Here is a 72,089-nt window from a genome sequence, read left to right on the forward strand (position 1 = left end):
ACTGTGCCCTAACCCTTGTCTAGACTTAGGGGATGTCTTCACTACCAAGCGTGGCAACGCTTTAACGTGGCTGTGTAGTCGCAGCACCAGCGCTGAGAAAAAGATCTCCCAGTGCTGTAAAAAAACCCACCCTGACAAGGGGAGTAGCTGCCAGTGCTGGGAGCATTTCCCCACCCTCGTGTCCCACCCAGCTACCAAGTGGCGGGAACTTTTACCAGCAGTGGAGCGTGGGGAACCCTGCTGGGCCAGCTTATATTCCATCTTAGTTCTGTGGCCTGCCGGGGATATCAGCTGGCGACTCCTCCATGGAGCCGTGAGCACGGGCACGTACTTGGTGCACTTCACCTTTGTCCCTGAAGCCTGCCCCTTCTGTGGCGTGAGGGAGAACCTGGCGCATGTGTTTCTTCAGTGCACCAGTCTGCAGCCCCTCTTCCAGCTCTTATTGAGGTTCTGGATGCACTTTTCCCCGCACTTGTTTATTTACCTCGTCAACCTCCTCCTAGCCATGACTGAGGTGTCCATTCGTAACACCAGGGAGAGGAGGTTGGCAGAGTGGGGGCCCTGTGACTATGGGGCTGTCTTTCATTCTTTTATCTGCTCACGTATCCAGACAGAGTTCCTCTGGGCAGTGTCCTCCGGCTCTCTTGACACCTTCGAGGAGCAGTGGGTGCTGTGCGGGGTTCTCTGCTCGGTGTCCCCTTCTGGTTCCCTAGTTTTGGCCCTTTGACCCCCCCCAACATGTTCCTGTTATTGCCTTTGTTGTCCCCTGAACTTGGTTGGGTTCTGGTTCAGTAGCTCCTCCCTAGGCTGGGGGAGGAGCTTTTAACAGTGGGCAAGCTAGTGCTCGGCCACGTCCCGGCGCTCAAAAGGACCACTCTCCCACTGCTCCCTGGCCCTCCTGTATCACATTACCCAGTCCCAAATATTGAAGTAAAATAACCCCTCTTCTCCTACTTGAGATTCCTGCTGTTTATGCATCCCAGGATCTCCTTAGCCTTTTTGACCACAGAGTGACCTGGGAGCACATGTTCAGCTGATTATCCACCAGGGTCCCAAATCTTTTTCAGAGTCACTGGTTCCTAGGATAGAGTCCCCCCCATCCTGGAAGTATGGCCTACATTCTTTGTCTCTACATGAATACATTTACATATAACCAAATTCTAACATGAGTTGTTTGTTTTCACCCCATTTCCCAAGCAATCCAGGTCACTCAGTTTCAGTGACCTGTCCTTTTCATTACGTTCTATTCCCCTGAATTTTTGCGTCATCTGCAAACTCTATCAGTGACGGTTATATGTTTCTTACCGTTCATTAATACATATATTAAGTAGCATAGAGCCAAAAACTGATCCTTTTCTGGGACACCACTAGAATCACATGCATTCAATGATAATTCTCCATTTACAATTACATGTAGTGACCTGTCAGCCAGCTTTTAATCCATTTAATTTGTACCATCTGAATTCTATGTATGCAGTGTTGTTGTAACTATGTTGGTCCCAGGATAATAGAGAGATAAGGTAGTCCAATATTTATTGGTCCAATAAAAGGTATTACCTCACCCACATCATGGGATCTATTTTCCCTAAATCCGTGTTGATTGGCATTTACTATATTACCTTCCTTGTATTCATTATTAGTTGAGTCCTGTCTCACCCATTCCATGATCTTGCCCAGGATAAATGTCGGACCGAAAGTCCTATAATTACCTGGGTCATCCTGTTTTCCTTTTTAAAATATTCATGCAACATTAGCTTTCTTCCAGCTGCTGTATATAAACAGATCTCCTGGGCATTGAGCCAGGGCTAGTGTGGGGACATAGTCACACTTATTATCAAAGACACATATGTTTCAAACCAGAACTGGTAGTCTGTAGTTCATTTTTTGAAATTACAATTTGCAAACTGCAAAGCAGTGTTGTCTCCTAAGGGCTGTAGACTTAATACCTTGGAAAAAAATCTTGAATTCAAACTTAACACTGTTTCCATATTGCTAACCCCAAGTGTTGACAGATCATGAGTCGGACCCTGCCCCCCAACAAAAATCATGAGGTTGTCTAAAAAATTATGAGATTTAAACTGTTAGGCATTTTGGTTTCTATTTATTTACTTTCTCGTTTTGAGCTTTTAGGCATCCTGTTTTGGAACTTTACTCTGAGACCACGAAGGTTAGAAATTTCCTTTTTTTAAAAAATGAAAACTGAATAACATCACTCCGAAACTTTGCGAGAGTTTGAAACACTGCTGCTTGCAGCGTTGGTACTAAAGGAACATAGAGGGGAAGACGGAAGACTAGTGTTGCCATGAGGCAGAGAGACGGTTGTTTGGGTGACTTAAATTGTGGATTTCCATCATGTGGGGGCGGGAGATGTGGGGGCGGGTTCTGGGGCCATGGTTTCTCCTGGAGGTGGTGTTTTGTGTGTTGTGGAGTAGTAGTTTGTTCAACTTTGTGTGTGTGTGTGCCGTGTTAATCTTATATTGGTCTAGTGTGCGCCTTGACCTACTGTCAGTCAGGGTCCCCCCACCTTATGGGGGCACGCCAGACTAAGAGCTCTCCTCTGCCACTCAGAGCAAAGAGGGAACATTGGACATGCACAATTAGGCTACAATCAGGGCTACATAGAGAGCTCAAGAAGGGAGCATTTTGATAACACAAAATGGGCTAAATTGCACTCTCACTGAAATGAACAGTAGACAGTGCAATGGGCAGGTGTCTACAACAGGGGAGTCTGGTCCAACATCTGAACACATGGAGAATGTCCAACGCCAGCACACTGATCGTCCGCTTTTCAGCCGCCCAGGACCCCTCACCCTTTCCCCCTAGTCAGTAGAGCAGCGGGTATTTAATATCAAACTGAACTGGAACATGCTGACTCGTCAGACCCCTAAGATTTTTCATCCTCTGCTTTAGGCCGTGCAGACAGCGGTTTCTATGAGCCCTGCAGCGTCTCACTGAGCGTTTTGTTCTGATTTATCACACGGCGCCAGCACCAGGTGGTATCGCAGCGTCGCCGAGGCCTGTGACTGAGGAACCTTTGGGAGATGCCGACAGAGCGACTCCGCTGACAGAAGCAACCAGAGGTAACGTCTCTGACAACAGGGCCTTGGGGGAAAGTGTCTCCTTAGCTGGCACCGCAGGGTCATTGCTGGGCTGTTGTACCCATTGTTATATACATGTAAATGGAGGACTCACCCCAGGGGTGCTTCCTTGTGGCTGGCCGTAGTGTAGCTGCTCTTACCTCTCTACCACCCTCTGACACACTCCACGTGCACGTTAGCCAAAGTTCACAGAGGTTTTAAATTTTCCCCAGGCCAGGAGTTCTAGATTTTCCCCAGGTAACATGTCAATTTCCCAGAGCATGCCCACTCTGACCAGAGAAACCTGGGTGCCTGTGTCTCACCATCCCAGGCATTCTTTGCCATTCACTTTGGCAACTTGAATAAACTCTAGTTGGTCTGACTTTACAAAATTCATCAGGAGTCCCTCAGGCACATCTGGGGGTCCTGTGTTTATGACAGCTGCATTAACCTGGGCTGGATGGGGTGTGGACCTAGATTCCCTTTTAGGACAATTGTCCCTCAGGTTTTCAGTGAAACACCTCCTTCAACCGTCCTCCTGTGAAGGGGGTTTGTGAGTGTGATTTTCAGGAGTCAGTTCTGAGGTGGTGCGTGCCTGGGCTCCCAACCGCCTTCTCTTTTCCCAGCAATAAAATGGGGTCTCTCTTTTCTTTGTGCCTTGTGCTCACTGGGTGCTCAGGATTGTACATAAGGCTCAGCCAGATCTGCTGCTTCCTGTACAGAACCCAAAGATTTATCGCAAATGGTTTCTCTGATCTCTTCAGGTCATATACTCAGGAAATGTTCCTGTGCAAAGAGGTCAAATAATTGGTCATAATTCTCAGCCCTTCTGCCCATTTTTTTCATAAAATCACATCTGATAAACCTTTTTGGCCTCCCTCTCTTTGGCTGTCTGGTCAGCTTCCCATTTTTGGTGTTTCTTAGTCTCCCATTCTTTATCTTTCTGATCAGCCTTCAGTCTGCCCAGTTCAAACTTTGTCATTCCATCCATGGCTCATTTTATACTTTTTGGGGGTCTGTTTCCTCACCTGAAATAATCAAATAGAACACAACACACTGTAATCTTTTCTGTCTGTTCCCAGTCCTCTAACTCTGAATCACTCAGAAATCTAATTTACCAGCGCTTGAAGCTCGAACTTCAGTCAACCAGCAAGCTGTGTGTAAATTCTGCCACCAACTAGGCCACTGTGACACTCTCCTGAAGTCCCTCAGAACCAGTCATTGTTTCAGAGGGGGAGCCGTGTTAGTCTGTTTCAGCAAAAACAACAAGGAGGCCTGTGGCACCTTAAAGTCATTGTCATAAGTCATTGTCTTACCTCTCTGCATCAGCAAAGGAGAGTTTTGCTGAAGCTTAAACTGTGTGTCAGCTCCCTGCCACACCAGTCTGTCTGCCCTCACCAGCAAACTCCTTGAGACTCTGCTAGCCTAAACTTTTCCTTGCAGGTAACCTACAGTGTACTCTAGTTCTCAAATTCCCCAGAGACGTCTCTCTGCAGCGTCCAGTTCCTCTGATTGGACACTCATGGAAATTTAGTTTGCTGCCTCCAAAGAGACAGAAAACACACTAGCCAGTTAATTTAGATGAGGACTCACTCTTCATTTTGATATACAGGACTGAGATGGTTTCATAAGAAAACCAGAATAGGTTTATTAGTGAAGAACTTAGATTTAAGTAATACTAAGAGGAAAAAAGAGAGATCTAGTTACAAACAAAACAAAACACAACACATTTTCTAGTGACTAAAATTTAATCTTAGCAAGTTACAATATTTGCCTAAGCAAATTTCTTGTTTACAACATATTACCAGTATCTTCCTCACTTCAGATAAGAGGATTGAAGGGCTAAAATCCGTATGCTGTTCTGTTTGTCGGGTTTTGACATGTTTATACTCCAAATATTCTCGAGGGCTGATTATCACCTTTCCTTTTGATGCCATGGGCTTTACTCACCCTGGCTGCTGACCTTGTTGGGAATGTATGTCTTTCCCCTTATATTTGTGGTTTTAATCTCCACAAATGTTAGCCTTAATGGGGATTTACGTTTCCCCCCCTTTTGAATACTGTGGTCTAAATTTTTACACTGACAGCTTTGATGGGGATGTACGTCTCCCCCTCTTTGAATACTGTGGTCTAAATCTCCACACAATTGCCAGCCTTATTGGAGACTTGTGCTATTTGAAGGCATGTACGTCACATGCCTGGGGGGGCGCTCCCCTAGGGCTTGCAATGTTACATGCAATGAGGAAATGGGACCACCAGTTTGCACTGCTTACCGCTCGCATACCCAACCAGTTCTGGGCTTAACTCACGGCCAATCGCTTGCTGGTGGTTTATCCAAGTCCTCCATAACACACCCCTTAGTTTAAGCAGTACATAACCCTCTTGCACATGTCTCCCCTCCCAACTGGTACCCTTATTAACCCCTCTGCTTATACTACACATGTCTAGGTTCCTTTGCACTTAAATTTAAAAAAAAAAAAGTGGGAACAAGATGTGTCTGAAAAGGGATGAGAGACTTCTATCCCTGGCCTAATGAGGTGGTAAATTAAACATACTCACCTCCTTTTGGATTTCAGTCTCAGTTCCTCAATCAGTTCACAAGCTTGTATCCCGGACGAGCCCCCAGCTGAAGGAACAAATATGGACACCGTGTAGAATCAAACACGTGGGTTTATTACATACAGCACTGAGTGTTACCTCGCTTATTAGGCTTATTAGGCTCAGAGACACTGCCAAACAATTGATTACGATGGATTATATGAATTTTCCATGGGCGGAGGGAAATGACGGGGTAGGTAGTCCCAAACCCCTGGATAGGTTTAGCAGCAAGACAAGATAAGCACAGTAGCCAATGGTCAAAGGTTACATAATGTCTCCGCCCATGGATTCAGGTTAACACATGACACTTAATTAGTACACAGGTGTTTTCCATTAAACAATATATAAAGTGTGTTAGTATAAAATATATATATATATATTGAATTCTGATTTGGGATCCATAGATAATGAAAAAAGAAAAGGAGGACTTGTGGCACCTTAGAAACTAACCAATTTAGTTGAGCATAAGCTTTCGTGAGCTACAGCTCACTTCATCGGATGCATACTGTGGAAAATACAGAAGATGTTTGTTTTTATACACACAAATCATGAAAAAATGGGTGTTTATCACTACAAAAGGTTTTCTCTCCCCCCAGCCCACTCTCCTGCTGGTAATAGCTTAGGTAAAGTGATCACTCTCCTTACAATGTGTATGATAATCAAGGTGGGCCATTTCCAGCACAAATCCAGGTTTTCTCCCCCCATTTGTGCTGGAAATGGCCCACCTTGATTATCATACACATTGTATGTCAGGCAGCCCAGCCAACAAATGGTTCGTGATAGGTTTCAGCTCATTTCAGTGAGCACAATATTTTTACTCTTGTGAGCGAATCCAGGAGTATGTGGAAATCTCTGCTGAGCTCAGCTTCCCTTTTCCTGTAACTGCCCTTTCAACTCCCCCCTAGAAAGTTACTTTGAAAGGAAAAAAATGTTACATTTCTGAAATTCATGCACAGCCCCTTAAAGGGAACCTTGCCTGAGCTGCTGTGACCTGAAATGGTCACAATTTAACTCATTCTGGTGAGTGGAGCACATCAATCTAGCTAGGAGAGAAAACAGCTGCAACTGGCCATTGTCTCTCTACAACTGTTTGACTTCTTGATTATATCTTACTGAAAGAATCAGTTCCCCAGACATTAAATGTAGTCTAGCTTTAGCGGCTTCAAATGTTTATTTCTTGATCCTTAGGGAAAAAATAATATATATATTTAATAGTGAATTATTGTTCCAGACCATGGGACTCGGTAACAGCGGCCACTGATGAAAAGGCCTTGGAGATGATATGCAGGGAACAAAATAACCTGGTCAAATTACTTCAAAACAATGCTGGTAAGGTGGCCAGTTGGTGATCACACAGCAGGACTACCATCGAATCAACGAAGGAAAGGATGCAGAGGACAAAAGAAGAATATTGTTGGATGTGATCCAGCGGAAGGGGGAACTGACCTGTAAGCAATTTCTGGAGAGTTTACAAAGCCTGTTTCCTGATTTCCAACAGCACATACAATACTCAGGACAGGGTAAGTGGTGTCAGTGTGTCCGATTTTAAAAAATCATTTTTCCACGTTAAGAATGTAATTGCTGCAACACTGAACAGGGGGATTTGTTCCCAACTCGATTCCTACTTAGTAGATTCAAATGCTGCCTCCACCTCTTGGACATAAGGGAGGTGGTGCTCTTCCGCTATGGAAGGAGAATGGGGTGAGGATTCCAGGGCCTGCGCAGATGTATGCATCCCTAGTGCTGTATATAGAGTTCATCTGAGTAAGGGCATTTTGCCTGGCATTTTGCAGCAATATGTGGGATCCAGGGCAGGGTGGCCGAGACATAACTATTTCCTAGAGCTTTTGCAGATAGACGGTTGTAGCGAGGGCTGGGTTGGGTATGGGCCTTGTAATATCTTTGGGAGTTTTATTGGTGGTTGAGTTTTGCTGGCATCTGCGGAGGGAGATACCACTGATTGATTTTGTTTCATGAATTTAATGTTGAGTTTCCAATTGTCACATTTTTAACTTGACATAAATAAATCAGTACCTTCAGGCAGCTAATCAAAGGGGCTTATAGTGGCATGGTAGCTCCACTGTACTTAAGGTTGAAACTAGTTTACTGTTTAACAGCTGACATTTCTTACGTGCTCTATAATCCATGTGCGTACTTAGATTGCCTTGAAATTTGCTGTGTCTCATCAGGTCTTGCGGTAGGGTTAGTCCAAAATTAGGGTCTTTTCAACAATGGGATCCTGAGGCACAACCATCATATATCAGCATTTTCCCGTTCTTCTAATATGTTTTGGCACACACCTGGGGCTCTGTTGCAAGCCAAAGTGTCTGTCACCTGAGCTCACATGTGGATCAAGGTGATCTGCTGTGCCATTGCTCTGGAGCCACACCTGTAAACTGAGACTCTTGAGTACTTTCCGCAGAAGCTTTCTGAGAACATGTGTTGGGCTCATTAAGTTCTCTGCCTGCTTCACCTGGAAGCTCTGCTTTTGGATTTTTTGCCAGAAAACAAAGCTTCTGGTGTAAAAGCTGATCTTTCAAAGTGCTCTTAAATCCACAGGCACACACTGATTGGCTTGAAGATTCTCATTTGTGCCAGGGACAGAGTTAGAGGTTCAAGAATGGGAGTATTTGGTGAAGGAGTTCCTCAGATACATGCACTTCAGTAAGAAGCTGATTTTAATATTTCCATTGCTCAGAAACGCATGTCTGAGATAGAGGTAATGGTGCAAATTTGCGGTTCTTAGAATAAAATCATCTGAGAATATAACTTGTCCAAGTATCATTTTTACCCGAGAGTATGTAACATCATCTCCCATTTCACCTGGCCAGCTCCCCCGCAGTTTACTGAGAACTATTCTTATTTGCCCTGTCTCTGCTTTTCATGGGTGTTCCATCTATATGCCTGTGGTGTGTGACCCTGGGTGTGAAGGCACCATCCTCCTCCTGAAGAAAAGCCAGGATGAAATCTGTCTGGGAAAACAGGAAAATCAGGACAGTCCCAAGGATCTTGTTTTCTTTTCATAGTCTTTTTATGTAAGGAATACACCCAGGAATTCAGATGGCCCTGAGTCTTCAGAGATGGTGATTTCTCAAGGTTTTATAGCAGAGTGACAGCCCTGCTATAGTTAAGGTTAGGACAATGTTTCCATTGAAAGCTCACTTTTCTAAGTGCCCTAAAATTTACAGGGTTACTCAGATTGCCTTGCTTCATAGGGATGTGGGGTTCTGTTAGTAATCCAGATTTGGAGACATTTGACCAAGGGCTTCCTGAGGTATAGTCGCTCCTCCGAAAAGAATTTCTTAAACGTGAGAGCTTTTGGCAACCTTTTTCTGCTCACAGATAGAGCTCAAACCAGGGCTCAGGTCGTTGCATCAAGAAATTCAACACTCGACAGTTACCCCAAGAGAGGGGATGGCAACCACCAGCCCTTGGGGGAAAATCAAATTAAAAAATTATTTGAAAAAGATTTTGCCACTCTAGCCTAGCTCGTCAGAAGCCTCTTGCGCTAAATGACAAGCTAGGTTAACTATCTAGAAAACTACCTCTGCCTTACAGCACCTCAGTACCTGTTAGGGAATATCACAGTCATTAATTCTAAGCTTCAACCTGCCCCAGTCTCTGTGAGTTCAAATCCAACCCAATGAAGAAATCTGAAATAAAAGGGGATTTTTACTGTAGGGAAATGTAATCCGAGTACAGCAGAATCAACAAAACAAGCTGAAACTATTTTTGAACAGAAAATAAACTACACAAACTAATGCTCCCAGGGAGGTGAGGGGTGATTAGGGGTGCAAGAGTAGGTGGGAATAGGGGGACAGGGTTTGGGCCTGCAGTGAGGGATGGGGATATGGTTAGGAGGGGGACACATGGAAATGGAAGAGAAGGAAGATGGGTCAGGGGTTAGGTATGGGGGAATGGGATAAGGATTGGGGGAAAGGGAGGTGAGAAGGGCGGGGTCAGAGAATGTGAGAGGTATCAGAGGAAGTTGGGGATTTAAGGTGGGAGGGGCCTGTTAGCCCTGACTTGTCCCCTTCCACACGTGTTCTTGTATCCAGGGACGCCCTACCCCTCTGCAGGGATCTGAGCCCTTCTTCCTGCCTGCTATGTGTTCTGGAATCTGGGGCATCCTGCTCCTCTTGCTGTGTCAGAGCCCCTCTCCCTGGCCATCCATGTGATCTGGGATCTGGTTGAATGAATATAACAGAAATTTAAACATCTGAAATCCAGAAACTGAATAAAGATACACTTCATCCCTGTGCTGGAGGAAGCGTGGTTGGGGTGGGCTGGCCAGAGTGTTTGGAGGAGGATCCTCATTTGGACGGGACACAGACTGGTTGGACCTGGAGCATAGCTGGGGAAGCCTGGATGAAGCAGGGGCAGGAATCCCAGCTGAGGGTGGGACTCAGCTACCGAACGAATCCTAAAGTATAACTACATTGGTTGTAATAAGTAAGAGCTAAACCAACTGACCAACAGTTAAAGATCTACCTGGTGAAAGGGAGGCCACAAAGTAGGCACTCAGGGAACTAGTTGTTCCAAGACTTGCTACCTGGCAATCATGAAAGAAGTGAGCTGGGATTGGAGCTGCTGCTCCTTATCGATCCTCAGGACCAAATGTTTGGTTCCATGAGGGAGAATGTGGACACTGGTGTGCTAGAGGGCACCAAAGATGCATGAATATCCCAGAAATGGGAAACCATCTGGGCTGTTCACAGAGGAGCATGGATAGATCAGATATTGCTGGCTGCCTGATACAACCTCAGGCCACATAGTGAGCCCACAGGGGCAGCCAGGAACCCACTGAACTGCAGTAGAGATCTACTCCTGCTGTGCGACTGGAATCTGCTTCAGCAGCCGTCACTCCAAAGCAGGAAGGCGCTACAGCTTCTCAATGGGCTAAATGAAAATGGATAGCTTGTCTCCTGGGAGGAGGTAATAGGCCAATCTCCCAGTTCTGGCTGTGGTAGAAGGAGGTCTTAGGGGTGAGAAAGGAAGGAGAATCAGTCCTACGGACACATGTACACACTGATGACACATGCGCACACATACATATTTTCGAGTAAAGAGAAGGGGAGGGTAATGCAATGAGAAAATGGTCCTTCCTCATGTTTACTTGTGGGTGTTAGCGGAGGCAGAACAGGAGATCTGAGCACGTTATCCAGCACCTGAGGGGATGACACAGAGCATCCCGACTCTGAATAAGAAGGGAGCATTTATCAAAAAGAGCCAGATACTCCATTTCCCAGAAATGGCCAGAAAACAAAGGAACTGAAAGTGGAAGGCCAGTAAGAGTGCAGTGCGGGGAGGCAGAGTGAAAGGTGGGGATCTGGGTGAGCCTGATAATTGCTAGGATATGAGATTGCTTCATTGTTTATCTGCGTATAGTAACTTGTGTGTAGAGTGCAGCTCTCATCTGATAATGATGGAGTCTGTCCAGAAATCCAGCAACTCTGTAACTGTAAAGACAACCCAGTCCCCTCGGGCAAAGAGAGCAGGGCTAGTTGGAATGTAAGTGACTGAGTGTCCTGCCAGCCACCTCAGAGGACCTGGTCTCAATGTGTGCAGAGAAAGGTGGGCTCTGTGTTTATGCCATTCTCCTCTACACCATTAATGCAAGTATTAAATAAGATTGGATGAGACATCAATCCCTGTGGGACTCATTGGCCCCCTTCCTACCTGCTGATCTCATGCCCCCTCACAGACAGAAACCTATGTGGGGCTGTGTACGTCATGGTTGCATTGTGACCACTGTCCACTTGCTCTGCCGGCACAATGTGGCTGCACTGCACACGTAAGAGGGCATTGCTGGCAAGTGCGGCCCCACTGAAACTAGGTCCACGTTCTATCTCTGTTCCGTGCCCTGAGCAGGAGGGTGATGGAAGGAAGTGAGCGTGGTCAGGGAGTTCCTCATGTTGGCTGTTCCTGACAGCTGGAGTGGTCATAGTAGCTTGTGTGCAGCCCTCAGACCTCCGCTTTGACCAGCATTGGAGACTGAACTGATCCCCAGCAGCCCAAGAACAGGGTGCCAGCCCTGGGCACAGCACCGTTAAATTCCACCGATACTCCACCAGTTACAGCCGACGGTGCACCACAAAGACCTTCCCCTACTTTGAGGGCAACCACCATATTGAGACGAACAGTCCCCCACTCCTTGTCTTCAAACTTCTAAAATCTCCTCCCTGAGGAAGTGGCCTGAAGTGCTAATCTCTGGGAGGAGCTGTCATTGAAAGGGAAAATAACCCTTCCCAGGAGCAGCTCCCTTCACTCCTTCTCCTCTGGGCCTCTGGATTCCCCCTCCCTCTGCCCCCAACATTCACCTAGATCCCCACAGTCTGCCATCTTCTCCACTGAGTTGTGGGATTGATGTAGAGCAGGACTCCTTGGAACAGGGCCCTCTGCTTCTCTCTCCCTGTGTTACTATACTGCACTCATTACCATGGTGTCCGAGTGTTGACACAAATCTGTAAAGCAGCCTCCACACCCACTGCTCTCAGTAAATACCAATGAGAGAGAGTGAAGTAGTCAGGACAGGGACAGGCCCTTTCCTCGTTTATAACAGTTATAACAGCTTCTCTTCAAGCCTGTCTACACTAGGAAATTTGCACTAGCATAGCTACGCCAATGTAACTAGATAATTTGAAGTAGTGGAGTTTATGCTGATGTGGCTAGGTAATTTATCAAAGTAAATTGCACCAGTTCAGAATATTTATATTGTGGAGGGGAAGGGGAATTTCCAGTAGTGTAGCAAAACCTTTGCAAATTTCCTTAATGTAAACAGTCCTGTGATTTTAATGTATTTCTTAAAGCCCCAACTGCTGGAATCATGTTATTGCATGACAATCTCCCAAAAGGCTTCACACTTAATGGGTGCCAGGATCTTTCACTGATCTCAGCCAGCAACTCTGATTCCCAGAAATAGTCTTGGGGAGAATGAAATAAAAGTGACATAATAGTTCAGGTGGTGCCCACAGTCAAACAAGTCAGTGGCAGAGCCAGGAATAGGACCCACGAATCTGGATTCCTAGTTACCCATTTGCTAACCATTAGACCCCAGTCCCCTCCCAGAGTCAGAAATAGAACCCAGGAGTCCCGACTCCCATTCTCCACCACTGTTCTAAATCACTAGGTTCCACTTCCCTTTCAAAGCTTGGAGTAGGACCCAGCAGGCCTAACTCCCAGCCATGGTGTTTTAACCACTAGACTTACTCCTTTCCCAGTCAGGGACAGAACCAGGAGCCTTGACTCCTAGTCCTGCTCTAATTACTAGGTTTTCCCTCCCAGAGCTAAAAATAGAACCCAGGACTGCTCTAACCACTAGACTCTATTCCTTAAGAGTCCTATCTGCTGCCCCTGCTCTACTCCATTAGACAAAGTTAGGAGTGAAAGCAAGCTAACTAGAGGAAGGCTGTGTGCATTCTGTGCAGTACAGCATAGCGTTCATATCACTAAAAGTTTGCAGAAGAAAAGCCATCACGTCCCCTAATGAGAATCATCACTATTTGAATATTGAGTGAGCAATGTAAGGCACATTTAAAAGTGAATCTCTGAGCAAGCTGGGACTTTAAATAGCATAAGTGACCTGGGGATGGGCTGTGTGGAATGGGAGTGACCTGACTGGATCGAGGTCTGGGTGAATACATATGAAACAGACTGCTGTGTTCCAGGTCAACACAGTAAAAATAAAAATCATGATTTTCCAGGTAAAGCCTGAAAACAAACAAAACAGAGAGGTGGGTGAGGTTCTGTGCCTTGCAAAGTGCTGGAGGTCAGACTAGATGATCATGATGGTCCCTTCTGGCCTTCAAGTCTATTAGTTTAGAAATCATATTAGAGAGACATGGAGATTGAACATACCCTGTATTATATGTACAGGGCCTGATAATAAACACATCAGGAAGTTTTAGATCATCTATCAAAACACTGCAAGGAAGAGTGCTGCAGGGTATCTACGCCATACATAAATAATTAAATAGATACCGCTCCCCAGTGAAACTGCTGCTAAAACTGTCTGAGAGCAACATCCAACCCATTCTGCTACATGGGAGTGAGATCTGGGCCCCAAAGCTAAGAACGGATTATATTGACTACTGTAAAACCCTCATAGAAACCCTCCGGCTGCAGGTCAGTGCATGGGGACTTCAGCACCAGCAGCTGCGGAGCAGAGCTGAGCCAATTCTATTAAATCCACAGCCAGAAACGAGTGATCCAAACCAAGATGTGCTCAGAATGCTAGACCAGCAACTAAAACTCCAACACATCAGTCACTGGGAAAAGAAATAAAAAAATAGCAACGAGCGGGACTGCTGCAGAACCCTGCAGAGACCGGTCACCCTAGCAGCTTCACTACAGTGACCTGGGCAGGACGAGGGCAGATTGTCTCCGGTTACAGAATCAGTGACCACAAACTAGAGGAGAGAATTAGGAGGCATAAAGCAATCCAAGTCCAGAGAGGAATGACTGCGCTTCCAGCACGACAGAGGAGAGAGACTGAGACAGGAGACTCTTTCTACTCCAGTGTCCTAAATATGAGGGAGTGCAGGAAAATATCCCCTCAAATGATCAGAAATCCTAAAAGACATCTGATCAGAAATGCAACAGAGAAAAAACTGTGACTGGCCTTGTGGGACAGAAGGCAAAACGCTCTGTTATATGAGACCTTTATATGAGACCTTTTCCTCCCTGAAAGGGAGGGAGGCTGTCCCCCGATAGCAGCCCTGTCCCCATACATAAGCACGCTGTGCCCCTGATTTTGGACTCATCCACCTGAATATGGGCCCTATCACATGAGTGGGGGCCCTCCCCCACCCGTGAATGAGGCTGACAGCAGGAGGACAGTCACAGGGGAAGCAGCTGCAGCGGCACAGGAGCCAGCAAACAGAGCTGTAAACAGGGGCGTTTCAGTGGGAGTTTGAAAGGGGAGTTCGTATTGTGATACTTGTGTGGGGTTTGGTTTTGCTGTGGGGGGTGGTGTTTTGGGGTGGTTTGTGTTTCCCAGATTAACAGGATTTAGGTGGGAAGGCTATGACAGATACAGAGGCAGCAGAGGGAGTGACCCATGTAGTGGAAGACACAATGAAGATGACTGGATGTGGAAGCAGCAGTATGTATATGATCCTCGAGGGGCTACCTGGTAAGAGTTTTGTCTGCATCAAATGCCATCTGATAGAGCTGATGGAGGAAAAGATCCGAGGATTGGAGATGCAGGTGGAAAGTCTGGTAGAGTTTAGGAAGAGGTTTGAGCAGATTATGGAGCAAAGACATGAGGCAGCTGAAGGGAAAAGCTCAGACTTGCAGATAGAAGGAGGACTGAAGAATTCTGAGGGGAGACTGTTGGGTGAGGAAAGTGGTCAGTGGAAGCATGTGACTAAAAGAACTAGGCAGAGGAAAAGACGGGCTAGTGAAGGAGAAAGAGAGCTTAGGAATAGGTTTTCAGAGTTGGAAAATGAAGAAGGGGCTCAGCAGGTAGTGACTGAAGGTGGAAGGGCAAGGAAGAAGAGAAGAGCGGCTAGTCCTATAGGAAAAGGGGGAAGAGTTAATGGAGATTACACCAAATATGAGCCCCAGGAGGATACAGGATGGGTTAAAAAGGATTACAAGGGAGAATGGGAATGGAAAGAACTTGCAGCCAGAGGGAACAGGGGATAGACTGGAGAATAGCACCGTCACTAGGAAAAGGCAGGTCTATGTGATTGGGGACTCTTTACTGAGAAGAATAGATAGGCCTGTAACCAGAGCTGATCCAGAAAATAGGAGGGTGTGCTGTCTTCCAGGTGCTAAGATACGGGATGTAGACCTGAGGTTGAAAAGGATTCTAAAGGGTGCGGGAAAGAATCCCCTAATTATCCTTCATGTGGGAACAAATGATACGGCTAGATTCTCGCTGGAAAGTATTAAGGGAGACTATGCTAGGCTGGGGAGGACGCTTAAGGAAATTGAGGCTCAGGTGATCTTTAGTGGGATTCTGCCTGTTCCTAGAGAAGGGCAACAAAGGTGTGACAAGATTATGACTATCAACAGATGGCTCAGGCAGTGGTGCTATAAGGAGGGCTTTGGGATGTATGGCCATTGGGAGGCATTCATGGACAGAGGACAGTTTTCTCGGGATGGACTTCATCTGAGTAGGGAAGGAAATAGACTTCTAGGATGGAGGCTGGCACAACTGATTAAGAGAGCTTTAAACTAGGAATTTGGGGGAGATGGTTGGGAGATGTCCAGGTAATCTCCACGCCAGAATTTAGCATTGAGTGGAAAGAAAATGAAGAAAGAGTGGATACAGCCGTAGGTAGGAGGAAGGGCAGTGTAGATACAAGTCTAATAGGTTATACTGGTAGTAAAATAACCGTGCCTAATAGGGTACAGAATGTGAGTGAGGCCAAACAGCAAAAATTAAGATGTTTGTACACTAATGCGAGGAGCCTAGGTAACAAAATGGAGGAACTAGAGTTACTGGTGCAGGAAGTGAAACCAGATATTGTAGGTATAACAGAAACCTGGTGGAATAGTAGTCATGACTGGGCTACAGGTATTGAAGGGTATGTGCTGTTTAGGAAAGACCGAAATAAAGGTAAAGGTGGTGGAGTAGCACTGTATATCGATGATGAGATAGAATGTAAAGAAATAAGAAGCGATGAAATGGATATGACTGAGTCCGTCTGGGCAAAAATTAAATTGGGGAAGAAAACTATTAGAGCCTCCCCTGGGATAGTGCTTGGGGTGTGCTGTAGACCGCCGGGATCTAATTTGGATATGGATAGAGCCCTTTTTAATGTTTTTAATCAAGTAAATACTAATGGAAACTGTGTGATCATGGGAGACTTTAACTTCCCAGATATAGACTGGAGGACGAGTGTTAGTAATAATTTTCAGATTTCAGATTTTCAGATTGCTCAGATTTTCCTAGATGCGATAGCTGGTGGATTCCTTCAGCAAGTAGTTGCTGAACCGACTAGAGGGGATGCCGTTTTAGATTTGGTCTTGGTGAGTAATGAGGACCTCATAGAAGAAATGGTTGTAGGGGATAATCTTGGCTCAAGTGATCATGAGCTAATTCAGTTCAAACTGAACGGAAGGATTAATAAAAATAAATCTGCAGCTAGGGTTTTTGATTTTAAAAGGGCTGACTTTCAAAAATTAAGAAAATTAGTTAGGGAAGTGGATTGGACTGAAGACTTTATGGATCTAAAGGTAGAGGAGGCCTGGGATTATTTTAAATCAAAGCTGCAGAAGCTATCGGAAGCCTGCATCCCAAGAAAGGGGAAAAAATTCATAGGCAGGAGTTGTAGACCAAGCTGAATGAGCAAGCATCTTAGAGAGGTAATTAAGAAAAAGCAGAAAGCATATAGGGAGTGGAAGAAGGGAGGGATCAGCAAGGAAAGCTACCTTATTGAGGTCAGAACATGGAGGGATAAAGTGAGACAGGCTAAAAGTCAAGTAGAGTTGGACCTTGCAAAGGGAATTAAAACCAATAGTAAAAGGTTCTATAGTCATATAAATAGGAAGAAAACAAAGAAAGAAGAAGTGGGACCGCTAAAAACTGAGGATGGAGTGGAGGTCAAGGATAATCTAGGCATGGCCCAATATCTAAACAAATACTTTGCCTCAGTCTTTAATAAGACTAAAGAGGATCTTAGGGATAATGGTAGCATGACAAATGGGAATGAGGATATGGAGGTAGGCATTACCATATTTGAGGTAGAAGCGAAACTCAAACAGCTTAATGGGACTAAATCGGGGGGCCCAGATAATCTTCATCCAAGAATATTAAAAGAATTGGCACAAGCAATTGCAAGCCCATTAGCAAGAATTTTTAATGAATCTGTAAACTCAGGGGTTGTACCGTATGATTGGAGAATTGCTAACATAGTTCCTATTTTTAAGAAAGGGAAAAAAAGTGATCCGAGTAATTATAGGCCTGTTAGTTTGACATCTGTAGTATGCAAGGTCTTGGAAAAAATTTTGAAGGAGAAGGTAGTTAAGGACATTGAAGTCAGTGGTAAATGGGACAAAATACAACATGGTTTTACAAAAGGTAGATCATGCCAAACCAACCTGATCTCCTTCTTTGAGAAAGTAACAGATTTTTTAGACAAAGGAAAGGCAGTGGATCTAATTTACTTAGATTTTAGTAAGGCGTTTGATACCGTGCGACATGGGGAATTTTTAGTTAAATTGGATAAGATGGGCATCAATAGGAAAATTGAAAGGTGGATAAGGAATTGGTTGAAGGGGAGACTACAACGGGTCCTACTGAAAGGTGAACTGTCAGGCTGGAGGGAGGTTACCAGTGGAGTTCCTCAAGGATCAGTTTGGGGACCAATCTTATTTAATCTTTTTATTACTGACCTGGGCACAAAAAGTGGGAGTGTGCTAATAAAGTTTGCGGATGATACAAAGCTGGGAGGTATTGCTAATTTAGAGAAGGACAGGGATACCCTACAGGAGGATCTGGATGACCCTGTAAACTGGAGTAATAGGAATAGGATGAAATTTAATAGTGAGAAGTGTAAGGTCATGCATTTAGGGATTAATAACAAGAATTTTAGTTATAAGCTAGGGACACATCAATTAGAAGTAACGGAGGAGGAAAAGGACCTTGGAGTATTGGTTGATCATAGGATGACTATGAGCCGCCAATGTGATGTGGCCGTGAAAAAAGCTAATGCGGTCTTGGGATGCATCAGGAGAGGTATTTCCAGTAGGGATAAGGAGGTTTTAGTACCGTTATACAAGGCACTGGTGAGACCTCACCTGGAATACTGTGTGCAGTTCTGGTCTCCCATGTTTAAGAAGGATGAATTCAAACTGGAACAGGTACAGAGAAGGGCTACTAGGATGATCCGAGGAATGGAAAACTTGTCTTATGAAAGGAGACTCAAGGAGCTTGGCTTGTTTAGCCTAAGTAAAAGAAGGTTGAGGGGAGATATGATTGCTCTCTATAAATATATCAGAGGGATAAATACCGGAGAGGGAGAGGAATTATTTAAGCTCAGTACCAATGTGGACACAAGAACAAATGGATATAAACTGGCCACCAGGAAGTTTAGACTTGAAATTAGACGAAGGTTTCTAACCATCAGAGGAGTGAAGTTTTGGAATAGCCTTCCAAGGGAAGCAGTGGGGGCAAAAGATCTATCTGGCTTTAAGATTAAACTCTATAAGTTTATGGAGGAGATGGTATGATGGGATAACATGGTTTTGGTAATTAAATATTCATGGTAAATAGGCCCAATAGCCTGTGATGGGCTATTAGATGGGGTGGGATTTGAGTTACCCAGGAAAGAATTTTCTGTAGTATCTGGCTGGTGAATCTTGCCCATATGCTCAGGATTTAGCTGATCGCCATATTTGGGGTCGGGAAGGAATTTTCCTCCAGGGCAGATTGGAAGAGGCCCTGGAGGTTTTTCGCCTTCCTCTGTAGCATGGGGCATGGGTCACTTGCTGGAGGATTCTCTGCTCCTTGAAGTCTTTAAACCACGATTTGAGCACTTCAATAGCTCAGACATAGGTGAGAGGTTTTTCGCAGGAGTGGGTGGGTGAGATTCTGTGGCCTGCGTTGTGCAGGAGGTCAGACTAGATGATCATAATGGTCCCTTCTGACCTTAGTATCTATGAATCTATGAAATTACATCACTGATAGCCGAAATTTGCACAGAGACAGCAAAGCGGTGGATTGCTCATGGAAGAGACCCTCTGCATTCAACCCCATTCCCGTGTAGAAAAGGTACAGGTGCCAAAGCAGCCTTGTCCCTGCTCCCATCCAGGGCCCTACAGAGGATCCACACAGGAGATGGAGTTGGGAAGCCCGGGGCAAGGCTGCAGAATGCTTATTTCCCCCCCTCAGTCCCCTATGTAAATCTGAGGAAACAGCCTCAGCCTTTACCCCTCACAGCAGGGACTTCCCTTGAAAGTGAGATTCCAGGGGCAGTTGTCTTTGTGAGACTGTCTGACAGCACTGCTCCACTGTTTCATATTGTCTGGGACCTGTAAGGGCAGGAGATCCTGTACCCAGTGTACAGGCACAAAGACTATATGCAGATATCTCTGGGTCTCTGTTGGATCCCCCAGGATATCCATAAATCTCAGGTGGTCAATGCAGTTTAGGAGACAGACTCTCTGCTTTGTCCAGGATGGAGCAAACCTCATCTTCTGGTGAAAGAATTCAGAGTAAATTCTGTGAAGGGGCCTCAGGGAGTTTTTATCTCTCCAGGAGTACCACCCATAGATTTTTCCCCTTGGGAAAGCGCAAGATTTTCCCTTGGCTAAGGACCCATAGCGCCTTTTTTGCACTGTCTCTCTGGCAGTCAATATGCAATGTTGTAATTATTTTATTTCTGAATCTTACGTCTTACTTTCCCACTCATTCCATTTTGAAGAAACAATACATGTCTGAATTCTTGGTAACAGAATACATAATGTTTGGAACATTGATTTAAATAGGAACAATGAGTCATCCACAGGAGTCAGGTGAAGAACTCTACTCTAAGGAGCCCTCTGGGATACCTGGAACCCAAACACACTGAATTGCTACTGGATTTCTCTCAGATTTCAATTCCCCAGTCAGTGCAAACTCTGGTTCAAATCAAGTTCTTATTGTCCAACTGCATAGCTGTGGCTGCCAAGTTGTGTGCAGCTTTACGTGTGACATTTTAGATAGCTAAGAGAACCATTGGCTTCCTGAGTGGTAGCAGAGGTTGGAGAGGGAGGCACCAATTCATCCAAAGCACTGGAAGCAAGTGTAAGTGGGAAGGCCCTATCCCGTCACATTTCTGGAAGCAGGTAGCAAGAAGGCCCCAGGACCCCATGACACATGCCCAAGGATTCTTCTCCAAGGTGGATGGCAAAAACAACTTCAGGGAAAGGTCCCTGGGGCAGCTGGAAATGTTATTGTTGGTTGCCTTGGGCAACTCGGTGGATGGCAGACTTGGGGTGGTGCTGGGTGCATGGAGAGGGTCCTGGAACAACAATGTGAGTGGGGACCTGGATTTGGGTGCGATGGGGTGGATGTTGAGACAACAAGGTGGATGCATAGTGGGTGTGTCGGAGGGTGGCTACTAAGGCAGCTGGAGTGTGTACTTGGTTGTTGGGTGCTGGGTGTGGCTGAGAGAGCTGAGGGACAGCTGCCCATCCCTGGTTACTAGGAGCCAGAAGGGAGGCAGGGAGGCTGCTAGCGGGTGGAGCTGTAGGGGAATCCTTGAAACCTGCCTACAGCCCAGCGGGGTGTGTAACAATACAGCAGAGCTGTGGGTACATATGAGGGGATAGGGCTAAAACCAGGAGGGTCAGATGAGATGTGGCCACACTGCTGCAATTTAATATACTCTTTGTCCAGCGATAAGTTCCCAGTCCCCCTGGTGTTGCATTAGACACCCTCCATTTCCTATGCTATAACCCAGTTATTTTTTTGTCTATTCCACTATCTGGCTCCCTCCTAAACTCCTGTGAAGCATGAAAAGTGTGTTCTTAGTTATACTGATCTGCATCTGTTAATTTTAAAAGGCAGCCTTTAATTCTACTCTATTCAAGCTTGTATACCACCTTCACTATGATAATATTTGAGTGTCTTCCAGGAGAGCATTCAGCAATATGACTAGAAAGTGTCATGTGTTTCTTTTTCTCTTCCTCTCCCTAAGGAGAAATTGGTGGGGTTTTATTTTTATTTCTCCTTTTTTCTTTTTTGCTAAAATATATAATCCTGTATCCTGAGATCTGTGTTTATATTAGCAAAAGCAAGGTAGAAGAAGTACACCTTTCACTTTGAGTAGAAGGTGTTGAGGGTTTTGTTGGTTCTTAATTCCTGTGGGCATTTGTTCCACAATCTGGGACAGGCCTCTGAGAAAGCTCCATTTCCTGCACAGATTCATAGAGTTTAAGACCAGAAGGGCCCATCTGATCATCTAGTCTGACCTCCGGTGTAACGCAGGCCAGAGAATCTCATTCATTTAACCCTGTACTGAGCCCAATCATTTGTGTGTGGCTAAAGGGTCTTTCAGAAAGGCATCCAGTCTAAATGTGAAGACATAAAGAGATGGAGAATCTACGACTTCCCTTAATAATTTTTTCCAATGGTTTATCACTCTCACTGTTAAAAAATTGTGCCTTGTTTCTAACTTGACTTTGTCTGCATTGAACTTCCAGCCATTGGTTCCTGTTACGCCTTTTCCTGCTAGGTTAAAGTGCATTCTAGGCCTTGGTATTTCCTCCTCATTAAGATATGCATACACTGTAATCAAGTCACCTCTCAGTCTTTTTTTTGATAAAAGAAACAGATTGAGCTCTTTAATTCTCTCATTGTAAGACATTTTCTCCAGCTGTGACTCTTTTCTGCACTTTCTCCCATTATTAAAAATGTGAATACCAGAACTGGACACGACCATTCCAGTACTAGTCTCACCAATGCCATCTACAGACATAAAAGGGCCTCCTTGCTCCTACTCACCAGTCACTTGTTTATACTTCCAAAGATTTCAGTAGTGCTTTCTGCCACATCATTGCATTGGGAGCTCAGGGCCTCTCCTTCTGCCCCTCCAGCCCCACGAACATGATACAGTTCTGTGGTGACCTAGAATCCTATTTTCGACGTCTCCGACTCAAGGAATATTTCCAACACGCCTCTGAACAACATACTAATTTACAGAGACCTCCCTACCAACACTACAAAAAGAAGGATTCTAGGTGGACTCCTCCTGAAGGTTGAGACAGCAGACTGGACTTCGACATAGAGTGCTTCCGCCGATGTGCATGGGCTGAAATTGTGGAAAAGCAGCATCACTTGCCCCACAACCTCAGCCGTGCAGAACACAATGCCATCCACAGCCTCAGAAACAACTCTGACATCATAATCAAAAAGGCTGACAAAGGAGGTGCTGTTGTCATCATGAATAGGTCAGAATATGAACAAGAGGCTGCTCGGCAGCTCTCCAACACTACTTTCTACAAGCCATTACCCTCTGATCCCACTGAGAGTTACCAAAAGAAACTACAGCATTTGCTCAAGAAACTCCCTGAAAAAGCACAAGATCAAATCCGCACAGACACACCCCTGGAACCCCAACCTGGGATATTCTATCTACTACCCAAGATCCATAAACCTGGAAATCCTGGACGCCCCATCATCTCAGGCATTGGCACCCTGCCAGCAGGATTGTCTGGCTATGTAGACTCCCTCCTCAGGCCCTACTCTACCAGCTCTCCCAGCTACCTTCGAGACACCACTGACTTCCTGAGGAAACTACAATCCATCGGTGATCTTCCTGAAAACACCATCCTGGCCACTATGGATGTAGAAGCCCTCTACACCAACATTCCACACAAAGATGGAGTACAAGCCGTCAAGAACACTATCCCCAATAATAGGTTTCAGAGTAACAGCCGTGTTAGTCTGTATTCGTAAAAAGAAAAAAGAAAAGGAGTACTTGTGGCACCTTAGAGACTAACCAGTTTATTTGAGCATGAGCTTTCGTGAGCTACAGCTCACTTCATCGGATGTATCCTATGTAGCTATGCATCCGATGAAGTGAGCTGTAGCTCACGAAAGCTCATGCTCAAATAAACTGGTTAGTCTCTAAGGTGCCACAAGTATCCCCAATAATGTCACGGCTAACCTGGTGGCTGAACTTTGTGACTTTGTCCTTACCCATAACTATTTTACATTTGGGGACAATGTATACCTTCAAATCAGCGGCACGGCTATGGGTACCCGCATGGCCCCACAGTATGCCAACATTTTTATGGCTGACTTAGAACAACGCTTCCTCAGCTCTCGTCCCCTAACGCCCCTACTCTACTTGCGCTATATTGATGACATCTTCATCATCCGGACCCATGGAAAAGAAGCCCTTGAAGAATTCCACCATGATTTCAACAATTTCCATCCCACCATCAACCTCAGCCTGGACCAGTCCACAGAAGAGATCCACTTCCTGGACACTACAGTGCTAATAAACAATGGTCACATAAACACCACCCTATACCGGAAACCTACTGACCGCTATTCCTACCTACATGCCTCCAGCTTTCACCCTGACCACACCACACGATCCATTGTCTACAGTCAAGCTCTGCGATACAACCGCATTTGCTCCAACCCCTCAGACAGAAACAAACACCTACAAGATCTCTATCAACCATTCTTACAACTACAATACCCACCTGTGGAAGTGAAGAAACAGATTGATAGAGCCAGAAGAGTTCCCAGAAGTAACCTACTACAGGACAGGCCTAACAAAGAAAATAACAGAACGCCACTAGCCGTCACCTTCAGCCCCCAACTAAAACCCCTCCAACGCATTGTCAAGGATCTACAACCTGTCCTGAAGGATGACCCAACACTCTCACAAATCTTGGGAGACAGGCCAGTTCTAGCCTACAGACAGCCCCCCAACCTGAAGCGAATACTCACCAGCAACCACATACCACACAACAGAACCACTAACCCAGAAACCTATCCTTGCAACAAAGCCCGTTGCCAACTGTGCCTACATATCTATTCAGGGGACACCATCACAGGGCCTAATAACATCAGCCACACTATCAGAGGCTCGTTCACCTGCACATCTACCAATGTGATATATGCCATCATGTGCCAGCAATGCCCCTCTGCCATGTCCATTGGTCAAACTGGACAGTCTCTACGTAAAAGAATAAATGGACACAAATCAGATGTCAAGAATTATAACATTCATAAACCAGTCGGAGAACCCTTCAATCTCTCTGGTCACTCGATTTCTGATCTCAAAGTGACTATCCTTCAACAAAAAAAACTTCGAAAACAGACTCCAAGGAGAGACTGCTGAATTGGAATTAATTTGCAAATTGGATACAATTAACTTAGGCTTGAATAGAGACTGGGAATGGTTGATTCATTATAAAAAGTAACCTATTTCCCCTTGTTTATTCCTTTCCCCCCCCACTGTTCCTCAGACATTCTTGTTAAATCCTGGATTTGTGCTGGAAATGACCCACCTTGATTATCATACACATTGTAAGGAGAGTGATCACTTTACATAAGCTATTATCAGCAGGAGAGTGGGGTGGGGGGAGAGAAAACCTTTTGTTGTGATAAATACCCATTTTTTCATGGTCTGTGTGTATAAAAACATCTTCTGTATTTTCCACAGTATGCATCCGATGAAGTGAGCTGTAGCTCACGAAAGCTTGTGCTCAAATAAATTGGTTAGTCTCTAAGGTGCCACAAGTACTCCTTTTCTTTTTACCTTTCCCTGAACATCCCTTTGTTCTTATGTTAGGAGGCAAGGAGAACAGAAGCTCTTGGTTGCCTTTTCAATTCCATTCATTATTTTATACTCTATACTTTTATCATGTCCCCTCTTACTCATTTCCTTTCTAAATTTAAAAAAAATCCCAATCTTTTTGGTCTCTTTTTTCCAAGACTTTAATCATTTTCATTGCCCTTCTCTGAAACCCCTCCAGTTCTGTAGTAGCCTTTTAGAGAAGGGGTGATCAGTACTGCGTACAATATTCTGGATGAAGCTACATCATATTTTTGGTATGTACTATTGTCCATCCCATTCCTTATTCATCCTAACATCTTGTTAGTTTTTTTGGACCACAGCTGTTTGTTGAACTGGGGTTTTCAGTGAGCTGTACCTAGTGATACCTAGATTCCTTTCTTCTGTTTATACTGTTGATTTAGAAACCTGTATGGTTTATGAGTAATGGAAATTTGTCCTTTTAATGTGTGCTACTTTGCATTTATTAACATTAAACTTCATTTGCCATCACATTGCCCATTCACCTAGTTTAGTTACGTCTTTCTGAAATTCCTCAGAATTTTCACTGGAGTTCTCTAACCTAAATAATTTTGTGTCATCAGCAAATTCTGCTGCCTCACCATTCACCCCTTTTTCTAGATTTTTAATAAATATATGAATATGTAGGGAAAAATTAGTGATTAATTATTGATAATTATTTCCCTCTTAAATTTTGTGTAAGGTTCTTTCAATCTGCGGAAAGAAGAAGAGAATCAGCATATCCCAGAGACAGTGGAAAAGGACTTCCAAAAAGGTATTTCTCCTTATAATTCTTCCTTCTGTACTTGTAGTTCACATTACACTATATGCACATTTAAAAACCCCTAAGCCAAAAGAACAGCGAGGTTGCTAAGTCAAGCACTCAGGAGTTAAGGAATGCTAGAACTGAAGTTGCTGCGGTTGCTGTTTTCTCTTTGGAGCGCTACCTCTGTGGGGCTGGAAAACATACTCAATGCAGACAAAGGGGCATACAAGAAATCATGTGGGTCTAAGGAGCAAGCTCATATTGGCATTTAGGAAACTCTATAGGGTACATAAGCATGCCCGGTGCAGTGGAAGGTCAGTGGGGCTGGAGTATGCTCAGTGCAGATGGAATGTCCAGAAAATTTAGCAGCAAACCTCTGACAAGTTCCATTGAGCTACAAGTGGTGATTTCCAGATGCATATAACTCAAATAAATCTGGGTGAATTTTTATGGTTGACAGGAAAAGACATCTTTCTGACACCCCACGATTATCCCCTGACAAATATAAAGTCCCCGCTCCAAAGCACAAAGGGATTAGAGCTCTTCAAATAAATGGTTTGGGGGAAGAAGAGAAGTTTTAACAATTGTAAATCAGCTTATTTTTCATAGTCCCATTATTGGAAATAGCTGACCCATTTTCCTTATATTTTTTATAATAATTCAGCCAGCAGAGGTTCCATGCAGACCGAGCATGGAAAATTTCGGCCTAAGTGGTTAAGGTTTGGAAAAGTTATCAGTAACTGAAAATAAGAGATTCGAGGATTGGGCCAAAAGAAATCTGATGCGGTTCAACAAGGACAAGTGCAGAGTCCTGCACTTAGGATGGAAGAATCCCATGCACTGCTACAGACTAGGGACCGAATGGCTCGACAGCAGTTCTGCAGAAAAGGACCTAGGGGTTACAGTGGACGAGAAGCTGGATATGAGTCAACAGTGTGCCCTTGTTGCCAAGAAGGCTAACGACATTTTGGGCTGTATAAGTAGGGGCATTGCCAGCAGATCGAGGGACGTGATCGTTCCCCTCTATTCGACATTGGTGAGGCCTCATCTGGAGTACTGTGTCCAGTTTTGGGCCCCACACTACAAGAAGGATGTGGAAAAATTGGAAAATGTCCAGCGGAGAGCAACAAAAATGATTAGGAGGCTGGAGCACATGACTTACGAGGAGAGGCTGAGGGAACTGGGATTGTTTAGTCTGTGGAAGAGAAGAATGAGGGGGGATTTGATAGCTGCTTTCAACTACCTGAAAGGGGGTTCCAAAGAGGATGGATCTAGACTGTTCTCAGTGGTAGCTGATGACAGAACGAGGAGCAATGGTCTGAAGTTGCAGTGGGGGAGGTTTAGGTTGGATATTAGGAAAAACTTTTTCACTAGGAGAGTGGTGAAGCACTGGAATGGGTTACCTAGGGAGGTGGTGGAATCTCCTTCCTTAGAGGTTTATAAGGTCAGCCTTGACAAAGCCCTGGCTGGGATGATTTACTTGGGGATTGGTCCTGCTTTGAGCAGGGGGTTGGACTAGATGACCTCCTGAGGTCCCTTCCAACCCTGATATTCTATGATTAAGTTCTGTAGGAAAGAGAGACAAACATCTGAGCCACATAGAGCTCTTCCTGAGGCCTGGGAAAGGTACTCTGAGCATCACTGTTAAATGCCAGGTGGAACAGATTGCTTGTCGTAAATTGCTAGCACGTATTGTAATGGACCATTCAAGTACCTTTCCCAGACCTGAAGACGAGCTCTGTTTGGCTTGAAAACTTGTTTCTCTCTCCAAAAGAAGTTCGTCCAAAGGAAAATAGTAAACCATCCACATTTTCTCTCTAATATGCTGGGGCCAACATGGCCAGAACTACACTGCATACAGCTCTGCTCTAAGACAGTTTGCATTAAAACATCCTGTTGTTGTTACTCCCCCCTTCCTTCCTGCTAACTCATGGACTCATAGATTTCATGGCCAGAAGGGACCACTGTGATCATCCGGTCTAACCTTCTGTATAAGACAGGCCAGAGAGCTGGGAATCCTCTGTGTTATAAATCTTTTTATTAGCCCACAAATTTACCTTACCTCCTGATTTTGCAGGTGTGATTCTTTTCCATTTTTTTCTTTATAAATTAAGTTCTTCTTTTAAGAACCTGATTGATTTCAGTGTCCCTGAAGACAAAGGGTCTGTTCCACCTGGCATTTAACGGTGATGCTCAGAGTACCTTTCCCAGGCCTGAGGAAGAGCTCTATGTGGCTCAGATGTTTGTCTCTCTTACCTACAGAACTTAATCATAGAATCATAGAATATCAGGGTTGGAAGGGACCTCAGGAGGTCATCTAGTCCAACCCCCTGCTCAAAGCAGGACCAATCCCCAAGTAAATCATCCCAGCCAGGGCTTTGTCAAGCCTGACCTTAAAAATGTCTAAGGAAGGAGATTCCACCACCTCCCTAGGTAACCCATTCCAGTATTTCACCACCCTCCTAGTGAAAAAGTTTTTCCTAATATCCAACCTAAACCTCCCCCAGTGCAACTTCAGACCATTGCTCCTTGTTCTGTCATCAGCTACCACTGAGAAAAGTCTAGATCCGTCCTCTTTGGAACCCCCTTTCAGGTAGTTGAAAGCAGCTATCAAATCCCCCCTCATTCTTCTCTACCACACACTAAACAATCCCAGTTCCTTCAGCCTCTCCTCATAACTCATGTGTTCCAGTCCCCTCATCATTTTTGTTGCCCTCCGCTGGACGTTTTCCAATTTTTCCACATCCTTCTTGTAGTGTGGGGCCCAAAACTGGACACAGTACTCCAGATGAGGCCTCACCAATGTTGAATAGAGGGGAACAATCACGTCCCTCGATCTGCTAGCAATGCCCCTACTTATACATCCCAAAATGCCATTGGCCTTCTTGGCGACAAGGGCACACTGTTGACTCATATCCAGCTTCTCATCCACTGTAACCCCTAGGTCCTTTTCTGCAGAACTGCTGTCGAGCCATTCAGTCCCTAGTTTGTAGCGGTGCATGGGGTTCTTCCATCCTAAGTGCAGGACTCTGCACTTGTCCTTGTTGAACCTCATCAGATTTCTTTTGGCCCAATCCTCTAATTTGTCTAGGGCCCTCTGTATCCTATCCCTACTCTCCAGCGTATCTACCTCTCTTCCCAGTTTAGTGTCATCTGCAAACTTGCTGAGGGTGCAATCCACGCCATCCTCTAGATCATTTATGAAGATATTGAACAAAACCGGCCCCAGGACCGACCCTTGGGGCACTCCACTAGATACCGGCTGCCAACTAGACATGGAGCCATTGATCACTACCCGTTGAGCCCGACAATCTAGCCAACTTTCTATTCACCTTATAGTACATTCATCCAGCCCATACTTCTTTAACTTGCTGGCAAGAATACTGTGGGAGACCGTGTCAAAAGCTTTGCTAAAGTCAAGGAACAACACATCCACTGCTTTCCCCTCATCCACAGAGCCAGTTATCTCGTCATAGAAGGCAATTAGATTAATCAGGCATGACTTGCCCTTGGTGAATCCATGCTGACTGTTCCTGATCACTTTCCTCTCCTCTAAGTGCTTCAGAATTGACTCCTTGAGGACCTGCTCCATGATTTTTCCAGGGACTGAGGTGAGGCTGACTGGCCTGTAGTTCCCAGGATTCTCCTCCTTCCCTTTTTTAAAGATGGGCACTACATTAGCCTTTTTCCAGTCGTCCGGGACTTCCCCGGATCACCATGAGTTTTCAAAAATAATGGCCAATAGCTCTGCAATGACATCCGCCAACTCCTTTACCACTCTCGGATGCAGCACATCCGGCCCCATGGACTTGTGCTCGCCCAGCTTTTCTAAATAGTCCCGAACCCCTTCTTTCTCCACAGCGGGCTGGTCACCTCCTCCCCATGGTGTGCTTCCCAGTGCAGTAGTCTGGGAGCTGACCTTGTTCGTGAAGACAGAGGCAAAAAAAGCATTGAGTACATTAGCTTTTTCCACATCCTCTGTCACTAGGTTGCCTCCATCATTCAGTAAGGGGCCCACACTTTCCTTGACTTTCTTCCTGTTGCTAACATACCTGAAGAAACCCTTCTTTTTACTCTTAACATCTCTTGCTAGCTGCAACTACAGGTGTGATTTGGCCTTCCTGATTTCACTCCTGCATGCCCGAGCAATATTTTTATACTCTTTCCTGGTCATTTGTCCAATCTTCCACTTCTTGTAAGCTTCTTTTTTGTGTTCAAGATCAGCAAGGATTTCACTGTTAAGCCAAGCTGGTCGCCTGCCATATTTACAATTCTTTCTACACGTCGGGATGGTTTGTCCCTGTAACCTCAATAAAGATTCTTTAAAATACAGCCAGCTCTCCTGGACTCCTTTCCCCCTCATGTTATTCTCCCAGGGGATCCTGCCCATCAGTTCCCTGAGGTTGTCAAAGTCTGCTTTTCTGAAGTCCAGGCTCTGTATTCTGCTGCTCTCCTTTCTTCCCTGTGTCAGGATCCTGAACTCAACCATCTCATGGTCACTGCCTCCCAGGTTCCCATCCACTTTTGCTTCCCCTACTAATTCTTCCCGGTTTGTGAGCAGCAGGTCAAGAAGAGCTCTGCCCCTAGTTGGTTCCTCCAGCACTTGCACCAGGAAATTGTCCCCTACCCTTTCCAAAAACTTCTTGGATTGTCTGTGCACCTCTGTATTGCTCTCCCAGCAGATATCAGGGTGATTGAAGTCTCCCATGAGAACCAGGGCCTGCTATCTAGTAACTTCCATGAGTTGCCGAAAGAAAGCCTCGTCCACTTCATCCCCCTGGTCCGGTGGTCTATAGCAGACTCCCACCACGACATCACCCTTGTTGCTCACGCTTCTAAACTTAATCCAGAGACACTCAGGTTTTTCTGCAGTTTCATACTTGAGCTCTGAGCAGTCATACTGCTCCCTTACATACAGTGCAACTCCCCCACCTTTTCTGCCCTGCCTGTCCTTCCTGAACAGTTTGTATCCATCCGTGACAGTACTCCAGTCATGTGAGTTATTCCACCAAGTCTCTGTTATTCCAATCACATCATAATTCCTTGACTGTGCCAGGACTTCCAGTTCTCCCTGCTTGTTTCCCAGGCTTCTTGCATTTGTGTATAGGCACTTGAGATAACTCGCTGATCGTCCCTCTTTTCTCAGTATGAGGCAGGAGCCCTGCCCTCTCGCGTGCTCCTGCTTGTGTTTCCTCCTGGTATCCCACTTCCCCACTTACCTGAGGGCTTTGGTCTCCTTCCCCCGGTGAACTTAGTTTAAAGCCCTCCTCACTAGGTTAGCCAGCCTGCTTGCGAAGATGCTCTTCCCGCTCTTTGTTAGGTGTAGCCCGTCTCTGCCTAGCACTCCTCCTTCTTGGAACACCATGCCATGGTCAAAGAATCCAAAGCCTTCTCTCCAACACCACCTGCATAGCCATTCATTGACTTCCACGATTCGACGGTCTCTACCAAGGCCTTTTCCTTCCACAGGGAGGATGGACGAGAAGACCACTTGCACCTCAAACTCCTTTATCCTTTTTCCCAGAGCCATGTAGTCCACAGTGATCCGCTCAAGGTCATTCTTGGCAGTATCATTGGTGCCCACGTGGAGAAGCAGGAAGGGGTAGCGATCCAAGGGCTTGATGAGTCTCGGCAGTCTCTCCGTCACATCGTGAATCCTACCTTGAATGGAAACCAGTCAGGTCCCTGTGCACAGCTGCTCACCTGAGGGGCAGCTACAGTGCCCAGTTCCTAAGGCTTCCCACTCTCCAGTATCCTCTTCCTGTGGTCTTCCGCTAGACTGCCCCTCTCCTCATATACCCCCAGGTTCCCACCAAAGTCTCTTTCTCTCCGGACCCAGAAAAGAAATGTTGGGTGGAATAGCCCATCCGCTCATTATTTTGGCCACCAATTAGGCCTAATATCTGATATACCGATTTTGTTCTATTAATTTCTGGTTCCACATCTTCTGTTTTTACCAAGCATGATTTCAACATAGTCCTTGAGTTATGGACCTAATTTAGTCTCTCTGTCTAGTTCTTTTGCACCTGTTTATAATATTTTGCCAACAAGTTTTGTTATTCTAGTATTATTTTCTAATGTTTCATATACTTTTTACAGGAGAGATCACAATTAGAACAAAGTTGCAGGCCCAGTTATCAAAACATAATGGCAGGGAAAGGAATTTGGCTATGGGAGAGGTTTGGAGACCCTCCCTTGCCTGACCCCTCTGCTGTTAAAAGTAGTGTGTGGTTGAGAGTTGCTTTATAGTGAGGCAGCCCTACCCTATTTCGCCCTTTGAAGCAAATAACTGTTCCTTATAATACTTGAACCTCAACCCATTGCTGGCCCTGCTAATCCCTGAAAGGGGGGTGGGGTCCAAAGGAACACCATTCCTGGAAACTGGTGGGAGGACCAGATCTCAGGTTTGCATCCAACGATTTTGGGTAACAAGTGTAAGAAGGGAGATGTGACAGCTCTTCCCCATAGGTTCTAAAGAGAGAAATTAGATGGGATGGTGGTCACATGACTCTGTAGGGGATTTTGAAGGGTTGACTCCCCTGGGCACCCTTGCTGCAGTTGGGTGATCTCTGGCAAGCTTATCAGCCTGTGGACAGGTTCTTCTATTGTTTTTTAATATGTTTTCTGAGCAAAGCTTTCACCTTAAAAATAAATGTCTCTGCCTAGAAACGGTTGTGTGGTAACTTAAAGCAGTTGGCTTAACTTAAGCAGCCGAGAGCGAGTACCCTTGAGCAACCAAGGAGGAATACAAGCACTGTTGCCCTGGACTGTGACACACTTTTGTCCATAACCTTCCGTCTCAACCCATAGCCCCTTATTCTTGCAGTACTGGGCACTCCACCAATGCTTCTACTAAAGCAAATTAATTGACACACCCTCTCTTCTAGGCCCAGACTCTCTGCATGTCTTAGCTTAGACTTGATATGCAGCACCCTGAGCTAACCCAGTCCTGACTGGTCTAGTGACTCTGCAAGTTCCCCTGAATCCTGATGTATAGCCCCTCTTGTTACTCCAATCTCAGGCTTTTACTCCTCTCTGACATGCCCCTTAATACTGACTGCTTGAACACCCATTCAGTTGTGCATGGAAACTTGTTGTAAAGGTCCTAATATTGGATTCTCACCCTATCAGTCTACAAACCTTATTTTCTCCGGGAAAAAAAGTAATGAAAAAAATATTGTGATGAACATTTCCAAGTATATCCCTGACTGGAAGTCCTAGGAGGATTTTCAGATTTATGGACTGCATAAAAGAGAGGACAAGAACAAAGTGATGCATTATCATTTCCAAAAACGTGAACAGTATTTGAAGACAGTATAACGGTGACTAGCTATCTCCTGGTGCCAGGAGACATAAATGGTGTTTTAATGATACCGTTTGTGCCTGATCTGAGATTCAGAGCGCTGAGGGATTCTGCCCCCAAACACTGGAAGACCAAATATATACACCCTGACTCTAACTACACTCTACATGATCTAGTTGAATTCCAGCAAGAGAGATCCCTTTCTTGCAACAAGCAATTTTAACATTATAGGACAAAAACTGGGGTGAGTATCATAATTCTTTTTGAGATCTATTTCCAGGAGAAAGCTACAAAATCAATTCGGTCTTCTGAGAAAAAGATTGGCTTTCTCTTCTCAAAATGTTGACTCCTTTGACACCGGAATGATTTTCTTTCACTAAATAATTTGCAGTAAAATGGGACAGACTGCCTGAAATACCCTGAGTGCTGCATGAGATTGTTCAAGGATATTGGGCTAGACCCTCAGGTGGCGTCGATCAGCATAACTTTGTGAAGCTGGTGGACCAGGTGCCAGCTCATGCGTGGAGCCCTCAGCCTCACTGAAAACTGACAAATCCACAGCTGGAAACCAATATGGTTCACCTGTGTGTTCATACTGTTAAAATAGGTGTTAGATTTATAGAGCTGTGTTGAAATGTTATGAAGTGCTTGTGAACTGTGGCATGCAAATCTCACATATCTGTATCCCAGTTACAAGGTAATATTGAAGTGTTTTGCTCTGTTACTGTAAAAGTGTGTCTTATGAAACTGGAAACCCCCACAGTCAGGAGGGAAGCGTTACCAAGTGTGAAATACTAGTTTACCATAAGAGGTGTCATCTGCCCAACAAAAGAAGGCCGTTGACGCCAGACAAACCAAGACTTTGATGATTGTTTTCTCTAAACCCAGGAAGAGGGAATGTGCACAAATGCTCATCCCATCACAGCTTGAAAACTGGGGAAAGGGTATAAAAATCCTTGTCAAGGAGGAATTATCATCAGTATGCTGCTAAGAATTTGGGGAGGGCAATATTTCTAAGCATAAGCAAGGGATTCCCAGGCTGCTTGGCTTGGATTAGCCCTAAAGGATATATAAAGCTTGCGCATTACAGAAGCTTCTATTAATTTTTGGAACCTAAGACTGTAACTCAGTGTGTATGTTTACCTGCTTTAACCTTGTAAATAACCCTCTTGTTTCTTTTTCCTAGATAATAAACCTTCAATTAGTTTATTATAGGATTGACTACAAGTCTTGTCTGTAGTTTGAGATCTGAGGAGCAACTGACCTGGGGTAAGGGACTGGAAGTAACCGGAATATCATTGTAATTTTTCTTATAAGGGACCATCCATCACAAAGACAGGCTTGCCTGGGTGGCAAGATACACCACAGCACTGGAGAGATCTCTCTGTGACTCCATTTAAGGCTATTATAGTTCCTGAGGAGTTCACCCTTGGTACTTGGTTGGTGAAAGAGAATTATAGAACACACAACCAATCTGGGGTTTGTGAGTAACAGTCTACCTTGAATTTGGCACTCATGGTCGTGAGCCACTCCAGACAGGTTGACAAGCTCCATCAACCTCAATAGAGCTACAGTGATTAACACCGACTGACGATCTGGCCCACTGTGCTTGCATGAGCTAAGTTAGGGTGTACTTTGTGCAAAGGAAAGAGACAATAGTAAGATCAAAACACCCTGTTGGTTGCAAAGAATCAAGTTGTAAGGGATTTTTCTAAAAATGTGGTTAATTTCTTTGAACATAACGTGTTTTCATTTAAAATTCCTTAGTGAGGATTTTGTGCTGGTGAACTACTCCTGATCAACATCCCTGGCAAGAGAAGATCTCTCTTTAAAGACACTGCAATATGGAACTGGCTGCACTGGCTTCCCCAACACACCATTCTCTGCCCCCGTGGAAGGTCTTTCAGGTTCAGGGTGGAGTCACACTCATAATACAATGAAAGTAAATATCTCTTATATGTTTCAGATTTTATTGGCAACTTGAAGTGGAAGAACATGCACATGGGGACCCATCTGACTTCTAAGGGAAACGTGCTTGAATGTTGTCTGACCAGCACTTCCCAATTTGTCTCATTGTGACTGTCTAGGTGGATGCGAGGTGCGTATTCAGTGTGAAACTCTTAACGTCTTCGCTTCCAAAATATCTTCTGAGAAGAACAGGATGGTCCTCCAACTTTCTCCAATCATTCTGAATAAGCAAGAGAGATTAACATTGCTACCGTGTATAGGAAGATCAGCTACTGCAAAATGAGCATGGGATGGGTAGATCGCTCCACGGATGTTTTAGCTGGTGTTTAATAGGGTCCTTTCCTCTTGAGGTGGAAGCTTGTCCCAAGCTCACTTGCTGCCTCCGATTTCCAGTTTTAAGGTGATGTGAGGGGCCAGAGCAGAGGTGAGGGTCTCACCCATAGTTTTCATTCAGCCTCCCTTTGCTTGATTCTTCTGTTCATTCATATATCCTCAGTTAATATACACTTCCTCACTGTGAATATTATTCTTATTAATTTCAGCACGAATGGTGTTTATTTAATTTCATCAGAGACTTTATTCTAAATTCATGGTTTGAATTGACTTGTAAAATAGCAAGGTTCCTAATGAATGGTTTAATTATGGAAGGATGCTAGAGCTCTAATATAAGGCTGATTTTCTACCACTCCATGCACTTCCGTACTGCAGGTCAGATTGTTGCAGCAATGCCTGGCTATTTATTTCCATATCAATTAAGTTATATTTACAATTGCCAGACTTGTAATAGGTATTTCAAAAGTACTGACTTGGAGATATATCTGCAATTGTCGATGGGTTCCAAGCTAGCTGACTTTTGAAATGCTGAAATGCACAGCAAATTCTTTTAAATATTTTTTCTTCCCATTTGCCTTTGTTTTATTTTATTTTATTTTAAGGAAGAAAAAACTTGGGAATTCCCCAGTGACATGAAATTTTATTAAGAGAAATTAATGTAGGCATGATATAACTTGGCTTGTCTATCTTGACTTGCTTCTGTGTGTCTAGATGGCGGCACCCACCTTCCACCCCAACTTGGCTCCTCTTCAATAATAAGTATCACCGTTGATTTATTATTTATGTATCCCCCAGCAGCATAGACCATATCTGGAAAATATAATGCAGGGAAATCACACTGGGGTGACTGAGTTCATCCTCCTAGGGTTCACAAGCAGTCCACAGCTACAAATCATCCACTTTGTGGCATTTTTGGTTATCTACATTGCCATCCAGGTGGGGAATCTCGGGATGATCGCATTAATCATAGCTGAGTCCCAGCTACACACCCCCATGTACTTTTTCCTTTTCAACTTGTCCTTTATAGATACTGTTTACTCCTCTGTTATTGCCCCTCGGGCTCTGGTGAACTTCTTAGCAGAGTGTAAAGCCATTTCCTTTGCTGGGTGCGCCATGCAATTTTTCTTTCTCTCTCTCTGTGCACATGTTGAGGCTTTGCTTCTGGCCGTGATGGCGTATGATCGATTCATAGCTATACGCAAACCGCTGCTGTATACTATTATCATGTCAAAGAAAGCCTGTGTCCAGCTGGTAGCTGCATCATACTTCTACACCTGTGTCAATGCCGTTCTGCACACAGGCTCTTTGTTCAGCCTGTCCTTCTGTGGTCCCAACATCATCGATCACTTCTTTTGTGACATCCCCCACTCCAGAAGCTCTCCTGATCCAGCACTCACATGGATAGCAGAGTGCATTTCATCTTTGCTGCTGTAACTGCATCGAGTACTGTCCTGATCATCCTCGTCTCCTTCATTTATATTATCCTCAACATCTTGAGGATCTGGTCTACGGAAGCCAGGCGCAAAGCCTTCTCCACCTGCGCCTCCCACTTGACGGCCGTCAGCATATTGTATGGGACTCTGTTCTTTATGTATTTACGGCCCACATCCGGCAACTCATCAGATCAGGACAAAGTGGTGTCCATGTTCTACACCCTTGTGATCCCCATGCTGAACCCCCTCATCTACAGCCTGAGTAACAAGGAGGTGAAACATGCCCTGAGAAAAGTGGTATACCGAACAATTAATGATTCTTTAGTGGTTGGATGATGATCATAGAATCATAGGACGGGCAGTGACCTCGAGACGCCATCTAGTCCAGTTCCCTGCAGTCAAGGCAGGACTAAATATTATCTAGACTTAACATTAAATCCTATTATCATGCTGATTTAAAGTTCAATAAAGCTGGGGCATGATCAAGTTTCTACTGTCTTTGATGCAGTTTGTACCACTCACTGTTTCTTTTCTGTGTAATCGACTGGCGAGTGTGTGCTGTCACTTACGTGTGCCCCATTTTGACCTTCTGCAAAAGGTTCTGAGTTGTTACAGCCCCCAGCCGTGGAGCTTTACCTCACGCTGTCGTAGCTCATGCTTGTGGCTCTTCAGTTCTCCAGTTCAGTCTCTTGGGAGTCACACCAGGAACTGTCACACACGGCAACAAGCCAGTTAGAGGGTGGTATGCTCTGTTGTGCACTCAGCGAGGGGGTGAGCACATCAGGCTGCTGTTCGTGTTACGTGTAGGCAGCAGCAAGAGGGTTCCAGGCGTTGGGCTACTCTGTGGGCCTCATTTTCCTCTCACTTCCACCAGTAGAAATCAGGTTTTGCCTTTTTTCTGATTTTTTTTTTTTGGTTGGTTTACCAAAATCAATGGGGTTCTGCCCAACAAGGCCTTGGTAATTCCCTGCGAGGTTTGTAATTGATTGTGGAGCCAACCAATCACACCGTACAAGCTAAAACTTCGGGGATCTCTTAAGCAGCCAGCAGGATTATCCTGATGAAGGCGGGTGGGGAGAAGGGCCTGGATGCAGCCTCAGTCCCTGACCCAGAATGCCCTGCCTTCCTAGAGCACTTCCCTTCTGAGGAGCTCAAAGCACTTCACAGGCCTGAGGAATTTACCCTCCTGTCTGCCCTGGGCCAACAGGAGACAAAGGAGAATATGTTTCATGACAGTCAGGTCCTGCTGCCTTCATCCCCTCCTGCTTTCACTCCTTTGTCCCAGACCTCCCTTAGCCTTGCAGCCTTCATGTTGCTGTTTTGTCCGCCCACATCCCCCCTCACACAGGCTGTGGTTAAAGCCTGTCTGTTCTCCATCACTGCCCCTCCCCACCACCACTCAACCCTGCTCCTTGCCTTGGTCATCTCTCCCCTACACTCCTGCGGCTGCCGCCTCGCTGGACTTGCTGCCTCTCCCCTCCCTCTCCCTCAGCCCAGCCAAAGCATAACTGCTAAACTCCCCTGCTGCTCTGGTCATGTCTCTCACTTCTTTACATCCCTGTACTGGCCTCCCTGTATCTCATGCAGTAAAGTCAGATACCTCCTCCCCTTCAAGACCCTGCCTAACTCCACTGTTGCACCCATCTAGTCTCCTCCCTCAGTACACACCCAGGTCAATATACAACCCAGATCTTACACAAAAATCATGGTGTTGCCAATCCTTTGGTATCTAAAATCAAAGGTTTATTTACAGAAAGAAAGAAAGAAAGAAAGAAAGAAAGAAAGAAAGAAAGAAAGGGAGTTAAAACTGATTAAAGGAATCAAATACATATAATAATTGCAAGTTCTTAGTTCAGGCTTGTAGAAGTGATTGAATAAACTGCTGGCTTAAGTCAAGTCTCTGGTTGCCTCCATACCAGTCCTCAGTCCCTGTGTTAGAATGTTCCCATTAGTAAAAGTCCATAGTCCAGAGGTTTGAGCAGGAAAGAGGCAAAATGGAAGATGTTTCCCAGGTCTTTTATAGCTTCTGCCAAGTGAAGGGAAACCCATTGTTCTCACTCTGGAAAATTCCCGATAACAAGATGGTGTTTGGAGTCACATGGGCAAGTCACATCTCCATGTATGATTCGCTTAGTCATAGCAGGTTTCAGAGTAACAGCCGTGTTAGTCTGTATTCACAAAAAGAAAAGGAGGACTTGTGGCACCTTAGAGACTAACCAATTTATTTGAGCATAAGCTTTTGTGAGCTACAGCTCACTTCATCGGATGCATACTTTCCACAGTATGCATCCGATGAAGTGAGCTATAGCTCACAAAAGCTTATGCTCAAATAAATTGGTTAGTCTCTAAGGTGCCACAAGTCCTCCTTTTCTTTTCGTCATAGCAGAAGCCATTACTCACACTCTAGTTTGAACATTCACAGGAAAGCCCATTAAGTGCAGATGGGTGTCTTCCATGGTCCATTATCAGCGGCTGCATTTCTGAATATTGCAAAAGGTCCTTTTTCTAGATTAAAATCTTACCGCACTGGGTTATATAGATTTATCACAAGGGGACAAATTCTGCGCTCCTTTCTCAGTTTGTACTCCGTCCTTATTCAGGGAAACACTTGATCTTTTTTTTTCCTTTTTTTTAAATCATGATTGGATGTTTTTCTGAAAGCTATGATCTAATTCAAATGGGAATTATTTCAGGGAAGTTATATGGCCTGTGCCGGGGTGGCCAAACCGTGGCTCGTGAGACTCATGCTGGTCTTTTACAGTTAAAGTGCAGCTCTCGGAGCCCCCCATTGCTCCTCCATTCTATGCCTACCAGACTGGGGGAGCTTGGGGCTTCTGCAACAGGATGCTAGGGCTAAGGGTTCTGGCTCAGGGGCTAAGGGTCTCGGGGCTTCAGCCCCGCGGGAGGTGCCTGTTGGGGCTTGGGGCTTCAGCGGGAGTGGGGCTGAAGCCCCGAGCCCTGGCAGGCGTGCCCTGCGGGGATGAAGCCCTGAGACCCCCTGTCTCCGGATGGCAGAAGCCCCTAGTCCCACCATCCGGCCGCAGGGCTGAAGCCCCCAGCCCTGGCAGGTATACCCCGGCTCTTGAACTTCAGAAGATTGTTGTATGTGGCGCAGAGGGTCAGTAAATTTGCCCATCCCTGGCCTGTGCTCTACAAATCAGACTAGATGATCACAGTGGTCCCTTCTGGTATTAAGAATCTCTTAATTAAATCAATCTGGCAAAATGAGAGCAAATTTCAGGATTTACCCCACTGGTCTTGATTAGAATTAGTCCCCTGGAATGAAGAATCGTTCCTACCTTCCATTCCCCATTAGAATCAAGAGAGTGATGAGGTCTCTGCTGCCAGTTAGGTTTCTACTCTCATTTCCTTATGTGAAGAGATGGAGAGTTGAGTAAACGAAACTGAAACTAAAGTGCTGGGAACGCAGCCTGGTGGAGACCTGGTTGGCATTCTAGTAAATTGCACAAATGAAGAATTTCAGACAAACCGTCAAAATGATCCTCCTCACGAATGAGTCTGAGACATTTATTGACAATAAAAGTGCCCCGGCTAGGGGCAGCCGCCCCAAAGAGGCTCATAGGGTACACCACAGAGATGCCTGCACTGCAGAACATATTGTAGGGGATAATCCAGCATCCCTGCACCAATAATCCAGGTTAGGGGGTGGGTAGGAGGGAGAGCTGGATATGACCAGGTCCAGGTGCCATGCTGAAGGGCTCATTGTAAATACACACACACAGAGATCTTTTAGAGTAACTGGATCTAATAGATTGTTTCCATCTCTTATCTTTGAGACTTACTTTAAAATCATTTATACTCTGAAATGTGACTCTGTAAAGGGGCACTGTAGGCTTCAGAACTGTTTTTTTTCCAGGGACTCCAGTGCAAATTTAAGAACTTCAGAATGGCCAGACTGGGTCAGACCAATGCTCCATCTAGCTCGGTATCCTGTCTGCCGACAGTGATCACTGTCAGGTGCTTCAAAGGGAATGAACAGAGTAAGGCCGTGTCTACACTGCCACTTTACAGTGCTGAAACTTTCTCGCTCAGGGGTGTGAAAAAACACCCCTCTGAGCGATGCAAGTGTCAGCGCTCTAAAGCGGCAGTGTAGACAGTGCACCGGCGTGGGGAGAGCTCTCCCCCGAACTGGTGCCGCGACTACACAGCCACATTAAAATGCTGCTGCCGCAACGCTGCCACAGCAGCGCTTTAACGTCGGCTGTGTAGACAAAGACAAAGTGATCCCCTCTCATCCAGTCCCAGCATCTGGCAGTCAGAGGATTGGGGCCTGGAACCCCAGAGCATGGGGTCGCATCCCTGACCATCTTGGCTAATAGCCATTGATGGACCTATCCTCCCATGAATTTATCTAGTTCTTTTTAAAATCCAGTTATACTTTTGGCCTTCACAACATCCCCTGGCAGCGAGTTCCACAGGTTGACGTGTGAAGAAATACTTCCTTCTGTTTGTTTTAAACCTGCTGCCTAATAATTTTATTGGGTGACCCCTGGTTCTTGTGTTATGTGAAAGGGTAACTAACACTTCTCTATTCACTTTCCCCATACCATTCATGATTTTATAGACCTCTATCATTTCTCCCCTTAGTCACCTCTTTTACAAACTGAACAATTCCAGTCTTTTAAATCTCACCTCAGATGGAAGCTGTTCCATATCCATAATCATTTTTGTTGCCCTTCTCCGTACTTTTTCCATTTCTAATATCTTTTTCGAGATGGGGAAACCAGAACTGCTCACAGGTATGGGAGAACCACAGATTTATATAGTGGCACCATGGATTTATATATGTTCAATTTACAAGTAAGACACGTGTGTGTGTGTGTGTGTGTGTGTGTGTGTGTGTGTGTGTGTTTATAAACTTTCAGCCTGCACACTCATCCTGCCTTGTGTAGTGTTTCCCACTCTCACCACTTTATCATTAATCTCCTGATGTTTTTTATTTTTAATTAAGGCTCGAGCTCCTGGACTCATGGGATTACAGGAGAATCTGTGCTTACATTTTTTTAAAGTAAGTTTCTAGCCCTTAGATTGCAGAGTAATGCTTGAAATCTTTTGTAAGAAAGAAAAGTTTAAAGGCTCAAAAAGCAGAAGCAACATAAAAAGAATCCAAACGTTTTTACTTTTTTTAATCAAAGATTGTTAAGCCAATCTCATGATTTTGGGGTCCTGATATGATTTTGAACAGTTGGTATTGGCAAGACTGGAGCCAGACTCTCAGCTGGCATAACCCCTCCTTGTCTCGGTGTAGGGGCTATTACAGGGTGGGCACGTGATGTGCTGCAGCTGTCTTGACCAGTGGAGCGGCTGGCTCCTTGGGAGCTGTTATTCACCAGCACAAGTTAGAGCAGTGCAGAGGCTGTTTTAACATAGGACAGAGGGGATGATTCAGCCTGTAATAGCTCCCAGGATCAGGGGAGCAGAAAGCTACCTAAGCTCCCCATCTAGGTGGTCCATAGCAGTGTTTGGTGCTCCTGGGGATCCGGTCCTGAATTATACTGGGTTCCTTTCCCATCATTATCAACAGTAACAATTTTGGCTAGCAAATTCTATTCTTTTGTATGTATATTCCATTCTGTACAATTCCATTGTTTTCAACTTCTGCTCTGTGACATCTGTGCTGCCCAATTGTCTTTAAACGCATGGATGTGAGAAGTAAAGGGAAAAGTCGGCATTCCTTGCCATCATCACAGTTCCTACAATACTGTCGATAATGCATTCCAATACTTGATAAGGCTTTCAATTCAATCTCCAAAACCCCCTGCCATGTGATTTTTCTGGCCCCAGGGCTCACAGATGAAAAAGGTGGTGGTGGTGGGAGGGGGCGGGGGTCCATAAGGTAATTCTTTCGTGAGGTCATCTCTGACTCATCTCTGGGTTGGAATTTCCCCTTCTCCATGGTCTTGTAAACTGGTTTCTTCCTACTGTATTGAGAATCAAGGCGACTCCTCTAGACGCTTTGCTTTTTAATGGGTATCACTGGACCACTCTCTCCCCTAAAGGCTGTAGCTGTTGCTGTGGGCGAAACTCAGCCCGTGTACACCTACATCTTAGGTCGGCATAAGTTACGTTGCTCAGGGGTGTGAATAAGCCACCCCCTCCCCCGAGCAATGTGAGTTACACTGACCCAAGCACCAGCGTGAAGAATGCTGTATCCGCAGGAGCGCTTCTCCAGTGACATAGCTACCGCGGCTGGCAGTAGTTGGAATAATTGAGTCGACAGGAGAGCTCTCGCCCAGTGGGTTAGAGAACCTGCTCTTGCAATGCTGCAGCTGCACCGCTGTAAACTCTGTCACACAGCCACAGTCTCAGCAAGGGCCGGTGGCTCTTACTCTCCTGGGACGTGTCCCAGCCACGTGAGAGTTATGTAACATCCATGTACAGACGTTACTTGTAACATGAGAAATGCAGAATTAGCATATGAGTAGTGGACTCATCCATTCACCAGCATTTCGGAACGTCCAAACACTACATATTTTAGTGGAATGTTCACAAAATGTTAATAACGTTCCCCCAGCATTAAGCCTGACAGACTCTCAGTTGATACGTAGGCCTAGAGTTGGCCTAAGCCTGCAGCACCACACCAGCTTCCTTTTTGGCTCCCAGGTTGGCTGAGTGTCTGACTCCTTCTCTGGTTTTAAATCATCTTTTCCCCCTGGCTCTGGGGCTCACAGAGTCTTTGACTCTTGCTCTGGGTTTAAATGACCTAATAAGAATGCCAGAAGAGAAAAAAACCTATTGTTATTTAAGGAATAATTGTCTTCATCCACCTGCCTGACCATTTAGCTACATAGCCATTTGTTTTCTAATATATATTAACACAAATGAAAACTTTGTTTAACAATAGTTAATTCTGCAAGAGACAAAACCTTTAAAGCATGGAAAGGGGAAAGTCTCCAGTATTCATTTCCACCTTCGCATCATCGGCTGCACCGTTGATAACACACGGCAACACTCCATCTCCAACAGTTACTGAGAGCAGGATGCAACCCAACTTCTCACAAATCTCACACTCTAATGCAAACTTTAACGCCTACTTTATTCTCCCTTGTAGGGAGAAATTGGCACATCAGACAGTTGCACAGTCCATGCATGTATAACATTATTCTACCTTAACAGCACTTGGATTGCAGTCAAGATTTTGCATTAGAGTGTGAGCAACAGAGGACAGCTGATCCTGTGGTTAAGTATCTGGACTGGGACTCAGGAAATCTGGGTTTAATTGCTCGCTTTCACACAGACTTTCTGCGTGACCTTCAGCAAGTCACTTAATCTCTTTGATTCACTTTCCCATCTGTCAAATGAGTGTAATCAAGTTTGCTTAAACTGTAAACTTGTTGGGGGAGAGCCTGTCTCTTATTTGGTGTCTGTACATCACCTAGCACAATGGAGCTCTTTGATAGATGACTGTGAAATGCTGGGAATCAGGAAGCCTGGATCTATTCCCAGCACTGACAGAAGAGGGTATTCTAGTGGTTGAAGTGGTGGTTATGGACAGCATAGCCAAGCAAACATATTTGGCACGTGCATTCTGAAAGGCAGCATGGCTAAGTGGGTGAGACTTGGATCTGTATATTAGAGACACTTCACCTGAAGGCACCTTGTGAGACCTCTCCTTTACCTTATTTGTAAAATGGTTGAGTGATACCTCCGACTGAGAGAGCCACGGCCACCACTTGAGTCCTTTTCCCATCCCTACAGTGAGAGTCAGGAGGAGAAGGACCAAAGAACTGTTGCTCCAGGAGCGTAAGAATGTCTGTTGTCGTCTGCCTTCAGCCATTCTGGAACCCCACAGCTCCTCCTCCAGCCAGGAAGGAAGAGCAGCTGCTCAGAATGAGGCTCAACCCAGAAAGGAGAGAAGAGTAAAGAACAATGAGGTACCTGAGATGCCAGAGCAGATCAGCAAGGGACCTAGCTGCCAGCAAGGGACTGGAGATGCCAATGAGGGACCAAAGATTCCAGTTTTTTCCTGTATAGGTGGCTCTTGGATCTGCACTAGTGCCAGCTCAGACGTGCCCAAAGCTAGGAGCACAGCAGAACCAGAAGGTTCTTATATATCTGTTTATTTTTAAATTGATTTTGTATTTTGGGGGACAGGGGAAGGAGCACAGAAGCCCAGTCAATGTGTGAAACTCATTGCCAGGGATGTTGTGAAGGCCAAAAGTATAAAAAAAGAATTAGATAAGTTCATAGAGGATAGGTCCATCAGGAGCTCTGAGCCAAGATGGTCGGGGCACAATCCCATCCTCCAGGTGTCCCAAAACCTCTAATTGCCAGAAGATGGAGTGGTTGACAGGGGATGGATCATTCAAAATTGCCCTGTTCTGCTCATTCCCTCTGAAGCATCTAGCACTGGCCACTGTCAGAAGACAGGATATATTGGACTAGATGGTCCGTTATTATTGTCTGACCCAGTATTGCCATTCTGAAGTTCTTAAGCCTGAGTTATGAGCTTGCTGGAGTCAGTGAAGTGTCCTTTAGAATCTACTATAGTACACTCTTGCTATAACACCCTCGAGATGGGATCTAGGGACCAGAGATCCAGAGTCCTTGCAGTCCTGGGGCCATGGCCAGGGACAGAAAGAGTCTGTCTGGCCCCGGGGCAGGAGGAGCTGTGAGCTCCCACAGTGGCCCCACTACCCCGCGTCTTTTGCTATAATGAACCGCTGGTTATACTGAACAACCGGCTTGGATTCCTAGAGTTTTGTTATGTGAAGGGGCACTGTAGGTGATGCAGTGAAAAGCTGAGTAAGTAACTGAAGAGCCTTGCAAGAAGTCCAACAAAGAACAAGAATCTCTGTGTACCAGACCAGGCTACTCCTTGTAGCCTGGATGCACACAATGCTCTATATAGCTAACATGAACCCTGGCTGCTGGACTCTTAGCCAGCCCCTGCAGAAACAACCTGAGTGCCCTTAGCTCATAACGAAGACTTGACAGTACTGCACAGTATTCAAAAGTTGCACCAGTTTATCTAAATTGTAAGAACACATCTTTCTTCTTAGTGTGGACACACCCAGTGATGCCATCCTAGACACAGGATTTGTCCACTTCTCCGGCAGACATTTCTGTGTTTTTCCCTACACATGAAACACCCTTTCTGAGCTTGCCTGCAGTGCCAATTAATTCTTCACATTCAAATCCCTCCTTGCAGGCTCACTGCTATCACGATGATAACTGGAAACTAGCCAGCTATCCTGGCAGGGTAACAGAGATATTAGGGATAGTAGATGTATCTCTTTGATAATGCAAAATAAAAATGGAACTCCTTTCAGTTAAAGATATTTTTGTACTCTCAGGACATCACAGTCTGGCTTCTTGAAATTGTACAGCTGGATCTTCTGAACTGCACCTGAGTTCCATCCAATCTAAATGCCAAATGAGGCAGGGGTCTTGCTGGAATATCTGTATGTACTTAATGAAGTTAAAGCCTTTGGGCATTATTGTCCAAAACATTACATCTGTAATTGGAAATATGCCCTGAACTCAGTGTAACAGCTGTTGTGCTATTTTCCTGTCAAAAATAAAGTGAGAAAGAGATACGACTTACCATGTCCTGAAGGTTGTAAATCCAGATTCCGTATCTGGAAACAAGAGTGCTAAACACTCCAGAAATTGCTGACAAGTAGATTCTCTTTACTTTGTTTGTTTAAATTAATAATTTTCTAATTTTGCTCACTGTATCTTCTGTTTGATTCATGCTGCTGTACTCCTCCCTTGTGATAACAAACTGTGCAAATAACTCATCTAAGACATTATCAGGGTCTCTTCAGAGAATTTTGATTAACTCTTTGCGTTTGAGTAGAACTGAGTGTTTATCACTAGTGGCTGATGCTATCGAATTACATGCAACTGCAATAATTTAAAAAAAAAAAAAAAGGTTTTTCCTAAGCTGCAAGAAATAGGTTTTGTGAAGCCTGGTCTCCATACAGTATTTGTACCAATTTAACTGTGTCACTTAAGGAGTAATTTTTTACTGATAAGAGTTAAATTGGTGCAACCGTTAGTGTGGATGCCATTTGTGACAAAGCTCTGTCCTTGCCTCCACGGGTCCCGCGTTTCCTGGAGGATTTCGCGAGCCTCAGAGGCTCACTGTGACCCTCCACGTAACCCTTCTCTCTCTAGAGGCAAGGGTCACAGTCTACTGAGCCATTTTCATCATAAGCCAGCGAGGGAGGCGAGGAGAAGGTACCCTCCCCTGCACAGTCTCCGTTGTCTTCCAGTCTCAGTGATGAATCAGGGGACAGTTAAACCAGTACAATGGGGAGCAGGGGGGACAAAGGGGCAGGGAGTTCAGGCGGAGGGGTAAAGAATGGGGGGGATTTAGGAGAGGGCCATGGTTGGGGAGGGCACAGTTTACATGGGTAGGGAAGGGGGAACTCCAGAGAGTGGAGAGAAGCAGATTTGAGAGAAGGTTGTGGGGAAGAAAAGGGGCAGGATTCATGGAGCCAAGGGGAAGGGCCCTGTGGGATGTTGGGAGGGATCAGAGGGGAGAAGAGAGTTCAGAAGGCAGCAGATGTGGGGGAGTCAAGAGGAGGGAGGTTAGGAAGATGTACAGGGGGAAGGAGCAGCTCAGCATCAGTGAGGAAATTTAGTGAAGGGGTTTTCATAGGGTGGCACTTCTCAGGCCTTTCCCAGGCCCCTGGCTCTGGCAGCTGCCACTCCCCCATCAACCCCATCTGGGCCCCTCTGCCCTGGGCAGCGAGCTCTCAGGACAGGGCTGTTTGCTTTGCAGCCTCAGCCCCCTGTTGATTCCCTGCCCCAGAGGAGCTGCTGCCCCATCCCCCTCAGGCGGAGCAGTTCTCGGCTGACAGGACAAAGGGAGCAACCGGCGAACGAGCATCCATGAAAGGACTGGATTGCTACCTGCTCCAGGGTGGGGGGACATTGCAGCCACTGGAGGTGGCAATAGACCAGAGAGTTTAGGTCAGTCCTATTCCCTTCCCCTGTGATGCCTCCCAGGGATACCCAGGGCTGTGAGTCACTTCACTACCACCTGCCCTCCGGGTGAGGAAGCCTTGTCGGTGCATGCCAGGGGGTCACTCCCCAACACAAGCACTCCCCTCTAGGCCTCTGCAGGTCTTGCTCTCTTGGTATAGATGAGTGATAAGCACACACCAACCCTCGAGCATCTCTCTGGAGTGTCCAGCCCCTGAACCACCAGACCTGGTGTTCCCAAACTGCATCTTATCAGTTACACCACACTACACAGCTCCATTGAATACTCCGCACTCAGACTTGTTCACACAGAAAGCAAGTATGTTTATTTAACACAGGGATTCAAATGATAAGAAGTAGAAATATTAGAAACAAAGGGTTACATATAAAATAAAATCATGACATGCATAGTCGACCCTCAACTTGATTAATAGGACATTGTCCTGTCATAAGAGCAAAAGCTTGCCCCAAATCCTTCCAGCCAGGTGTGGCTGTGATCTTCTATTCATGAGACAAGCACGCAGTCCTCTTGTCTCCTCAGTGGGAAGATTCAGAGTTTGTCTCTTTATCTACAGTTCTCGTCTAAAACTCCATTGTGTGCGCTTGGAGGATAATTCCCGCTGCTTGTCTTTTCCTGTCCAGGACACTCTGCGAGCACTTGATTAACATTTTGCTCAGACTGTAAATGGGTGCCCATTGTGAACCATACAGTACTCAGCGAACATGCAGATAAACCGATAAACATCTCTTGTCTGAAAGAAACCTGTTTTTCACCTTTTCTCACCAGTCCCAAGTCATAAACCTTAAGAACATGATTTTCAGTCTATATACATAACTCCTTACATGTTATCTGTACATACATTTTGCAATGATTAAGATGACCAGTGTGACACAGGCTTTCAGTAGAGATGTGGTATGATACTCTTTGGTGAACTAGTATGTAGATATCAGGCCCAGGGGATCCCTGAAATCCTAATGCACCCCTGTGTCCTCTGCCAGTTGGCACCAAGAAGTCCCTGGGTCACACACCCCCATCTGTGTCCCAGTAACACTCATGCTACTGACCAGGGAAGTCCCTCAGAGTAGAAGAGACTGGGATAAAGGGGAGCAAGGCTCAGGGTGGGGAGGACTGAGTCCCAACCCCGCAGGGTCTCAATTACTCTGTAGGGACAGCTCTGCTCTGGTGCTGCAGGAGCTCAGGGTGAGAGCTGGGGTGTCCTCCATGGGTTCAGGCAGGGGCTCATTCACTGCAGGGAGTCAGGGTGTCCACAAGGCACTAAGTGCTGTCCAGGGTATTTATTAACCACCCAGGAGAATGGGGCCAAGGAGCATATGGGGATTTGCCAATGATTCTGTTTTTTGGGAAGGGGAATTGTGGTGAGGCTCCAGGGAAAGATGATTACTGGCTTGTGCAATGGCAGGGGCTATTTGGTGCAGATGAGCACGAGGGGTGGCCCCTGGGGAAAGACACAGAAAAGAGAGTGACACTAAAATATCAGGTTTCAGAGTAGCAGCCGTGTTAGTCTATATTCGCAAAAAGAAAAGGAGGACTTGTGGCACCTTAGAGACTAACAAATTTATTTGAGCATAAGCTTTCGTGAGCTACAGCTCACTTCATCGGATGCATGAAGCTCACGAAAGCTTATGCTCAAATAAATGTGTTAGTCTCTAAGGTGCCACAAGTCCTCCTTTTCTTTTTACTAAAATATCAGGGACAGAGATCGCAATAGCCAGAGAGGATGGGAAGAGGGAGGGGTGTTGCCTTGAGGACACTAGAGGGAGCCACTTCCCCATCCAGCCACCTTCTCAGGCCAGCAGTTGAGAAAGGGGACATGGGCAGGGAGAGCAGCGGGGGTCCTGGGCTGGGGTGACTGCAGAGAGTTTGGGCCAGAAATGCTATTATTGATTATTTTTTATCTCTACACATTTCAATCAATGTCTCTATTTTTCTTTTATTTAATCCTCTTATTTCCTCTTTAACTGTAGAAAATCTTCCTTCTGGGGCTAAGGTTTAGCTGCATCCCTTGGGGACTGTTCCAGCAACTCAAAAGAGACCTTCTATTGACTGTGGGAACTATGGCCAACCCAACATTCCATAACAGATAAAAAGTATCTTTTCCCCAATTTTTATTCCATTTTCACATCCCAGTCCCTTAACTTGCTATCAGTCTGTGACACACTCTAAGACAGTAAGTGGCTGAACTTGGGGTCTGGGGAAGGTCTAACATGATCCTGGATGCATAAGGTGCTGACGCCATGGGAGTTGAGGCGGGAACTTTGGGGAAGGCAGTGGGATGGGGGCGGGACAGGGGTGGGAAGAGGCAGGGCAGGGATGAGGCCTCAGGGAAGGGATGGAGTGGGGGCGGGGGGCAGAGGGGGGTTGGCGCCTATGCTGAGATGTAAAAACAAAGAAGTATCAAGGAGGATTAGGGAGATATTACTTCTGTATATGCCAATGGTGAGACCATTACTGGGACATTGTGTCCAGTTCTGGTGTCTATCGTTTAAAAAAAGTGTGTTGGAAAATTGGAGAGGTTTCAGAAAAGATCTGCAAGAATGATTCAAGGTTTGAAAAAACCTGCTTTATACCAAGAGACTTGGAGCTCAATGCATTTACTTAACAAAAGAGAAGGTTGATCATGATCTATAACTACTAAAGAAGAAAATAACAGATAGTAGAGGCCTCTTGAGTCTAGCAAACAAATGACAGGTTTCAGAGTAACAGCCGTGTTAGTCTGTATTCGCAAAAAGAAAAGGAGTACTTGTGGCACCTTAGAGACTAACCAATTTATTTGAGCATAATCTGATGAAGTGAGCTGTAGCTCACGAAAGCTTCTCCTCAAATAAATTGGTTAGTCTCTAAGGTGCCACAAGTCCTCCTTTTCTTTTAGCAAACAAATGTAGAACAAGATCCAATGTCTGGAAATTGAAGTTAAATTGATTTTTAATTGAAAATAAAATTCAGCTTTTACAGTCAGAGTAACTGATCTGGAACAGTGCATTGGTAAATTCATCATTATTTGGGGTTTCCTTCTAAAATATCTGCTCTTCTTAGTTCAACCACAAATTACTTGGTTTGATAACGAGCTGCTTCTTACCAATTATGGATGAATAATTTCTTCCTCAGCAGGAATTATTGGACGGAATTCTCTGGCCAGGTGTTATGCTGAAAGCCAGACTAGCAGATGATTATTGTGGTTGCTGCTGGCCTCCCTTGAAATCTAATAATTTGTTAGGAAGAAATTTCTGTTGTTCCACAACTGTCCATTCAGGGTTCCTTGAATCTTCTTATGGAGTATCTGGTATTGCCCACTCTCGGAGACAGGATAGTAGACTAAATGGTCCACTCTGCTCTGGTCAAGTGTGGCAGTTCTTATGTTCCTAGCAGTAATTGTATAGCAGTCACTCTGTACATTGTATCATAAGTTGTCATGTGACATGAAAAATCAGAAACCTGTCAGCTCGACTTAGAAGCTGTGAAGTGAACATGAGGTTCTGAGACTTAAAAAATACAATACAGAATATTTTGTAATATGCCATTTTTTAAAATTAAGGAAAGTTTCAAATATTTAAACATATGTATATTCCATTTCAACAGGCTCTCACCATGTTTTTATTTCATGTTAAAGACTTCTTTTAGGCCTTCCTGTGCCCGAGTTTCAGTTATTTTTCCCCAGTCTCTTGGGAGATCTGCTGGGTTAGCATTATAACTGTTAGCTAACTGGTGATTGAACTTCTGAAAAATAAACTTCCAGTAATCAGAAGCCTCAATGCTGGGATCTGGCTGAATGCGCCAGTCTGGGTAATAGATGCGATAATCTTTGTAGGGATGACGTTTCCCTTTTGTGTCTGAATTTCGGAATGAGTTCTCAGAAACCACTTCAGATGAGCATATATCATAGACAAGTTTTTGTGTATCAAGATACCTGTAACCGCATAATCCTTGTGGCCGATGCACAGATGCAAAATGCTCCTTGTGGTCACTGCCTCCTGCTTCACAGGGGACTTTACAAAATGGACACTGCTTCCCACAGCCAAACCCTTGCTTGAAGATCTCATCCTGGGGTTTTAATGACAGATTGGAGAGTTTGGCCTGAATATCCAAACCACCAAATTGGAGTAAGATTTCTTGTTCCAGATCCAGAAGAAAAGTTTGAATATTAGCACAAAACTGGCCTGTTTTTGCTGTGTTTTTAAACTGTATCCCAAGTAAGTTGTCCTTGGAAATGACTAGGTCCTGCTGCAGCGCTTCACAAAAGTTGTTTAAAAATGCTAAGACCGTGGTATTTTTTTCATTTTTGGAGCTTTCCAGAACTTCCCTCACTTTCTTTACTATTGTAGATAGAATCTTTTTCTCCAACTCTCCCAGACGCTTAGTCTCCCTGTAATGATCCATCATCCGTCTCTGAATCCAGGTTTTGACAAATTCTTCATAGTTTTTCATATATTTCACATAGTTATCAAAGTTCATCTCCTCCAGAAGCTTTTTCTGTACAGTGAACTGGAAAAAGGTCCGGCTGCCATATTCAATGGACTCTGCCTTGTTGAGAATGTCATCTACTATCTCTATTCCTAGCCTTTTGTTGATATGATCCACCAAGGCAGGTTTGAGACACTGATAACAGAAATCCCTGGCCCTTGTTTGGTTCTCATCTTTTTCCAAATACAGGTCAGTGAAGGTGGAGAAATACTGAGGTTTCAGCTTCTCTAGACGACACTGAGGATCATTTTGTTGGATAAAATCTTCATGCATCTTCTGAAATCTCCAAGCCGCCTCCCCCAAAATATGAATTTTCAGGTCAACTTCAAAGCAAGCAGTAGTGCCGAGTTTTTTAACATCCTCCTGTTGGAGCCTCTCATTGATCATGTTCAGCAGTTCTCTGCAATGGATTTCATCGTAGTCCACTTTGGAATTTACCTTTTCTTCCGAGTATCTTTTACCCTCTTCTATTAAGGATTTAGCAAGTTCTTCTGTGTGAACAGTTGTTTCACATTCCCCTGTGGACAAGAGTTGTTTCATAGTTTTGATCCATGCTGTATCTATGTACTTGTTTTTCATTCTGAAATTGTTAATTCCATGAAACAACAAACTACCTAAATCCTGTAGCTTCTGCCTGACGGCACTCCCTCGATTTGCCAGGTCCTTTCTCAACTGGGACTCCATCTCTCGATAAACTTCACGTTTCTGTAAGCTGCTGAACTTCAACTCTGACAGTGTTTCTCTCCACATGTTTTCAAATTCTGATTTCAGTTCCTCATGCTCTAGTTTATGTTTTTTATTCCTACATTCATCCAAGACCCTGTCAACTTTCCCTTCAATTATCTGCATGTATGAGGTCTGGATGTTTTCTGTCTTGTGCTGGCCTTTTCGAATTCGAATTGCTACCTCGCACTTGTGACTCGGAGTAGCTCTCAAGTTCGTTTTTGAGGCTGTTTGCACTCCTGATAAAATCTTCTCTGTACTTTTCTATCAGGTGCAGATTCGAAACTCCACTTTCAAAATAATCTTGTAAATTATCCAAAACTTTTTGTTTCTCGTGCTGCAGTTTTTCCTGTGCCTCATTTTTCAACATGGATAAGGCACTAGCCTGTAGTTTCTCTGATGTCTGATTCTGAATGACAGTTTCCTTTTCAGATACCCAGAGATGTATCTCTTTGCGGAAATGCCACTCCCACTCGGAATACTTCATAGACAGCTGGTTATAGGCTTCAGCTACAAGGCTGTTTCTGAAACTGAAGATGAAGTTCTCGTGTTTTACAGCATTCCACAGGCTCTCCACCCATTTGACAAACTGGGGAATGTCCTTAGGGGCTCTATTACGTGACTGTTTCTTCATAAAATCAAGCAGGTATTTCTTTAGCTCACACACCCTCTCACTGTATCCCATGTTCACTGGAGCCATGGGAGGGACTCCATGCCACAGCCCAGGGATGTACCAGTTGTGTTTCTCTGCATCATAGTCCATAATACATGAAAATTTCACTTTTTTACATTGTTTTTCCATCCTAGCTGCAGCTTTGGTCATTTCATTCAGCTGCTCTAGGAGGTGCTTCCTGTCCCTCATGTTTTGTTCATGCGCAGACACATCACTGACATTCTGATGCACAAATTGGCAGTTGGCTTTTTGCCCTATTTCCTCCATTCTGAGAAAGGCATGGACCGCAATTTGCAGAATATCCTTCATTTCAGTGGCATTCTCCATGGCCATGTTAACGATGGTTATGTCACTTAACCCAATCACCAGTGTGGCCAGCTCATTGTCATGTTGATAACTATCCTCCAGCAGGGCCAGTTCAGGGGCTTTCAAGCCTTCTGTGTCTATCACCAGGATGAAGTCACAGCCCAGTTCCTGCTGAAAGTTCTCTGCCACTTTAATGAGCATCATGAAGGCTCCCCGCGTACATCGGCCACTGCTCACTGCAAACTGCAGGCCGAACATGGTGTTGAGGAGGGTGGATTTCCCAGTGCTCTGTACTCCCAGCACCGTCAGAACCACCATTCTGGACCTTTCCCCCAGCTTGGCATGGAGCTCAGTCAGAACATCTGTCACCCAATGCAGTGGGATGTTGGATGAATCTCCATCTAACAGTTCCATAGGAAACCCTTCCAGCATCAGGTCAGCTGCTATGCCTGGGAGATGGATGAAATGTCTTTGGCATTCTGCCTTGTCTCCTTCTTTAACCATTGAGCATTCAGCTTCATAGAACTGCCCCAACTCACGCATGAAATGCTCAACCCCTAAGGAAGTGGTAGATATTAATTTATCCAGCATAGTTAGTGCTTGTGGGTCATCTTCTGCCATTTTACTTTCCCCTTTATATTGATCCCGTAGTTTAAAAAGATTATCTCGAGCAATGTGATCCAGGCTAAACTTCATCCATTTCAGGAAGTAATGTTTCTCCATTAAAGGCAATTGTTCTATTCCATTAATAAATTTAATCAATCCATCAGTAAGGTCACATTGATTCTGCTGTCTACGTAATTCCAACAGTTCCTCTCTCAGTTGAGATTTATAGTCTTCAGTGGCAGTCTCCCCTTGCCTTCTCATTCTGCACAGTTCTTTTTCCACTTTAGCCAATTTTTCCCAGAGATCCCCCTGCAGTCTCAGCATTTCCCTCTTGTACTTTGCCACATCTTTTATTTCCACAGTGATTTCTCTCGCCCGCTTGCTTGCACTCTGGCATTCCTTACGGTCCTCATCTACCTGGATTCCTAGTTCACGTGCAGTCACAGCCATGGCTTCCAAATTCATTCTCTCGGGAGGTGAACTTGTTATGCTTTTTATTGTATATTTCAGTTTTTGAACAAATCCTGCATTATTTGTGGTGCTGTCTTTCTTCAGCAGTTGCGATTTGCTCAGATTCAGCACTGGAGCCAACTTATTAAGGAATCCCAATGTTTCCTTGGGATTTCCATTCTTGCAGTTGAGGATGAAGTAGTATTTAGTGGCTGATCCCTGCAGGGATGATAACAGCGTGTATTGTCTCTCACTGATGCTCTCAGTAACTATGAACACTGCTGAGGAGACCACTGTTAAAAAGCTGAACTGCAGCCAGTGAGATTCAATGTCTCCACGCAGATTTGTAGCTGCAACGGGTTCTGGGAAAAGATCTGAATTCTCCCTCCCAGCAGGGAAATACCAGGAAATCTCAACCAGCCCATCTGCGATTTCCCGAGGGACATTCCCAGAGTCCATGTCCCGATGGATAAAGAAATCGTGGTGCTGCTGGGAGGGGCTGAGAACCTCATTGAGGAGTTTGGACTTGGAGAAGCTGCAGCTCCCCAGCCGCACAAAGGAAATGGTTGGCATTGCTGTGAGCACCAGGCTCTCCTCTCTGAACCCTCTGCTCTCTGCCAGGGAGTGCGGCCTCCACTCTCTCACAATGTCCCTCATGGCCCACAGCAGTAGGGTGCACTTGGGGGTGTTGATGGGAGGTAGCAGCAGAGGGAGGGCAAACTGGCACATGGACATTTTGGACAGGATCTCCTGCTGTAGGAAACTGTCGGAGCAAAGCAGAACGGCACAGAGAACATCGAGGGGATATAGAGACTCTCTGATGTCAGTGTCACTAAAACTAAAAACATCTCCACCTGCAATCTGTGCCTCCTCACTGCCTCCTTCATCATCATATGCTCTATGCACAAGGCTTGTGTTTCTGGCTGTCCCATTCAGAGTCATTAGTTTCCTCAGGAAATGCCACGGTAAATCCCCTAACATCTGAGGAGTCCAGTTTTCTATACTTTCTGAGCCAATTTCCAGGACATGCTGCAGCCTGAGTTTTGTGCTTTGGTATTCCTGCAGGTTTAGCTGAGAAAGGAGTCCTTGAAAAGCTTTATTTTTCTCTGTAAAACAAAATGAAAATAGGATTCTCACGACTTTCGGAAGTTAGATATTCCCAGACAGAACATTTTTAGAGATGGAATTAATGATGTAAAATCTTAATAATTTAAAAGGAAAATTCCATTGGTGGCTAGTAATTAGGGGCTAATGGAGTTAAAGCTAATAAACTAATCCCCCTCTTCTATTTCTTTAACTAACCTTTACAGCAAGGCTTCTCAACCTTTTTCTTTCTGAGGCCCTCCTCAACATGCTATAAAAACACCACAGCCCACCTCTGCCACAATAACTGGTTTTCTGCATATAAAAGCTGGGGGCAGCATTAGGGGGTAGCAAGCAGGGCAATTGCCTGGGGCCCCACACCACAGGGACCCCCACGAAGTTACATTGCTCAGGCTCCAGCTTCAGCCCCGGGTGGCAGGGCTCAGGGAGCTGGGCTTCAGCCCCATGCAGTGGGGCTTCAGCTTTCTGCCCTGGGCCCCAGCGAGTCCAATGCTGGCCCTGCTTGGAGGCCCCCCTGAAACCTGCTCAAGGCCCCCTAGGGGGCCCCAGACCCCTGGTTGAGAACCACTGCTTTACAGCATATACTGTTCTTTTCTCCCTTCTCTCCAGCAGCCATATGAGGGAACAGTGGGGGGTCGGGAAGGGGCGGAAGGAGAGTCTGGCAGTGCTCCCCCCACCTTCTTTACAGCATCACGGTAGAGGGCTGTCTCTGGAGGGAGGGGCTGGTGGGACTGGTGCCCTCATCCCTTATTGGTACATGCAGACTGGAGCTGGAGGTGTAATTTCAAGCTGGAATAGACATAGGCATGCTAGCTTTGTTTGATCTAGTGTGATAAAAATACAAGTGTAGCCACAGTGGCGGGGTCGTGGGATGCCCGCGTACAATCCCATCTGAGATCCTATGTACGTGCTCAGGAAGCTAGCCCACACCACCGCAGCTAGCGTCTACCTTTAGTGTGCTCGCTTGATCAAAGCTAGCGCGGGTATGTCTGCCCAAGCTGGAAATTGCACTTCGAGCTCCAGTGTAGACAGGCCCTAAAAGAGCTCCTCTCTCCACTGAAAGTATAGAGCGTTGCTGAGGTCAGAACATGCATACACGCTGCCTTTTCAATCCTCTTGGCACAGAATCAGAGTAATCCTAGAGTGTGAGTGCAGGTACAGCCCCCGTGCAAAGCTCCATCCCACCTCAGGAGCAGCATGCAGGGCCCAAATCGCAGGAAGACGAGGGAGAGTGAATGAGCAATCGTCCAAGGTGTCACTTTCCTGGTAGGGACCTGTGACCAGGAAGCAGTAGGCCCATGACACAGTGAGGTGAGTGAGCAGTGAAAAGAGTGGCAGGGAGGCCTGTGACAGGGAGGTGGGGAGCAGGGCACATGGATTTCTCAGCTCTTTATTTTTCCCAGGTGGGAGTAGGGCGTGAGAAAGCCGAGTGGTAACTGTCTGCTCATTTTCACTAGGAGCAATGATAGGAGTTACAGCATTAGGAGCTACTGAGAGGAGCAAAATGTATTTATTGAAGGAGAGGAAAAGCCCCAAATTGATTAGTTGGTTAGGTGATTTTATTGGGACATCAATCCAATCAGGAAGCAAATGTGGGGACAGGGGTGCAAGGAGAAGGGGTAAAATTGTAGAGAGGTTCTCACATTGTTAACTGGGTTCTCTCTCAAGGCAGATGGGTCATTTGTGAGGCCAGAAATTAACTTGATTTGTATCTGTTTTTTTAGAGAAGGTGTTACATGGCATTATATTTTATTGTTGGATTCTGGTTTTTAGTTTGCTGGTCTTTGCACTCACTGTTACTCCTTGCTAGGTCTGAAACTTCAGAGTCATGTTAAGATGCAGTTAGTCAGAGGAGTGTCAGTGGAAAGCCTCAGCTCTGTAAGTATGCAGGGGATTTGTGTTCTGCAGTAGCAGAGTCTCCTTAATTGTGTATCTCTGATGGCCATCCAACTACAGACAGTGGGGGGGCTAAATCATAGACGATTAGGGTTGGAAGAGACCTCAGGAGGTCATCTAGTCCAACCCCCTGCTCAAAGCAGGACCAACCCCAATAGATGTGTTTGTGTGTGGGGAATGGTAATTCACTGTTCAATGCATGTTATCCACAAAGGGACTTTAGGCGTTGCAACACTCAGCATTGCAACACATAATTTTTAAGCGCCCTGCTGCCCACTGGACTCCTCAGTCCCGAGCTAGGATCCCAGGCTCCCTATATAATGCATGGGGAGAGTAGACACCTAGAAATGGGATTCACAGAAGTCAGCATGCTGAGCCAGGAACCAAAATGAAATACTGATGAAAAGGGTGGGACCTAAGCCCTGCCCCTCAAAGGTAATTAGATACTTAACTCTGGGCCAGAGAGAGATGCCTATATCTGCTCAGGATTCTCAGCTGTAAACCCTCTCCTGAAGTTAGGCTCCTAAACTAGGTCATCCGCTGAGAGACCCCACCCCATTATAGCCAAAAGCCTGCTGGAGTGTGGGAGATCCAAGTTCAAGTCCCTCCTTGAAATCAGCCAGACTGGGTTTTTGAAAAGGGGCCTCCCACATCACAGGCGATTGCCCTATTGAGTATTCTGGGGGATGCATATTCCATCCAGCTCAAAAGATCACCAGTCTGGTTGCCCTGGGCTGTCTTTTGTGCAAGGCTTGAGCCAGCAGGCATGCTCTGAGAATGCTACCAGATCAGACTCCACAGGCTAGAAAGGTGGGGCAATGTCTAGCTGAGAATCCCCAGGCTTGGGGCTGCTGTCCCATCTGCAGCTCCTGCTGGGGCTCAGGGCTTCCACCCTGTGGCTCCTTCCAAGGCTCAGGACACCCATTTTTCAAATTGGCCAGGGCCTCTGGGCATGGGCCCCATGGGCCCATGTGTTAATCCTCTACTGACTGTGACTTGCAGCTAGGAGCCCCTGGCTGGCGCGCTCCCAGCAGCACTGGGGGGAATCGAACCCACCTCCACCTCTAGGAGTCTCCTCCAGCTGCAACAGTTCCGTGATACTTCACCCCAGCAAGGCTCAGGCCTTGTCTACCCTACTAAGTTTTGTCGCCAAAAACTGCCTTTTGGCGACAAAACAGTGAGAGCGTTCACACTGCAATGCGACTTTTGCTGGGAAAAACGTCTGGTTTCGGCAACAAAAAATGTCCACCCTAAGAGAGAGTTTTTTCTTTCCCCCTCCCTTTATTGTTGACAAAGAGCCAGCGTAGACACTGCTGTTTGTTTTGTGGACAGAACTGGCTTCCGCCAGTATCCCACAATGCCAGTTCTGATCGCTCTGTTCAGTGTTTTGATTTCTGCTGCCCTGCAGGCATGTGTCCCTCCCCTTTCAAAGCTCTGAGAAGTATCTGACAGCTGAGTGTGCTGCTCTCTTTGGGGAACAAAGAACAAATCATTGGAATGCTCCTGTTCTGCCCGGCACTAGGAACACAGCGGCAGGCAGACTGCTGTCACTGGTGGGGGGCAGTACTGGATTTATAATGGTGCCAAAGGCACCATGGCACTGGGCCCGTACACAGCAGGGGCCCCCCCGGGCCCGGCACTCCACCTCCGCTACAGCCCAGCAGCCGCAGTGCTGGATCTCCTCTCCAGCCCCTTCCCCGGACGACCTGGACCCTGGACTTCTCCTCCCCCTGCTCCCGCCCATCGCTCCTCCTCTCAGCTGTCCGGCTGAGGGCTCCTTTCGTCTCCCCACCACATGCCTTGCCGCTCCTCCGGGTTGCCGGTGATGGACAGTCTGCCGCTTCAGGCTCCCCTGGGCTCAGGAACCCCAAAGCCAGGGGCTGTCAACCAACCGCCCGGAGTGGAGTGGAGGGGATGGAGTCCCTGCTTGCCGCTCAGCTGCTCTGCAGCAGAGGAAGGGTGGGGGGCTAGGACCAGGGAGAAAGTAGGTACCCGCTCTATGTGGGTAGGTGTGTGGGTGGGATCCTGTTTACCCCCTCCCCAGCTCTGCTGCGCTTGCGGTTTACCCCTGGTCCCTCCCTTGCTCCAGGGAGCAACCCTAGCTCCTGCCCCGCTGTGCTTTTGCCCCCCCGCCCCTGCCTTGCTCCAGCTGGGGACCAATCCTCCCTGCCCATGCCCTGCTGTGCTCTTGCCCCTCGCCCAGAGGAGGATTTACCATAAAACACAGGGTGCCCTGGCACAGGAACCCCCCAACAACAGGGGGCCCCAGGGCTGGGCAGCTGCAGGGGCAGAAGCTTGATCCTGCTGGCTCCTGCTGCAGGCTTCACCCGCCCCCACTGGCAGCCAATCTCCCCCCTCCCCGAGCGCGCCACATCCCCTCTCCTCCCCCACCCTCCCAGCACTTCCCCTGCCTCCAAACAGCTGTTTGCCAGCGCTCAGGATGCTCCAGGAGGGAGGGGGAGGAGCAGGGCTGTAGCGCACTTGGGAGCAGGGACTTGGTGAAGGGCTGGAATCTGGGCAGGACGGAGCAGAGGTGGGGCCCTTGCACTCCCTCTACACATACGCCCCCAGCCCCACAACCCCAGCCCCAATTTATTCACCCCCTTCACACACAGGGAGCCCCCTGCCACCCTCCCTGACTCCAGCACCCCTTCACACACCGCCCAGCCCCCGCCGCCCTCCCTGACTCCCGCATCCCCTCACACACTGCCCAGCCCCCTGCCGCCCTCCCTGACTCCCGCACCCCCTCACACACTGCCCAGCCCCCTGCCCTCCCTGACTCCCGCACCCCCTCACACAACCCCAGCCCTGACTCCTGCACCTCCCCACATCCCACTCTCACCAAACAGGAGCTCCTTCACCCCCACCCCACATCCCCACCTGCACCCCTTGCACCAAACAGGAGCTGCCCCAAGTAAGCGCTCAACACCCCAACCCCCTGCCCCAGCTCTGAGCCTCCTCCCACATCCTAACTCCTGGACAGACCCTGCACCCCAACTTTTTTTACATTTTGTTTAATAAGCACTCTTATCCAAAGCACTTTACAATAGTTAGCTAATGGTACAAACAATATTTGGAAAGATCATTAAGTGATCCATTGAGACCCTCAGCAATTTTCAAGTGGTCTGTGGAAAAATAAGTTAGACTACAAAAACAATCAAGGTACCTCACTTTATTTTCATTTTCTTCCTATTTCTTATAGGAGGACAATGAAGAACAAAAGAATGAACAGCGGGGCCGGGCGGGGGGGGAGATAAGAGAGAATGTTCTTTTTCTTGGCTGGGTCCCAAGGGGGGGGCCCAAAAATGAAGCTGAGCACAGGGCTCCACTAACTCTAAATCCGCCACTGTCCTGCCATATGAAAAAGCTATATAAGATGGGGAGTGACATCATAAGGGTTCTTCACTCCCCACCCAAGAAGAGTCTTGGAAACACGCAAGAACAAAGACTGAACTGGGGGAAGCGCAGGACCCAGGCTAAAGGGATTTCTAGCCTGTGAAGGAAACACCTGGGGGGTTCTAAGATGTAAAGCAAGTGCAGCTTGCCCCTTAAGAATCTTCAGCCTGCTTGTATCATCTCTTAGGGTGAGAATCTGCTAATTCATATCCAGTATATTTAGTATAAGAAGTTTAGTTTGTGTGTTTAGTTTATTTGCTAGGTAATCTGCTTTGATCTGTTTGCTATCCCTTATACTCACTTAAAATTTATCTTTTGTGGTTAATAAACTTGTTTTTGGTTTATCTAAACCAGGGAGTTGGAGTGGGTGTGTCAAGGTTCCTTCCCCATTCTGAACTCTAGGGTATAGATGTGGGGACCTGCATGAAAACCTCCTAAGCTTACTTTTACCAGCTTAGGTTAAAACTTCCCCAAGGTATAAACTATTTTACCCTTTTGCCCTTAGACTTCCACTGCCACCACCAAACTTTATCTGGGTTCCTGAGAAAAAGTAGTTTGGACACATCTTTCCCCCCAAAATCCTCCCAACCCTTGCACCCCACTTCCTGGGGAAGGTTTGGTAAAAATCCTCACCAATTTGCATAGGTGACCACAGACCCAAACCCTTGGATCTTAAGAACAATGAAAAAGCAATCAGGATCTTAAAAGAAGAATTTTAATGAAAGAAAAAGTAAAAGAATCACCTCTGTAAAATCAGGATGGTAAATACCTTACAGGGTAATCAGATTCAAAACATAGAGAATCCCTCTAGGCAAAACCTTTAGTTACAAAAAGACACCAAAACAGGACTATACATGCCATTCAGCACAGCTTATTTACCAGCCATTTAAACAAAAGGAAATCTAACGCATTTCTAGCTAAATTACTAACAAGTTCTAAGACTCCATTCCTGTTCTGTTCCCAGCAAAAGCATTACACAGACAGACAGACCCTTTGTTCCTCCCCCCTCCAGCTTTGAAAGTATCTTGTCTCCTCATTGGTCATTTGGTCAGGTGCCAGTGAGGTTATCCTGGCTTCTTAACCCTATATAGGTGAAAGGGTTTTACCTCTGGCCAGGAGGGATTTTATAGCACTATAAACAGAAAGGTGGTTACCCTTCCCTTTATATTTATGACATCATGTCTTATTTCCACAGCCCATCCTCTCATCCTGCCTCTTTTCTCCATCCATTGGTGAGTGCTGCTGCTCCTCCCTTTTCCCTTCGCCATTCCCCTGGTGGCTCACCTTCTGTCCTCTCCTCCAGCTCTTCTCTGGTGTCTCCCTTAGAGCCCTGGGAAACAGCTAGGAGAAACAGGATGAAATTTAATGAAAGAAAAGATTAGGCTCAATATCCAGAAAAACTTCCTGACAGTGAGACCTATGAAGCCGTGGAATCATCTTCCTAGGGGGAAGGTTGGAGCCCCATCACCTGGGTCATAGAAAATTAGGACTGGATAAACACTTGGAGAACAGACAGTATGCAAAAATACTAGGCGTCTTCAAGTCTCCCTGCCAGAAAAATCCCCACCTGTTCCTGGCTGTTTTGGGTCTTAGTGATGCTTTCGTTTTGTTTCTCTGTTTGAAATGTTGCTAGATGCTAACCTCATCTTTGTAACAAATGCATTTGCTGCTGGTTAAATCTTCCCTTGGGCCTTGTCTCTACTAGGAAAATTAAAACCATAGATCAGCACCAATACAGGGCAACTGGTTTTAGCAATAGAGGGGGATGTTTTTTCAGTTTGCAGTCTGGTAGCAGGCAGTGTGTTGTGAGAGAAGCAGAGCCTTTGATGAAAGCTGAGCCCTGATTAGGGGGCCAGGCATCCCTGATTAGGGACCCTATAAAGGCAGCCAAGCAGCCAGCGGCACATGAGCAGCAACACAAAGCCAAAAAACAGAGCTGACAACAGGGAAGTTTGAGAGGGAGCTTGTAAGGGGAGTTTGCGGGAAGGGGTGTGTGTGTGTTGTTGTTGTTTTTGACAGGTGCTGAGGAGGGAAGGCTATGACAGCTACAGAAGCAGCCACGGTAGGGACCCAAGAAATGGACGAGACAATGAAGATGAGTGATGTGGAAGCTGCAGGATTTATGTCATTCTGCGGAGGGTACCTGAAAGCTGCTTCCTTTTTATGCCTGCTAGATTTGATTGAAGAGCGGATCAGAGGTTTGGAGATGCTTTTAGAAGCCATGGTTGAGTTTCAAAGAGGATTTGAGCAGAGGATGGAAGGAAGGTGAGAGGAAGCTGAAGAGAAAAGTCAAGACTCAATGCAAGCTAAATTGAAGAGCTGTGAATGTAGGCTGCTAAATGAGGAGAGTGGCCAGTGGAAGCATGTGACTATGAAAACAAGGCAGAGGAAAAGACCAGCTAGCGAACAAGAAATAGAGCCGAGGAACAGGTTTGCTGAGCTGGATAAAGGGGAGAGGCAGGCAGTAACAGAAAATGGATGGGCAAGGAAGAAGAGAAGAGTAGCTAGTCACCCACAAGAAGAGGAGAAGAGTCAATGGAGGTAGCCAGAGTTCAGAGCCCCAGGAGGAGAGAGGAAGACTTGCCAAAGATTGCAAGTGAGAACAGAAGGCAGGGAGACTTGCAGCCAGAGGGATCACAAGGGGGAAGGCTGGAGAATTGAACCAACACCAGGAAGAGAGAGGTCTATGTGACCGGGAACGTCCTACTAAGAAGACAGGCCTGTCACCGGAGCTGATCCAGAGAACAGAAGGCTGTGCTGTCTGACAGGAGCTAAGATATGGGATGTGGACCTGAGGCTGAAGTGGATCCTAATCGGAACAGGAAAGAATCCATAAGAACGGCCATACTGGGCCAGACCAAAGGTCCATCTAGCCCAGTATCCTGTCTTCTGACAGTGGCCAGTGCCAGGTGCCCCAGATGGAATGAACAGACCAGGTAATCATCAAGTGATCCATCCCCTGTCGGTCATTCCCAGCTTCTGCCAAAGACAGCCTAGGGACACCCTCCCTGCCCATCCTGGCTAATAGCCATTGATGGACCTATCCTCCATGAATTTATCTAGTTCTTTTTTGAACCCTATTATGGTCTTGGCCTTCACAACATCCTCTGGCAAGGAGTTCCACAGGTTGACTGTGCAATGTGTGAAGAAATACTTCCTTTTCTTTGTTTTAAACCTTCTGCCTATTAATTTCATTTGGTGACCCCTAGTTCTTGTGTTATGAGAAGTAGTAAACAACACTTCCTTGTCTACTTTCTCTACACCAGTCCTGATTTTATAGACCTCAATCATATCTCCCCTTAGCCATCTCTTTTCCAAGCTGAAAAGTCCCAGTCTTATTAATCTCTCCACATAAGGAAGTTGTTCCATACCCCTAATAGTTTTTGTTGCCCTTTTCTGAACCTTTTCCAATTCCAATATAATCCACTGATTGTCCTCCACATGGGAAAAATTATGCTGCTAGATTCTCACTGGAACAATTTTCCCTATGACTGGAGAATTGCAAATATAGTACCTATATTTAAGAAAAGAGAAAAAAGTGATCCAGGCCTCTTATTTTAACCTCAGCTGTATGCAAGGTCTTAGAAGAAATTTTGAAAGAAAGAATAGTTAAAGACATAGAGGCAAACAGTAATTGGGATAAAATACAACATGGTTTGCAAAAGAAAGACTATGCCAGAAGATAACAGATTTTCTAGACAAAAGAAATGCAGTAGATCTAGTCTGCCTGAATTTCAGTTAGGCATTTGATACAGTTCCACATGGGAAGTTATTAGTTCAATTGGAAAAGATGGGGATTAATATGAAAATTGAAAGGTAGGTAAGGAACCAGTTAAAGGGGAGACTACAATGGATTGTACTGGAAGGTGAACTGTCAGGCTGCAGGGAGTTTACTAGTGGAGTTGCTCAGGGATTGGTCTTGGGACCAATCTTATTTAACATTTTCATTAATGAACTTGGCACGAAAAGTAGGAGTGTGCTAATTAAATTTGCAGAAGACACACAGTTGGGAGGTATTGCCAATACGGAGGAGGACTGGAATATCATACAAGATCTGGATGACCTTGAAAACGGGAGTGATAGAAATGGGATGAAATCTAATAGTGAAAAGTGCAAGGTAATATACTTAGGGACTAACAACAAGAATTTTTGCTATAAGAAGGGGACATATCCCTTGAAAGTGACAGAGGAGGAGAAAGACTTGGGTGTATGGATTGATCACGGGATGACTATGAGCCACCAATATGATATGGCCTTGAAAAAGGCTAATGGAATCCTAGGATGCATAGAATCATAGGACTGGAAGGGACCTCGAGAGGTCGTCTAGTCCAGTCCCCTGCACTCACGGCAGGACTAAGTATTATCTAGACCAGGGGTTCTCAACCTTTTTCTTGCTGAGGCCCCCTTCAACATCCTATAAAAACACCAGGGCTCGGCGCAGGAGGCAGGGAGTGCAGGGCTCTGGGCTGGGGGACATCCTTGGGCATAGGCATATATTTACTTCTATTTCGGGGTGGCAAGGGCTGGCAGGGATCAAGCCAGCTCTGCACAGCAGGGTCCAGGGACAGCGTGCCCCCTCCACCCCCTGACTCACTTAGGAGGCCACCCAGCTGTCTGGGTAGTGGGGGGATGCAATAAAAAAAATATAACTCAAAGGGGGGACTCAGTTCAAAAAGTTTTAAAACATTTCAAGGTGCAGGCAGGGGAGTAGCTAGGGGCTGTGTGAAGTGAGGGAATAGCTCAGGGTGCAAGGAGGGGATAGCTAAAGGGCTGTGTATGGGAAGGGGGTAGCTCAGGGTGCAGGGAAGGGGTAGCTTTGGGCTGTGTGCAGGCAGGGGATCGCTCCAGGTGCAGGGAGGGGATAGCTAAGGGCTGTGTACAGGAAGGGGGTAGCTCAGGGTGCAGGGAAGGGGTAGCTATGGGCTGTGTAGTGGCAGGAGGGCTCCCAGTGCAACTCCCAGCTTCAGGGGGCAGGTGTTGGGGCTCCCAGCTTCAGCCCCCCTGGCTTGGGGTGTGGGTGAGGGCTGCTGGCTTCAGCCCTGCGCCGCTCCCGGCTTCAGCACTGGTGCTCGCTGTGCCAGGTTTCAGCCCCGGGGCTCTGCAGCCCCCTGAAAGGGCTCTGCAGCCCCTGGTTGAGAACACTGATCTAGACTATCCCTGGCAGGTGTTTGTCTAACCTGCTCTTTAAAATCTCCAAGGATGGAGATTCCACAACCTCCCTGGGCAATTTATTCCAGTGCCTAACCACCCTGACAGTTAGGAAGTTTTCCCCTAATGTCCAGCCTAAACCTCCCTTGCTGCAATTTAATCCCATTGCTCCTTGTCCTATCCTCAGAGGTTAAGGAGAACAATTTTTCTCCCTCCTCCTTGTAACAACCTTTTATGTACTTGAAAACTGTTGTCATGTCCCCTCTCAGTCTTCTCTTTTCCAGACTAAACAAACCCCTGTCTTCCCTCACAGGTCATGTTTTCTAGATCTTTAATCATTTTCATTGCTTTTTGGACTCTTTCTAATTTGTCCACATCTTTCCTGAAATCTTTGAGCATAAGTTCTTTGAAGGGGTCAACAAACATGTGGACATTTCTTTCCTGAAATGTGGCGCCCAGAACTGACCTTGCATCAGGCGAGATATTTCCAGTCGAGACAGGGAAGTGTTACTGCCATTATACAAGGCACTGGTGAGACCTCATCTGGAATACTGGGTGCAGTTCTGGCCTCCTGTGTTTAAGAAAGACAAATTCATATTGGAAGAGGCACAGAGAAGGGCTACTGGGATGATCAGAGGACTGGAGAACCTACCTTAGGAGAGGAGTCTTAAGGAGCTTGGCTTGTTTAATCTAACAGAATGAAGGCTGAGGGGAGATATAACAGCTCTCTATAAATGAATCATAGGGCTAAACACCAGGGAGGGAGAGGAGTTATTTTAAGTCAAGTCCTAACGTTGGCACAAGAACAAATGGATAGCCAGTTTATATCAATAAGTTTAGGCTTGAAATTAGATGAAGGTTTCTAACTATCAGAGGAGTGAAGTTCTGGAACAGTCTTCCAAGGAGAGTAGTGGGGGCAAAAAAACTAACCTTGTTCAAGATTGAACTTGATAAGTTTATGGAGGGGATAATAGGATGAGGTTGCCAACAATGGCATATGGTCAGCCACGACTGCTATTAGCAAATATCTCCAATGACTGGAGATGGGACACTAGATGGGAAGGGCTCTGTGTTATTATAGTGATTTGTTTCCCAGGTGTTTGGCTGCTGGATCTCACCCACATGCCCAGGGTCTAACTGACTGCCTTATTTGGGGCTGGGAAGGACTTCCTCCCCAGGTCAGATTGGGAGAGAAACTGGCCTTTTTTTTTTTTTTTTTTTTTGCTTCCTCCGCAGCTTGGAGTCACTTGCTGGTCTGAAGTCTTCAAATCAAGATTTGAGGATTTCAGTAACTCAGCCAGAGGTTCTGGGTCTATTACAGGAAGGGGTGGGTGTGGTTCTATGGCCCACAATGTGCAGGAGGTCAGACTAGATGATCATAATGGTCCCTTCGAGACTTAAAATTCTATGAGTCTATGTAGAATCAGGCATTTTTACCATTTTTTAATACTTTTGCTCTGTGTAGGATGCTTACAAGTAATCAGCCAATTAATGATGGGTAGAAGGAGCAGCAGTCAGTGAAAACTGATATATAAAATCATTTGGAGCCATCTAGGTCCTGTTCCAAAGAACGCAGCTGGGCTGCTGGTCAGTCAAAGATGTGCAGTTCTCAGGGTGTGTCTTCACAGCACAGTTAGTTTAAGTAATAACTTGCGTGTTACCCCAACTAGACTCTTGTCCACAAACAAGAATCTCTAGCTGTAGTTAAGTGTAGATTAAACTCAGGTTAGCTACCTTGTGCGTGTGTGTGCATGCCGCTGAAGCTCCAGCTAATAATCCAGTGTTACCTCTCAGCAGCACCTAATCCAATCGCTCTGCTACTCAAATCGTTCTGTGTTACTCCAGTGTTGTTTTGAAGTGTGGTTGCTCTCACTAGAGCTAGGCTAGCTCAAGTGCAGTAACTTGAGTATACGAAGTCTAGCTAACTCTTGCAGTGAAGATAAAGGCCACAAAGAACTCTGCCATCAGAGATGGACGGCTGAGAGATGTGCAAAAACCAGTACCCTCCAAATATCACAGGTGGCATGGAGGGGAAGGTTGCACCTGAGTAGCTCTGAGGAACATGGCTTCCACCTCCTGTGCTCCTCTGACAGCAGCACTGGCTGGCAAATCACAGATGGTTTGCCAGTTGAAAGAACAAATCTCACAAACCACACGTGGGTTGTCAGAGCTGGACTTGCAGCAGGAATGGTGAGGGTATTTGGGTGAGACTTGGGGAAGGGGATGCTTTAGAACTAGTCTCTATGTACTCTCTATGTCTCCATTTTTTTCCTGATTTTCAAATGTAAAGAGAATCATTCAAAACAGTTAAGGTTGATAAGGACAAACGCCACCCACATCAAAACCACAAAAGCAATGAAATATTGAGTAAAACCATACAAATGGATCACCAGCAAGTATTATCTGGACCACAGCTGGAGAACCACTGCAGCAGTGAATTTAAATGTTCAGACATAACATTTCATTCACAAGACATCTAGATAGACGTATGTGTAGTGCTGGGGAGGAGCCGGTGGTCATGGTACATATAGGTACCAATGACATAGGGAAGGATAGGAGAGAGGTCCTGAAGGCCAAATTTAGGCTGCTAGGTAAGAGATTGAAATCATAAGAATGGCCATACTGAGTAAGACCAAAGGTCCATGCAGCCCAGTATCCTGTCTACCGACAGTGGCCAATGCCAGGTGCCCCAGAGGGAGTGAACCTAACAGGTAATGATCAGTGATCTCTCTCCTGCCATCCATCTCCACCCTCTGACAGAGGGAGGCTTGGGACACCATTCCTTACCCATCCTGGCTAATAGCCATTAATGGACTTAACCTCCATGTGTTTATCCAGTTCTCTTTTCAACGCTGTTATAGTCCTAGCCTTCACAACCTCCTCAGGCAAGGAGTTCCACAGGTTGGCTGTGCACTGTGTGAAGAACTTCCTTTTATTTGTTTTAAACCTGCTGCCCATTAATTTCATTTGGTGGCCCCTGTGGGAACAAGTAAATAACTTCCCCTTATTCACTTTCTCCACACCACTCATGATTTTATAGACCTCTATCATATCCCCCCTTAGTCTCCTCTTTTCCAAGCTGAAAAGTCCTAGCCCCTTTAGTCTCTCCTCATAGGGGACCCATTCCAAACCCCTTATCATTTTAGTTGCCCTTCTCTGAACCTTTCCTAACGCCAGTTGTGGCAAAATACCTTGTTCACCTCAGCAGGCTCAGTCCTTTTTAGACTTGGAGACTTAGGTTTGGGGCAAGGCAAATCCTTATAGGTGGCACAGGCTCCTGCTACTCCTCTCCTCAGTCGGTCCCTTGTGCTTGTTTCCTTTCCCTTCTGGGGAGCGAGTGCAGCCTCCCTACTGGGAAGGTCTGGTGTCTTGCTGCAAACAGCCTACTGGCAACTTCCCTGTTCCCCTCACTCTCCCTCTCCTTCCACCCCGGGGAGGGTTTAAAAAGGTCCCAACTAGTTGGAGTCAGCTGAACCTAATTGGTTCCCTAGCAACCCCTTTTCCAGCTGAACCTTATTGCCCCCTGGTTAGCTCTCCTCAGTGGATAGGGAGGGGCCTTTTAATCCCCTGGGACTAATTACTACCCCGCCCTTTGGAGCGGTTTGTCCTGGGTTTACCACACAGTATATCTTTTCTGAGAGGAGGGGACCACATCTGTATGCAGTATTCAAGATGTGGGCATACCATGGATTTATGTAAGGTCAATAAGATAGTCTCCGTCTTATTCTCTATCCCTTTTTTAATGATTCCAAACATCCCGTTTGCTTTTTTGACTGCCGCTGCACACTGCATGGACATCTTCAGAGAACTATCCACGATGACTCCAAGATCTTTCTCCTGATTAGTTGTAGCTAAATTAGCCCCCATCATATTGTATGTATAGTTGGAGTTATTTTTTCCAATGTGCATTACTTTCCATTTATCCACATTACATTTCATTTGCCATTTTGTTGCCCAATCACTTAGTTTTGTGAGATCTTTTTGAAGTTCTTCACGGTCTGCTTTGGTCTTAACTATCTTGAGCAGTTTAGTCTCATCTGCAAACTTTGCCACCTCACTGTTTTTACCCCTTTCTCCAGATCATTTATGAATAAGTTGAATAGGATTGGTCCTAAGACTGACCCTTGGGGAACACCACTAGTTACCCCTCTCCATTCTGAAAATTTACTATTTATTCCTACACTTTGTTCCCGGTCTTTTAACCAGTTCTCAGTCCATGAAAGGATCTTCCCTCTTATCCAGTGACAACTTAAGAGCCTTTGGTGAGGGACCTTGTCAAAGGCTTTCTGGAAATCTAAGTACACTGCGTCCACTGGATCCCCCTTGTCCACATGTTTGTTGACCCCTTCAAAGAACTTATGCTCAAATAAATTGGCTAGTCTCTAAGGTGCCACAAGGACTCCTTTTCTTTTTGCAAATACAGACTAACACGGCTGCTACTCTGAAACCTGTCAAATAGATTAGTAAGACATGATCTCCCTTTACAGAAACCATGTTGACTTCTGCCCAACAATTTATGTTCTTCTAGGTGTCTGACAATTTTATTCTTTACTATTGTGTCAACTAATTTGCCCGGTACTGATGTTAGACTTACTGGGTCTGTAATTGCCAGGATCACCTCTAGAGCCCTTTTTAAATATTGGTGTTACATTACCTGTCTTCCAGTCATTGGGTAGAGAAGCTGATTTAAAGGACAGGTTACAAACCATAGTTAATAGTTCCGTAATTTCACATTTGAGTTCTTTCAGAACACTTGGGTGAATACCATCTGGTCCCGGTGACTAGTTATTGTTCAGTTTATCAATTAATTCCAAAACCTCCTCTAGTTACACTTCAATCTGTGGCAATTCCTCAGATTTGTCACCTACAAAGGACGGCTCAGGTTTGGGAATCTCCCTAACATCCTCAGCCGTGAAGACTGAAGCAAAGAATTCATTTTGTTTCTCTGCAATGACTTTATCGTCCTTAAGTGTTCCTTTTGTATCTCGATAGTCCAGGGGCCCCACTGGTTTTTTAGCAGGCTTCCTGCTTCTGATGTACTTAAAAAACATTTTGTTATTAACTTTTGAGTTTTTGGCTAGCTGTTCTTCAAACTCCTTTTTGGCTTTTCTTATTACATTTTTACACTTAATTTGGCAGTGTTTATGCTCCTTTCTATTTACCTCACTAGGATTTGACTTCCACTTTTTAAAAGATGCCTTTTTATCTCTCACTGCTTCTTCTACATGGTTGTTAAGCTACGGTGGTTCTTTTACTGTGTTGTTTAATTGGGGGTATACATTTAAGTTGAGCCTCTATTATGGTGTCTTTGAAAGTGTCCATGCAGCTTGCAGGGATTTCACCCTAGTCACTGTGCCTTTTTATTTCTGTTTAACTAACCTCCTCATTTTTGCATAGTTCCCCTTTCTGAAATTAAATGCCACAGTGGTGGGCTGTTGAGCTGTTCTTCCCACCACAGGAATATTAAATGCTATTATATTATGGTCACTATTTCCAAGCGGTCCTGTTATAGTTACCACTTGGACCAGATCCTGCGCTCCACTCAGGACTAGATCGAGAGTTGCCTCTCCCCTTGTGGGTTCCTGTACCAGCTGCTCCAAGAAGCAGTCATTTAAAGTATCGA

General features: G+C 45.7%; 1 protein-coding gene, 1 long non-coding RNA gene and 1 pseudogene across 3 annotated transcripts in view; 2 read left to right on the forward strand and 1 right to left on the reverse strand.

Moving 5' to 3' along the window:
- The first annotated feature begins 6,661 nt into the window (after positions 1-6,661).
- Positions 6,662-35,252, forward strand: LOC141988607 (uncharacterized). Of its 2 annotated transcripts, XR_012639778.1 has the most exons (5): positions 6,662-6,695; positions 6,907-7,195; positions 25,629-25,700; positions 34,181-34,263; positions 34,961-35,252. It is a non-coding gene; the product is annotated as an uncharacterized LOC141988607 (long non-coding RNA). The 2 variants fall into 2 exon arrangements; XR_012639777.1 differs by lacking the exon at positions 6,662-6,695 and having other exon boundaries at positions 6,713-7,195.
- Positions 35,253-35,716: 464 nt separating this feature from the next.
- Positions 35,717-37,200, forward strand: LOC141988575 (olfactory receptor 5AR1-like; annotated as a pseudogene).
- A 14,097-nt stretch (positions 37,201-51,297) lies between these two features.
- LOC141989661 (interferon-induced very large GTPase 1-like) overlaps positions 51,298-72,089 on the reverse strand; it is a 26,397-nt gene continuing 5,605 nt past the window's right edge. The window contains 4 exon segments of the mRNA XM_074956596.1: positions 51,298-53,085; positions 53,087-56,028; positions 57,286-57,370; positions 62,532-62,659. Of these exon segments, the coding sequence (XP_074812697.1) occupies positions 51,298-53,085; positions 53,087-56,028; positions 57,286-57,370; positions 62,532-62,659 (4,943 nt within the window).

The sequence above is a fragment of the Natator depressus genome, chromosome 6 (assembly GCF_965152275.1).
Source record: "Natator depressus isolate rNatDep1 chromosome 6, rNatDep2.hap1, whole genome shotgun sequence".
Classification (NCBI taxonomy): Eukaryota; Metazoa; Chordata; order Testudines; family Cheloniidae; genus Natator; species Natator depressus.